Below are 72,089 nucleotides of genomic sequence, written 5' to 3' on the forward strand. Positions count from 1 at the left end.
AGATTGAAGATTATACCTCTACTTCCTTGTTCCCATTGCACGATTTTGCAAAGTTGTCGATTTAATTTTCGTATTTTTTTAATTTTAAAATTTTAATCCTATCCATTAACTCAAAATTTATTATTGAAATGTTGATTTAATTCATGTTGTCCAAATTATATATATTTAAATAATAATAATTTCTATGTGACGTGGTTATAATTTATCATTTGTTACTATATTATTTTATAATTAATTAAAAGTAAAATCCTTATTTCATAAAAGAAATTCTTTAGTAATTGTATTTATAACTAAATAACAATAAATTATATTTTTAAATAAAACAAATTTTAACTTCAAAGTTCCGAGATACTTTATTTTATTTTTTCTAAAAAAATATTTTTATCAATTATATTTGGTATTGATGGCTAAATTAGCAGAATATGCTAATTTTTTTAATTAAGTCTTTATGCTGTTTTAAACTTTAATAAGGAAAATATGTCGTTTTTAGGAGAGAGAAAGTGAAAGTGTCACAGACTTAAAATTTTCGTCTCACAATCCGTGCGGCCTTAGGCAGTTTCTTTGCTCCCCAAAACGCCTAAGTCAGCCTAATTCCCACAACTAAGGATTCAACAAATTCCTCCACAAAAATAAACATAAGCGAAAGCAACTCAAAGCCAAACGAAGATGAACGAAGAACGAAATAAGAACAAAGCCACAGAAAACTAAGGGCATGTTTGGTTCGCTGTATTGGATTAGAGGTGTAATGGAATAGAGACACATAGCAAATCAACTGTTTGGTTGAATGTAATGGAATAGAGACGTAATAGTAATCTGGTGTTTGGTTGAATGGAATAGAGGTGTAATAGCATAATGGAAAAAATTAAAATGACTAGAATACCCTTAGCATAAATTTATTTTGGTAAATGATTATTGTTATTGTTATTAAATTTTAATAAGATTATTAATATCAATAATAAATAATTTAATCATATTTTAACATAATTATTATTAAATATAATTTAATAAAATATATAATTTAATAAAATTCTTAACATTAAATATTCTTATATAAATTCTTAACATTAAATATAATTGTGTTATAAAAAAACAAGGATTATATATACTTACTACGATGGTAAAAGAAAAAAATTTAATTATAATTTATTCGCTTTTATTTTACCATATGAAAAAAACACAAATTCTATACTTCTTTGATTATTTTATAATGCCATGTAACTTAGAAGTTTTAGTAATTAAAAGATTCGCTTTTCCTTATTGCTAAATCGAGAAAGAGCTTAGGAAATTGCTTCAATTTACATTGGCTCAATGTTGAATAAGATCAAGAAGGCAAATGTTGACAAGTTGCGATCGCCTCAATATCTCAGTTCATGCACAAACATAAATCAAGCATTCATTGGAAGAAATTGAAGCACTTGAAAAGCTTGTTGCTCCTCCTTTTCTATTATAGGTAAAACTCCAAACATAATGACATTTCCAAAGATCTACCATCAATTCGCTATTGAGTATTGACACTGCTTTTGGTTAACATATGTTACATTGCATTAAACTTGCAAGTAAAAGCACCACAAATACCAGTGACATAAGCAAGCAAATGCAAGTGAGTATTAAGACCAATGTGGAAACTAAACAATGAAGTGAATGAAGTCCACCATTGATCTTATGAATTAAAACCACCAATAACAAGTCAACCGCCTAAAAGAATTTAAGCACGAAGCTTCATATCTGAACTATGGTACCCCCCCACTTTCAAATCCATCCATTTCGTATGCTCAAAACCACCATCACCTTGATGCACTTTAACTTTCCTATTATTCATTTCAATGTCCTGCAATGTCATCAACAACCGATTTACAAACCCGAGAAATATCGACTAAAAAAACCAGATAACAAAGAAAAAAACTGAAGGATGGAGATAGAGAAAGCGAGACATAAAGGAATAGCATCAATCCCACATACTAAAGAAGCAAATTTTCTTTTTTGAAGCAAATTCTACACAAATGTACATAAGAAGCAAAAATTTATACATATTTGAGTAGCATTTCCATAAACAGTTTTCAAGCATTATACAGTACGTAACACTAATTTTTTTATGCAAAGTATCATTTGAATGGACTTGAACACTTCAACAAGATGGAATATATATCTAATATATCGGTTCTAGTGGTCGGTCCTTTTTTAAAATTCAATCAATTATTAAAAATTTATAAAAATAATAAATAAATAAAAAGCATTTAAAAAATTAAAAATTGATTCAACCACCAATACAATCAACTCTTTAGTCCAATTAAACCGATTTTGATGGTTCACTCACCGGATCGATACACTACCTGTTCCCAATAATCATGGATAGCTATTACTACAATTGAGTTGGCAAAATAACTGCATGTGTTCCCTCTTGATGCATAGACAACAACTCATGTCATAGATAGAAAGTATGATCCTCAAAACATATAAAGAAATATTAGGAAAATACTGAATATATCCATATCCAACATTTACCCCCAACAGCTATAATTTCACAGTAGTCCAAAACTAAACATCATGTATATAAACAGAGCAGACAGAGAAGATAGAATAAGACCATATTTAATAAGCTAAATAAACATGAAGTACTGAGCTACAAATCATAATCAAACTTGAGCAGTATAGAGGTATCTTACATCACCCCAAGCATTTATATTTTATTTCATAATAACAATGGAGAAAAGAAGGTAAAAGAAGAGCATGAGGTTATAAAAGCACTCACTCAAACTTATAGTGTTTGTCAACAGCCACTGAAACTTCCCAAGTGCAACTCATCCCTTTAGGAAACTCAACTAAATCACCAGCACCAATTTCAACAAAGTCATTGCTACCATCAAGGTATACCTTGACTTTCCCTTCCAATAGATAACATGTCTCTTTTGAACTATATGTCCATGGGAATTTACTAGGAGGACAACCCCACCTGTTAAAATATATATATCCAATCAGAATGTTGTTATTGCTTAAATGTAAATGATGTTGATGAACAAATTGAAAAAGTAATGGACTACGAAGGTAAAGAAAACTCTTAACTTCATCAACAAATAATCAAAACCCAAATCAGAAAATTAGCTAAAAACCCCATTCCATGCAATCAAAACTCAGGTCCAAAATGAAATCAATCCTTGAATTTATGGACCAATGATCAAAAACCCGTATAAAATAAGCTACATAAAGATCCACACTAGAAGAACTTACCAGGAAAAACCCCAGCTTTTGGCATACTCCACAAAACTAAAAAGTAGTAAATTCTGCAACAGAAAAAGGATTTTGAGAGGATAAAAAAGAAGAAAAAGAAAAAAAAGGGAGAAATGGATGGACAGAGAAAGAGGGAAATGGATTTTTATAAGTTCTACTCTCTTAAAAAGGAATATAAATTATTACAGAGAGAGAGGGGAAGGGCCGGTGATTGCTTACTTCCTTGTAGATTGTCAATTTTCTGATCTCCGTCCACTTCTTTAACTACTTCATGTTGATAATTCTCATCTTCCAAATCAGGGATCCCTTCCGCTTCCCTCACCTCCCTCAAATCCGTACTCGGCGTATACGAATGATTGTAGTTTTCATAACTCTCGAACGGGTTCAAAAAATCCCAAGCTGAGGTTCTCGGAGGTGAAGGTGGAGGCGGCAGTGGTTTCGAGGATGACCCTCTAGCCATTGACGACGGTTGCAGTGAAGACTGATAATCAGACGCCGAATAGAAAGCATAAGAAAAGGAGGGTAACCAGGCGATCGGGAGGGTAAACAGGGTATAAATCTTGAAGCAGCACCTAATCTGAGCAAAAGAAAGGGATTAGAAATCGGTGGATTTTGGGGATTAGATCAGTAATGTATTAGACCTGTAATAGCAATACCTTGAACCAAACAAAAGATTAAATGGGGATTAAGTGGGGGCCACTGATTAGGGGTGTATTGGCTATGCCAATACACCCAACCAAACATGCTGTAAGAACATAAGAAAGAGAAATTTGAGTGAATGCTCTCAAGAATTCTTATTGCTCAAAACTCAAGTGATTTACAATGAGGGGAGAGGCCTCTATTTATAGTTGAGCCTCCCCAAATCCAACGGTACAAATCAAGTACATCAACGGCTAAGATTAAAAGGTATCTACAAATCAAATCTCTAAGATTACAAAATCATATCTTCTAAGATTACATATCATATCTAAGATTGCATATCCTCAAAGGTTATGTTTCCATATATGTCAAGTTTGGACCTTCAATCTCTTCAAGCAACGAGCCAGTCCTATCGGGCCTAGGGGTGAACGTTCGATTGAATCGAATCGAATCAAATAAAAAAATTTAGAGTTAATCGAGTTGACGAATCATATTTTATCATCCTAATTTGATTTGAAATTTTCTCAAATCGAGTCGAGTGAGATAGAATTTGAATCGAATCGAATCGAATCGAATCGAATATATTTGTTCAAGTTAAATTTTAAAAAATAATTTTGGGTCCTTGTAACCACTGTCACCCATCGTAATAAAATTTGTCGGCCTTTTTACCAAAAAAAGCCTTTTTTTTCAAAATTTACCGAAATGGGCCACTTTTTTAATTATTTACCGGAATGAGCCAATTCCGCGAAATCGCTGCCACGTAAGAGCGATGTCAGGGTACGTGACAGATCATCGCGTCCACGTCGGTAGCGACTGCCGACGTGGAAGGAAATCGCGCCTCAAGGAAGCGATTTCCTTCCACGCCGCCAAGTCGCTACCGACGAGGACGCTGATGAGACGCTACATGCGTGAACAGTGGTCCAACGGTCAAAAATTTGACCGTTTCCCCCCCAACGGTCACAATTTTTTTACTATAAAACCCCCTACCCCTTATTTTTTCACAAACAAATATTCTCTCAATTTCCTTCCAAAATTCTCTTAAACTCTCAAATTCTTTCCAAAATCCTCTCAATTTCCTTTAAAAAATCTCTCAAATCCATATTTAATTTCATTTTCCATTCAATTTCATTTTTTTAAGAAAATGTTAAATATTTTTATTTTTTAAAATAATTTTAATATTTTTAATATTTTCAACAATGGCCGGATCATTGATTCATCTTGATAGGAATCATATATCGGTGGAGCAAATGAAAATGGTAAGTATTAAATTTAAATTTTAAATTTTATTTAAGATATTTTTATTTATGTATTTTTAGATAATTATTAATTTATTTTTTGTTATAAAAGTCTAATGATCGGGTATTGGAATGCAATATTCGGAATATGCATGGTCCTCCATCACCGTTAGTAGAGAACTACCTGCGGGAAGCGGGATTTTGACACGTGGCGACGGTAGGCCGGGGATGTAAGTTGGAGTCGAAACTGATCAGTGCGTTAATCGAGAGGTGGAGACCCGAGACGCACACATTTAATCTTCCATGTGGAGAGTGTACTATTACTCTGGAAGATGTCCATCTGCATTTGGGACTGCCGATGGACGGGCACCCAGTCATCGGGTCTGCCCAATCTAGCAATTGGGAGGCGGTGTGCTACGAGCTTTTGGGCGTTGTTCCGGATAAAATGGATGGAGGTAAGGTGGAGATGGGCTGGTTACGTGCCACATTCCCCGATCTGAATGAAAATTCAACCGAAATTGAAAGAATCTGATATGCTCGATCATACATTCTTCAAATAATTGGAGGCTATCTGATGGCCGACACGTTACGGAGCCGTGTACATCTAAGGTGGCTGCTAAAACTCGTTGATTTTAGAGTAGCCGGTGAATTAAGTTGGGGGTCTGCCGTCTTGGCAACATTATATCGAGAGATGTGCGAGGCGACCAAACCGAGGAGAGCAAAAATCAGAGGTTGCCTGTCACTACTGCAATCATGGGCACGGTTTCGTTTTCCATTTCTACATCTTCGAGTGAACCACCCATATACATTCCCACTCGTAACGAGGTAAATTTTATATTACATTTTGAAATTGTTATGTAGATTTTGTAAAAACAAAAGTATGCTAAAAATTTATTTAATTAGGTGGAACCATCTGGCAAGTTATTGCGGATTACCGTCTGAACTCGAAGATATACGGCTTCTATTGGAGCAATGGTCGGAAGCAGAAGTAAGTATTATTGCAAATAGATATTTCCACACATTCGCTAGTGGATTGATATTTAGTATTTAGTATTATGTATATAAGTAATATTTCTATCATGTTCATGTAGTTTCAATGGACACCATACGAGGATCCGGCAGTCCGGGCAGTAATCCTGGAAGAGTTTTTACAAAATCTGAACGCTTGGCACGTGAAAGTGGTGTTGATAAACTATTCAACCGTGGAGCCCCACCAGACAGACAGAGTCCTACGTCAGTTTGGATGTAGACAACCGATCCCTGCGGACCCTGAGGTGTTTGACGAGCACCACAAAATTGACCTTCGGCTATTAGGTACGGATTGGACTAGATACTGGTCAGAGTACACAGAAATGTGGGAAAATCGGCATGAATATCTACCTACTCGGGAACAAATCATCGTTCCCGAGTTAGCGTGTGTTCCAGAATACATGCCATGGTTTAGGATCCATGGGAAGCCGTATTTACTTACGCCAGAGGAGAGGCAACGGCAAATACGTGTCGGAAGGGAAAGACGCGGGCCTCTAAATCCAAGGGGACAAGACTACGAGGGCAGCCCCTCAACGAGGCCCAAACATTCACCCGGTTCATCATCAGCGGTCATGCAATCACCGTCCCCAACGAGAGCACCGATGCAGTTACCTGACGCAGCAATTCAACAAATGGTACCCACGCATTCGCCTTTCCCTATGATGCCAGGTATGTTTCCTAGCCCTTATATGTACCCTAACCCGTACATGTATCCTTTTTCGAATCCTATGGCAGGTTGGAGCCAAATGCTCAGATCAGCTCCATTTCTTGTAATGCCGAGCGGACCACCGATAACTAGGCCAGCGGCGCAGGAGGGGTCGCAAGGGGGGCAGTCTGGGAGCTCTCCTTTTTACCAATCGCCAGCAACGCATGGCTTTCAAACACCGTCGCCGTTCATGAGACGAACACCTCCACATACACTATTCTTTGAAGGTGGATCATCGTCCCAAGTCTGAAAACCAGATGCCGAACCGGAAGAACAACAATCACCACCGGAGGAAGAACAACCGCCGGAAGAAGCTAGAGGAAGGAGGAATCCAGCGCGTAACCGTCGACGGCCGCCATGTGGAACCGAATCCCCCGGTCATAGACATTGATTACCGTATGAAAATTTATCATTTGATGTAATGAAATACAAGTTTATGACGATGTAATACACATAGAAATTTTTCCAAGTTATTTTGATATTATTTGACTAAAAACCCTAACCTAATTTAATTTAATTAAAAACCCAAACCTAATTTAATTTAATTAAAAACCCTAACCCTAATTTAATTTAATTAAAAACACTAACCCTAATTTAATTTAATTAAAACCCTAATCCTAGTTTAATTTAATTAAAACCCTAACCCTAGTTTAATTTAATTAAAACCTTAAACCCTAACCTAATTTAATTAAAACCCTAACCCTAATTTAATTTAATTAAAACCCTAACCCTAACCCTAACCCATTTTAATTAAAAACCTAACCCTAGTTTAATTTAATTAAAAACCCTAACCCTAATTTAATTTAATTAAAACCCTAAACCCTAACCTAATTTAATTAAAAACCCTAACCCTAGTTTAATTTAATTAAAAACCCTAACCCTAATTTAATTTAATTAAAAACCCTAACCCTAGTTTAATTTAATTAAAACCCTAAACCCTAACCTAATTTAATTAAAACCCTAACTCTAATTTAATTTAATTAAAAATCCTAACCTAATTTAATTAAAACCCTAAACCCTAACTTAATTTGATTAAAAACCCTAACCCTAATTTAATTTAATTAAAACCCTAAACCCTAACCTAATTTAATTAAAAACCTAACCCATTTTAATTAAAAACCCTAACCCTAAACTAATTTAATTAAAAACCCATTTTAATTAACAAAAGTTATTGGGCATAATAATTTTACACAGTTTTACAAGTTATGTTGGATTTCGTAAAATGTTTCGACTGGTACTAACATTTAAGAAATTGTAGTAATTTGATAATTTTACTAACAATTAATACAATTATCAAATAGTAATTGAATAAAATGTAATTGCATCTAAAATTACATTCAACTATTGCGATTAGGGCATGATCGACTTGTATGGCCTGGGTTCCTACACCATCCGCACAACTTCTGTTGATTGGCTGTTTCTCGGATATCCATATTGTTCTATATTCTAGTGGAGCAAGGTCGACCCTTCGGCTTGCGACGCAATTCTCTATCCGGTAACAACTTAAAAGGAGCAAGACATACGGGCGGCCACTTATGTTCATTTGGGACCGGTGGGAAAACGTGTCTCCATATGTGATACATGTTTTCTAATTTGTACACATTGTCTACATAACTCAGCGGATCCAGGCGGAGTTTCTGATAGGCTGCAACAACATGAGCGCATGGATAATGAAGTGCATCGAACTTCCCACAGTCACAAGTCCTGTTCTGCAAGTGTACACGATATTGCCCGCCAACAACACCTTAGTGCGGTCTGTCAAACTCCGTCACGTGAAACCATAAATTGTCTCGATTGTGACACACTGCGTGCATGATGTTTGCCCTCGCGTTCGCCTTGTTAATTTCTTGAACTACCTTACTGCACCATACATGCCCACCCTGCATCTGGCCTGCATAAGATGCCGCTCGCTTTGGAAATAGCGCCGCTAAACGGAAATATGTCTCTCGCACAACCGCTATTATCGGTAGATGACGCATTCCTGTAAGAACAGAATTTATGCATTCTGCCAGGTTCGACGTCATATGGCCATATCGTAGGCCTCCGTCGTATCCTTGTGCCCACTATTCGAAACGTATGTTGCAAAGGTAGTCCGCCCCTTCTCCGTTTTGGGATCGTAAGATTGCCAATATCTCGTGAAAACGATCTTTATTCATTTCATACCCTACCAATATAAGAACATAGCGAATATTTTATACCACTTCTACCAATAAAACTAATTCAAAATGACAAACGAAATAATACAGTTATATAGTAAATACCCATGTTGGTCACTTGTCGTCGTTCGGTCTTAGATGGATATTACCTGTAGTAGTTCGAAGCAACGTGTCTCAGGCAATATCTATGGTGTGTACGCTGCCACAAGCTTCCCTCTCGATCAAATGCAGCTAGTATACCGGTGCCCCGATCTGAAATAACACAGATATCAGGTTGGGGGCACACATGCCTCCTTAACCTAGAGAGAAAGAAATCCCAGTCATCAGGCCACTCCCCCAGTGTTATTGCAAATACAATTGGAAGAATTCTCCCACCACCGTCCTGTGCCACTGCAACCAATAGCCGATGACTGTACCTACCGAACATGAAGGTACCGTCAATTTGTACTAACGGCTTGCAGTATAGAAATGCGTCTTGGCATTACTTAAAGGTCCAAAATAGGCGTTTGAACACTTGGCATCCACGTAGCAATCGGCCGTTGTAGTACGCATGTTCCGTTTCAAGGTCTGTGATGGCATCTGGGACGTATCTCTCTAGCACCTGACACCATTGCCATATTTCATTATATGAGGCGTCCCACCCATTATGCATCTTCTCCAATGCCTTTTGCTTAGCTATCCAAGCCTTACGGTAAGAGGGCGTGTACCCCATTTGGCTACGGATATTGACAATTATCACCGGCACTGAAGTCCTAGGATCTGCTTTTATCGTAGGCAGTATCAAGCTAGCCAATATAGCTGAATCCATTTTCGGATGATCTTCTGAAACACCTACAGAGGGAGGGAGTACATTAAATAATGCAACATTGGAAAATAAAAATATTATTCAGACACATTCAATACTGTACCTGCAGCACATGTATGTGGACCTTTGTACTTTTTGATCTCCCACAACCCTGTCCTCTTCCTTAACGAGGCGACAATTTTCCATGAACATGTGCCGTCTTGCACTGCACACTTCGCCTCAAACTTATCAGTTTTTGATTTAATGACGTAGTAATTAACGCCGTTTTTGATGCTATGCTGTTTCAAAGCACCAATAAAACTATCCTTATTGGTAAACTGATTACCAACTTCAAGTTCACCAAGATCTACCCCCGAACTTGTACGATCGCGCAACCGGTGTAGTAGATCTGGAAACTCTAATGCATCGTCTGCTGACAGATCGACATTATGCATGTGGGCTGGAGGTGAGTATGCTCTGAATCGTAGATTTTCTTCATCATCTGCACTCTTATCACCATCTTCACCTTCATTGGAATAGGCTCGTTCGAAAATAATCCCACCTCCGCACCATCCTACCGGCTCTCGAGGTGGATCCACATCGGACTCATCTTCTAACCCACAATCATCTGCAGCGTACGACGTCCCCTCCCCAGTTGATGTCGTAGGTAGTACGTCATCCCTTCTCCTGGGCATTTGATAAAGTTCCCAATTGGATGTAGATTGCCATCCACTAAAACTTGATACAGTTCCCCAGCTCGTATTTCCAGCGTCAAACGTCGAGCCACCGATGTACATGTCCCATCCACCAACAGAGTGTCTTGGTGGGGATGTGCATTCGACACCGCTACCGAACATGGGCTGTTCCATATTTTGTAACCCGCTAACCGAGTGTCGGCCAGGGGTCGTGTATACATCTCGAACATTGGACGAAAGTATATCAGTTGGCGACGTAAATTGTACATATAACTCAATATAAGTTGCTCCGCTAGCAAGATGAGTCTGCACCATTGCCTCCAAGCTACGAGCACCTTTTATGTCGAACGAGTCATATGTCATCGGATCAACAGAAGAACAAAATCGATACGTGATTGACATAACTATCATTGGCGTCGTTCCGAAGATTTTACTCCTAATTCTTTTACGAAGTTCTGTCAAATCTATGTTTTGGCTAAATGACAGTCGCACCGTATTCTCAGTCAAAACAACAACACCATTCTCGGTGTGGCAAACCTCACCATCGTAGTAAATAACAGCACTAATACGTTCACTCATTTTGAAACTCTAACTTTTTTAGGCTCTCTAAAATGTTTCTGCTATGACTTATGCATTCTAAGAACATTTTCTACCTAATTTATAGCCTCTGCCCAAACTTTCTACTGTAGCAAAATCGCGTCCATGAGGGCGCGATTTGACACTATTTGCTCAGAAACGTCAAAAAATAATTATTTCTTACATGACCAACTGTAGCGAAATCGCGTCCACGAAGGCGCGATTTCACAATTTCTTCTCATATAGCATCTTGGTATCAGCGATTTTATACTATTTGCTCAGAAAACGTCAAAAAAAATTATTTCTTACATGACCAACTGTACCGAAATCGCGTCCACGAGGGCATGATTTCATAATTTCTTCTCTGATAGCATCTGGTAGAAGCGATTTTATACTATTTGACCAGAAATGTCAACTCGAAATAATTTTTCCCGGGACCCCTAAACCCTAAAAAGCCTGCAACCTAAACCCTAAAACCCAGAAAACCCAAACGTAAAATCAACGTCAAAATCGCGCCCTCGAAGCGCGACGTGATAGATCATCGCGTCGCGTCGGTAGCGACTGCCGACGTGGAAGGAAATCGCTTCCACGAGGTGCGATTTCCTTCCACGTCGCAAGTCGCACCGACGTGGACGCGATGATCTGTCACGTACCCTAACATCGCACTTACGTGGCAGCGATTTCGCGGAAAATGGCCCATTCCGGTAAATAATTAAAAAAGTGGCCCATTTCGGTAAATTTTGAAAAAAAGGGCTTTTTTTGGTAAAAAGGTCAAATTTGTCCACCTTAATCAAATTTTTTATTAACTTTCACCACCTCATAATTTATTTATTAATTTTTTATATACTGGTTAGCTTCATTGCTTGCTTAGTTGTTTCAATTATCTTGATTCTTATCACTATGTATTTTGGAATTAAAAATATATTAAATGTAAAATATGATTTTTTAATAAAACTTATTTTAAAAATAAAATGTGAAATTGATACCAATATAAAATTTTTAACACGAATATTTTATGGCATAATTAATAATTCAATTTTAATATAAATATTCAATATGACTAAACAATTCAATTATATAAATAATATAAAATGTGAAATTTAATTTAATAATATAAATAATAGATATAAATAAAATTATTACTATTTTGATTTTTTATTTGAGAGTAAAGGGTGAGAAGTAAAAGTTTAGGAGGAAAATAAAAAGTTTTGGAGAATAAAAGTTTAAGGGAAAGTAAATAGGGAGAGTAAAATTTTGGAGGGAAAATATTAAAAAAAATTGGAGGGGAGAGGGTCTGTGATAGATGGGAGGTGGGATGGGAAGAGAATAAAAGTTTTAGGGGAAAAGTGGGATGGAGTAAAAATTTTGGAGGAAAATAAAATGTTTTGAGGGTTTTTGGGAGTAAAATTTTGAGAAAAAGTATATGGGAGAGTAAAATTTTGGCGGGAAATAGATTTTGGATAAATTGGGGAGTTGGGAGGGGAGGGGAGTAAAAATTTTGGGGGGAAAGTGGGAAGGAGTAAAATTTTTTAGGGAAAAGTAAAAAGTTTTGGGAGTTTGGGGTAAAAATGTAAAATATTATAGTTTAATATTCGAATTATTCGAATTATTCGAGTTATTCGAATTCAAAAACTCAACTCGATTTGAACTCGAAATTTGAAAAACAAAATTCAAGTTGATTCGAATAACTCGATTAACTCAAATAACTCGATTCGTTTAACTCAAAATTTGAATTTTTCAAGTCGAATCGAGTTTTGCTCACCCCTAATCGGGCCAAATGACCTTTTTCTCACTTGATGGATCGCACAAATGTGCCATGGTTGCGGGCTCCCATGCGTAACCCATGACAAAAGTACGCCTTCAACGATAAAACACAACGATTTTTTAACCGTTGCCACGCCAAACGGTACAAAAAGATAAAATCCTAACGATAATATTATTTTTTAACCTATAAATACCCCCAAATTTCATTTTGACATTCACATACTTCTCTCAAACTCTCTCAACTCTCTCAAGCTTTTTATTCAATATTTATTTATATTTTCGTTTAAAAATATTATTTTTTAATTATATCATATTTTATTCGTTCGAATCAATTTTTCGAGAATGGACGTCTCTCTAATTTGTTTCGACGACAATCATATTTTTGCTACCCAATTAACAATGGTAAGGCGAAATTTAAAATTTTGTTATTTTTTATTATGATAAAAAAATTTTTTTGATAAATCTAAATATTTTTTATGTTATAAATAAGCGGACGATCGTGAGCTGAAGGCATTCACACATAATACAGGGGAGCCTCCGATCCCTAAAATTGGTGGGTACTTGCAAGAGGCTGGATTCTTGCAAACTCGATCCCACACTAATCAGTGCGTTGGTGGAAAGTAAGATGCCCGAAACACACACTTTTCACCTTCCATGCGGCGAGTGTACAATCACACTCGATGACGTAGCGTTACAGCTCGATTTGCTGATGGATGGGACAGTAATCACGGGATCAGTGGTGGTTCAGGGGAAAGTGGACCTCTTTGCATGATAATGTTGGGGAAGGTCCCAAACAGGTTCGAAGGTGGTCGGATTTCGATCAACTGGTTGGAGACAAATTTTGATAAACTTCTCGACGATGCAACCGAGGAGGTCATACAACAATATGCCCAAGCATTCATCATTAGATTAATCGGGGGCATTTTAGTGCCCGATAAATCTAGAAATTTGGTGCACGTAAGGTGGCTTCTACATCTAACAGATTTCAGTGACTGCACAAAACTAAGTTGAAGATCTATCATGTTGTCCACGTTATACCAGAAGCTTTGTCAAGTAATGTAACTTGATAAGATGTCGATTGATGGTTACCTGCGGTTGTTGCAGTCTTGAACTTGATGGCGAATACCGTTTCTATGTTCCAGATTAATCGACCCATACATGTTCCCGTTGATGATGAGGTAAACATCATTTATCAATAAATATGTAGTTTGTGCAGCAAATGTTTTTATTTAGTATATGTTTCGATTAATATATTGCTTGTACAAGTGGAACCATGGGCTGAGTTATGTGAGACTGTCTGACGAGTTGAAAGACATCAGGCTGCTTTTAGATCAACGGTCGAAAAATGAGGTTAATTACCTATCCTTTTTGAACCTATATTAATTACGCAATGATTCTTTAAAAAATCCGTACATAATGATATTTACAATTCTACTTTTCAGTTTCAATGGATGTCGTATACCGACCCCGAGATCATATCTTGCATCCCGTCGAAAGTGTTGGCCAATTAGGAGATGTGAGACACGAATATGTCGTTGATAGTGTATGCAATGGTAGAAATGCATGAATCGGATCGGATTTTGCGGTAGTTCAGGTATAGGCAACAAATTCCACCACCACTATGAGACATGAAGGTACTACACAAGGTGGACATTCGAGGAAGAACAACTAGGACTGGGCGGAGAAGTATAAGGAACACATCTAGGCTTGGGATTGTAGGATGAAATCCATACCCACCTGCGAACCATTTTTCTCAACGGACATGCAGCAGCTGATGATTACTTGGCATGGTTCAAAGTCGTCAGCAAGTCGTAACTGCTATTAGTGGCGAGGCAAAAGCAAATTTGGTCGAAGAGGCAACGTCAACTGCCATAGCAGCGCAAGAGGGAACGCGGTCGCACGAAGGGTTTTTCATTGGCTCTAGTAAAAGATGCACCGTTTGTGGCTTCACAATATCCGAGTTAGTTCGCTCCACTTATTCCTATTCAATTCACTAACCCTATATTTTTTTTCACAAGCACCACCGCATTACGGACCATCGCCACACATGGTCAGTTCTTCTGTTTCCGTAAGTACATATTTTGAGGCATCAACATCGCCTCTATACTACAACCCCATGTCGATGTCGATGTTGATGTCGACCCCCATTTCAGGACAGATACTGACGTATGCACTGCCACCAATGATGATACCGATGCAGATGCCCATGCAACAGTCGATGCCAATGTCGATGCCCAGGTCGATGATGACGAACCTTGAATTTAGGGCACCTTATGGTTACACACCTATATTGACCCAAACACCGCCCGCATATGGCTTATCATCGTAACCACCGGACACGGGAGTGGCAGATACATGATGGCAAGCAAGGACGATGCAGCAATCGACCATGAAGAAAGATGATGACACTGTCGTACCCAAAGAAGCGATTGCCCAGATGACAATGCTAGGTACATATTTAGGCGTCGATGATGATGAGAAAGAAATCTACAAGCCCTCACCTCCGGATGCACCTCCGATTAAACCTTCGGTTGTACGCCCAGTTGTACACAGAAATCCTCCACGCGACCGTCGTCCACCGCCTTGTGGCACAAATTCCCCCTAATGACACGATTGAGTGTATTTTTGTTATAAATATTGCAACGTAAATATAAATATGTTATAAATAAATTAAGGTTATTAATTCAAACAATACATTTGTCTTTATTAGTATCTATCATGAGTTATGCATAAGTTAACATTAAATAACAAATAGAACCAAAGGGAATACACGAAGCACGCTATTGAATATAAAATTTGGTAAAAAGTAATGTTATCGACGCTGAAGCCCCAACGTATCCCTGTACAGAGAACATGTCTTTGTATGCCCTGGGTTTCTACAATACCCGCATAATTTCTATTGACCGTCTCTCTCCCAAATATCCATATTGTTCTTTATCCAGGTGGAATTCAGATGACCTTTCGTGATGCGACACAGATCCTTGTTTGGCACCAACTCGAACGGCGCACTAGACACTGGCGGCCACATAATCTCATTTGGGATGGGTAGGAATTCAAGACTCCACACACTATGAATGCGTTCTAGTTGGTAGATGTCGTTGATGTAAGGTGCGTACTCAATCCGTACGTTCCCACATACGGCAACTGCATGTGTGCATGGGAACCGAAGTGCTAGGAATTTCCCACAATCGCAAATCCCTTACGTTAGGTTCACACGATAGGATGCACTTGACATTTCTTGGTCGGGCCTAGCATGCTCCATTGCCATAGATACTTATACTAACCATCCCACACGATACTTGACACCATTATAATAGATAGTTATACAAACCGTCTCACCCGTGATGCAACTTCTCCATAACCTTCTGTTTTGCAACCTATACTTTGTGGTACATTGAAGTGCATTGGTACTGGCTACGTATGTCCGCAATCAGCACCAATATTTGAATCCAGGTTTATTTATATTTCATTTACCTAGCCAATGAATGTTTATATGAATATTTGGATAATTTCTTGTGCTTTATTTCTATATTGCATGATTCAGTTATAAAACTGATTAATTAAGTAGATTAATTAACAGAAGAATAGGGGTTGATCATAGAATTAGCTGGCTTAAATTATGTGTGCCTAAACCCTAGGATTAACGACCCTAGGAAGTAATGTAGGTTAAACGAGGTCACGAGATAAGTTTATTAAGTAAATCATAATTTATCCCTGTGGAGAAAGTGAGGTCGGGAGATAAGTTAGTACCTATCGATTAGTTAATTAGTAGAGGTCCGGAGGTAATACTAGTTAATTAATAACTAATTTCCTAAAAAGAACCTGAGTTCTGAAGTTAAGATTTCTGCCTGTTAATTAAGATTTCTTAATCAATCATAGGCTAGAGGTTCGCATCGCTGACACTAGGAATAGAAAATTACATTAGGTTATTTTAGGTTAATTAATTTAAATAATACTTTAATTAGGATTCACACTACTAATTCGTGACTCAATTAGATTAGTAATTATTTTCTGTAATAATTTAATAATAAGATTCTTCAATCTACAATCTGTAACGTCCCCAACTCGACCTAGACATTATAGATCAATTGTGAGAGTTACATTAGCCACCGAATGGCCCAGAAAAACATTCAGATTCAATATAATGGTTTTAAGTTGTAACATCTCAAACTTATTTAGAGGAAGATATATATATATATATATTTAATATTCATCACTTTATAAAACTAATGAATATCACTTTGTAGAGAAGAAATTATGTTTGATTTCCAAAAGTCACATTTATAATTTTAATACATTTTAAGAAACGTTAGTTTGTTTAATTATCTTGTTTATTTTGATTTTAGTTCCAAAGTTGTTAGGAAAATCATATTTGCACATTTCTAAATCAATTTAAAAATAAAATCTTATAAACCTTATTCAAATTTGAGTTTGTCATCAAAAGTGTATAATGTCAAATCCCCAATTCACACATCCAAATGAAATATTAAAGTTCATGCCACAGTTCATTTTTAAACAATGTAATAATCAAAAAAGTTTATAAAATTGATTTTAAAAATACTTTTGAGTAAAAATTTGGTGACAGTGTTCTGTATGCCGAGTTCGAGCCCTAACCTCAAGAGTTAGCTAAAAAGATGGGAATAACTAAAGGGTGAGTTATAAAACTCAGTGTGATCTTAACACCCAAGAAATAAGTAAATAAAACAATAATTATCAACAAACAGTTTTGTAATTTACAGTACATATCAGATTATCAATTTCACAGTGATATCAGTAAGTATGCAGTATGCAGTATGCCAAAGTAACAGTAAAATTTTCCTACCCATCCATCCACTACACTCAACAGTAAAAGTTCCTTAGAACTTGTCCAACCCTACACACCATAATAGTAAGAGGAAAAGCTCGTGTGGAAATACCACCAGTAGATAAGCGGATGAATTGCTAGTAGATTTGTAGATGAATTGCCAGTAGATATGCGGATAAACCACCAGTAGCACTTCCTCATTTAACAACCCAAACTCCAATGCACAATATTACAAATTATGGATGACAGTAATGATAATAAAAGCAGTAGTAATAATAATGGATTATCAATGAGGCAGTGACAGCAGTAATTTAATCAAATAATATAGTCCAACACGGATTCACAGATTATCCACATTATACGCATAATAAAACATATCATTGGTTTCAAGACAAATATCTTAACAGGGTCTCAATGGAGCTTACGAAAACTTTAAAACAACTTGGGCATTGTACAGGGACTAAACTGAAACATTTCACAAAAATTAAGGTAGAACTCTAAAAGAGTAGTCACACGGCCGTGTGGCAAGGTCATGTAACTCTCTGAGGCCATGTGGTTAGTAACAAAATCCCCAATGATAGTCACATGGCCGTGTGTCTGGCCGTGTAACTAGCTATGGCTATGTGACATTAAAATACCCTGAAAATATAGTAGCACACAACTGTGTCGAGCACCCGTGTGGGACGCACACCCATGTGGTAGACAGTGTGACCCAAAAATCATACATGATTTGCCATTGATTTTTATGGTTAGGACACATACCTTTCACCACAAGTTCATTTAACACTTCACATGTTTAGATATGATCTGATACCCCTGAATTCAGTCCTTCAAATGATAAATTCACACAAAATATACAAGTTAACAATCGATATTAAGGCTTTCAGCATAAATCCAAAAGAGATCGGTTAAGCCAAATTAAAAAATAACATAATTCAATTGTACAATCGAAATTTGAGATTTAACCATTAAAATAGATCACACTTACCACATTACGATACAAGATAATAATGTTTTCATTGACGGATCTAAACACCAACAAAATTTGAATGAAATGAGGATGATTCAGTAAAGGAAAGGGTTTCGACAGTTCAAGAAATTTAAGGTACAACTAGAAATCAAGGATGGTTAATGAATACAATGGCTACAATGGCGCGACGATCAAGAAAAAGGAAGAGAAAGAAGATAAGAGAAAGAGTGAAGAGGAGAAAGGGTAGAGAGGGCGACGTAAGAAAGATTAAGGAAAAAAAAAGGAAAAGGGTGGTCAACCATGTAACCTTCGAACTATGAATACACGCTTGTGTCTTATCCCGTGTCCTCACCCGTGTAACTCTTTAAGTAGGGTCACACGGCCATATCACACACCCGTGTGTTAGGCCGTGTAACACTAGAAATTACCCCCAACGTCCGTGTGCCAGGCCATGTAACTGACTGACTTGCGCCCCAAAGAACTCATCAGATGACACACAACCATGTCGCCAGGCCTTGTGTCTCACACGGCTGAGTCACACTCCCGTGTCTCAAGTCGTGTGGACCAAAAATGAACCTTGAACAACAAGTTTATCATTTCAAACTTACTTGGACTCTAAGTAATCTATTTACCAGCCAAAAGACCTATACAAAGTGACGGTAAACAAGCCAAAAACATGCCAAATCAACATCCTAAGTGCCTAAACAATGTATCCTCATTGATATCACAAGTATATACAATTATACATAAAAATGAATCATCAAACGCAACTTATCAATTCACAAATTAAACACCTAACCAATTTACCTATAATAAGCACCTCAAACACAACATTCCATTAACACATACTATATATTTGCATTAAGACATCTTACCTCATTCACATGTATCATATATGTTATCAATTTGCACATAAGATCATACGTAGCAATTTACATGTCCAAAAAATTAGTAATAACATACAATCCTATTACATGCCATATAATCCGAAATAAACATTTCAAAAACTGTTGAAATTTATGGATAGTGTGACTTGAGTGTCGATCCGATCGTTTAACCTTTCGAGTATCTATAAGAACAATTATTAACACAAGTAAGCTTAAAAATGCTTAGTAAGTTCGATGAATTTAAAAAATAAATCTAACCGAAGTAAATAAAACAAATCAAATAATAATAAAAACCATGAATGTTTCCTGTCATCCACAATCTCAATCGATAAATCATAAAAGTTCAATTCAATACTCAAATATGTGACAAATCCATCAAAATCACTAAACAAGTTACCTTACCGAGATTTAATTTGATGAATGACTTACAGATAAGAGTACATCGACAATACAACCAAAACACACCAGATGCTCATAAGAGCTAATCCATCTGAAACACACCAAATGCTCATAACACACCATACTAGATTCCACTCTACCCTACGTTCAATCCGATCCAAAAATCAAATTCAATAACATTTCTCAAATAACCTTTCATCATTAATAATTAAATCTATTAATTATACCATTTTATATTATTCAAAAATTCATATAGATGTTAAATTTTAAACGGTACGAACTTACCTGGACTGAATTGTAGTTATTGTAGAAGTTTAGGGACTATTCTATAATTTTTCCTTTTCCACGAGTATCAACCAAGTCTTGATATAAAATATAAAATTCTTCAATTATTAGCTTACATTTCACCTTACAATATACTTTACAATTTATACCCTTTTATTTTTCAAAATTACACAATTACCCCTAACTTTACAACTTTTTAATTCAAATTTTTACCCGAAAATAATCAAATTAGTCATTTTTCTCAGGTAAACAATTCAGAAGAATATACTAGACCGTTAAAATGTCCCTACTAAACATTAAATTCACTATAAAACCTTAAAATTTTGACATTTTCACAATTTAATCCCTAAATCAAATTCTAACAAAAATCACTTCACAAAATCACTAGATAACACAATCAAAGCTTCAAATACATAATTATCATAAAAAAATTTTAAGATTCATCAATGGAAACTTCTAAAATTTTTAGCAGATTCAAAAACGACGGTACAAGCTATTTGGACCTAGTTGCAACGATTTTAAAAACATAAAAAATTAAAAGATACATAATTCAAAAACTTACTCATACAAGAGGGTGAACTAGCCGAACCTCCAAACCTAAGCTTTCATGGTGCTTTCGGCTATGAAGAGAAGAAATGAAGAAGAAATGTCTTTTAATTCCTTTAATTTTTGTTTTGATTTTATAAAATTTTCCATTTTGCCATTAAATCATGTAATATTTAATAATTTTCATCCATAATGAAGTCCAATGTTAATTCTAGGGAATATTTACTACATTGGTCCTTTCTAATTTAATAATCAAGCTATTAAATCACTTAAATGCTATAATTACTATATTTTGCCTCTTTTCAATTTAGTCCTTTTCTTTAATTAGCTATCTAAACTATAAATTTTTTTCCAAATTTAATACGACTTTAATGATTCCGTAAATATTCTAAAAACAATATTTACTAGTCGACACGATGGAAAGATGTGGTCCCGAAATCACTGTTCCGTTACCATTAAAAGTTAGGCTGTTACAATTGGGCCCATTGTTTCACTTGAAATTTAATTTCCAAAAATATCATATTTATTTTAATTTATTTTACTTAATCAAAATTAATTTTCTCAAAAATCATTGACATTTTCCAAATTAATTTTTTAAGAAAATTCTTTAGTCAAATTCTCTAGTTGAACAATTCTCACAATCGCCTAATTTAATTCCACATCAAATAAATCGACTCAATTAAATTATTTCCAAAGTCATAGTATTTTCTTCTGAGTCAAATGCAATTCGATCAAGCTTTTGTTGAGCTAACGGAGGGACCAATCGGACATATACAATTAGACTCGAGTAATTGCAATTATATCCAGAAGCATCATTCCGATAATTAGAAATTAATTTAATCATGAAGTCAGTCCACACGAAGTACCATGATTGAAAACTCCTTATTGTATACTCTTTACAAAAGTAATTCATCCAATTGCTTTGTCCAATGACATCATCATGTGTGTGTTACCCTCAATGATATCTTTGATTCCTTTAAGTTAAACTCGTTCACTCAATAAAATCTCATTTTATCTCATTGTCACCATTGTGTCTTCTTCATGATTAATATAATCACTGTCAGCTAATGACTTTAATAAATTGCTCGTTTGAGAACAATCAACCGATAGCCGCATTCCATATTTATTAATCCACACAATGTCAATGAGAGGATATCTTTAACTCTTTAATCAATCTATAAATTCCATTGTTGCTAGTAAAGTTATGTCATACATAAGTCATGTACCAAACAAACTGGCTATCGGCTCGATCATCTTTAGAGCATAAGCTTGCAGTTATATTAAAGTACATGAGTTATATGTGAATGATCAATGACAAACTCAGGATTTAGGTAAGTCACACCATGAACGTCACAAGTGAATTAGTTTACAAACAGATTTAGAATTAATTCAACTTGGGTCCAGTTCAATGTATCATTCTTCTAATTACTACATCTGTAACACCATTATCCCGTTTCAGTTGCTGGAATAGGATACAAGATTTTACCAGTCAAGTTGGAACAGTTGATAACAATTTATATTCAATAATTAATTCAATTCTATAATCACAAGTAATATTTAATATCAAAGAGACCATTCAGTTCGGGACTTAAATTGAGCTTTCGAAGCTCTAAAAATGCATTACGGACATTTAGGGACCAAGTTGGAACAAATCAGAACATTTAGAGAGAAATTGAAAATTTTCAAGTCAAGGGTCATACGGTTGTGTGTCTAGGCCCTGTGACAGAGCCCAACCCGTGTGGTTCTAACATGGCCGTGGGACTATCCCACACGCCCATGTGCATGGACCGTGTAAGTCTTTGATTTGGATCACACGGTCGTGTTGCAGGTCGTGTGTTAGGCTGTGTGTTAGCCGGTGTAGCAATCGAAGTACTCTCACATGACCGTGTAGTGGGCCGTGTGTCTACTCGTGTGAAAAATGCATCTATACTATTGCACATGCTCTGGGTACATGCCCATGTCCCAGGCCGTGTGTGCCCCAAAATGTCCAATTCCTAGCTCAATTTTCACCCATGTGCTTAAGTACCTAAACACATTCAATCACATAATTGCATAGACCAAAACTAACTTCAATCAAACTCAAACATGTCAATATCTCAACCAATATGTTAACCAAACTGTTATCATTAACATCTCGATACATTTCATCTCATCTCACTTCTAATTTGGAACGCAAGTACATTATAAATATGCATACCATAACAACCATTGCAATACAAACTTTGAGTTATCACATAACCTAGCATTTCATGCATTTAACTATTAGTGCCATTTAGTAACATGTAGATTCTCACAAGTCATTCAAAACACATAATAGCATAACATCTTACTCAAACTAAGTAATTTACATAAGTTATACACATGGTCCTAATACACGCCATATACCAAAACTGAGAACAAAATCTACCAAGGTTCCTAGATAGTGTGATCTTTGACGTCGACCCGATCTTCTTAGTCTTCAAAACGTAATCTACAAAATGAACCAAATACAGGTAAGCTTGAATGAAGCTTAGTAAGTTCATTTTATAATTCAATAAAAATTTCCGATTGAACATAACATCAACCAATATTAACATAGAGATTCCGATTATGTGCAACTTATAACAATCATTACAACCAATTCAGTAGTTCAGTATGCTCAGTGAACTTTGTTCAATTTAGCTTTATTTTAGTATATTTGTAGATTTTACTCGTTTGAGCTCCATTCAGCATAACAGTAGAATTTTCTCATTTGAGCTTCACTCAGTATAACAATAAAATTTAGTCGTTTGAGTTACTTTCAGTGGAACCAGTAGGTATGGCTCGATAGAGCATACTTTCAGTATATAATATAATATTCAATAAGAGTATATTAACAGAGAATATAAATACTATTAGAAGCATAAATAAATGTATGAACTTACCATATTGATTTGTAGAAATTTCCAAAGTATAGAGACTACTCCGTAATTTTCCTTTTCCACGATTATCGGCACGTTCTTGATCTAAACATAATAATTTCATTTCATTAATTAGAATAATAACACAATTTGATCCTTTCATGCAATTAGATCCTTTTTGGAAATTTACCTAATTGTCCCTCAACTTTTCATATTTATTCAATTCAGTCCTTAGGCCCTAATCATGCAAATTACCCATTTTTCCTAAACACTCATGATATTCAAATGTTCTGTAACTTCATATCAGCCCTTATTTGCAATAATTTAACTTCAATTACAAGCAATTTATCATTTAATCAATTTAGTCCCTAACATTAAAAATCATAAAAAAATCACTTTTCAAAGTAATCTAATCTATCAACAAAGCTTCATATTTCATCATAAGCTTTAAGAAATAACCCCATTCATCAATGACAACTTTCATAACATTTAACAGCTTCACAAATTGATCCCCAATTTAGCTCTATTACAAACTCAAAAACATAAAATTAAAGGGCCAAAATTCACTTACCAAATCAAGCTTTCATTTTAAAAACATGAAACCCTAGCTTTTCCTATTCTTGCAGTGAAGAAGATGAGAAGAAAATGAAATTTTCTTCTTTAATTTAGGATTAATTTATTATATATACTATGGCATTTTTGTAAATATTTCAACTTTCTTAATTAAGCTTTAATAAATCATTAATTAAGCCTAATTAAACCAATTAATTAATCATAACCTCATAAAATTCCACTAACTAATTTCCCATGGGTTAAATTGTCCAATTAGCCCTTTTAATTTAACTACTCAACCTTTGCAGTTTTTACAATTTAGTCCTTTTTACTTATTAAACTATCTAAATGTTAAAATTTCCTAACCAAAACTTAATACGAAGTTGTAGTCCTCGTAAATATTAGTTCAATAATATTTAAGAATTATTTCTTCAGAATTATGGTCTCAAAACTACTGTTTGTGACACCACTAAAAATGGTGTTGTTACAACATCTATGTCTCTACCCATGGAGTCAGCTGCTCCAATAGCCAAGACTAGCCATCTCCCTTATTCAAATTGTAGACAGTGTAATAATCCTTCTAAATATTTGAATCAAATTCTCACTTTGATTCTTTTACGGGATTATAGACTCGTTTAGATTATCTACTGAAGTAAGTTGTCTTTCTTGCAATTTAAACATTCTTACTGTGCCACTTATTATTAGCTTGAACTTAGACAATCAATGAGCTAATATTAGCTTGTCACAAATTTTCTTTGTATGCAAAATATGAAAGATAGAAACCAAAAGATATAATAGTGAAATGTAAAATTTACTTTATTAATTTATTCATTGTTCAAATACATAGAAAGCAGTTACATGTTTCCTACAATATGGACACATTTCCCAACAGGTGTGCACTTGTCGAATCTCATTTTCATCAGGAGCTCTTTCAATTTCATCCATGGTTTGTGAATGTGGAGGTATTTTAATCAAATTACCAACAAAAGTTTCACAATTCTTTCTAACTAAACGATGATAATTAAAATCACATGTCAAATATGCATAAACAAATTAGGTGGTACAACCATCCTTTTAAAGAAAAAATGAGATGAAATAATGAAAAACAGTATAGATAGTAGAACCAACCATATATATATATAAAGGAAAAAAATACTTATAACTTGTAATCTAAATCTTACCTCCCCGGCAGCGGTGACAAAACTTGACAGGCACTTTCTAGGTTTACAACCTAAGTGCATGTTATATTCAAGTAACAAAATCTCGAGAGCCCAAGGTCAATCCACCAAAAAGTTTATTAGAACTTACAAGATTACAAGTATTATGCTAGAAAAAATGTTTAACACTTAACTTTGGAATGAGTGTAGAAAATGAAACTAGGTGTAAGAAACACTAGAAATAAAAATCAACGGAAGAAATAAAAAACAACAAATCTTGGAAGAAAATATGCTGAAGTTAGGGGATCCACTCTTGGTTTCATATTTAGATTGAATTGTAGTACTCAATGTTATCACTCAATTAGAATCCACACAAAATGGAAGTTCCAATCGGATAATCTAGCAATTTACGTCCAATAATTAATGATATAAATCCATAAGCAAAGGTGCATATGGTGCATACGGAATTCACCTTAATATTTTCCAAGAGTTTCACCCTTTCACCTCAGCATTGGAAACTTAAAATAACACAACAAAATTAAACAACTCAAAGTTATATGAAAAATACATATTAGATATAAGAACTTGAGATTTTACAAGGATAAAGAAATAAACAAACACTAACAAGAAAATGATCTTGATCTCAACTCCAAGATGCCTTCTATTTTGAAACCAAAGACTATCTATAGAGGTTTGTGCAGAGGAAAATGACAATACAAATGAATTGCTAGTAATAAATTGCTAGGCCCAATTCTTTATCATCTTTTGAAGTCATTTTTCACATGTTAATTGATGACTTCTTTTTTTCCAAGTTAACAACTCCCAATGAGAAAAGTCCAAAAAAGTTTATTGAAGATCTACATATTGTACATTCATTGCAGAAATTTCAGCTCCAAATTCCAAGCATGTTAGTAGTTATGACTCAAACACAAAAATGCATCAAAACTATCCATCAATGTGAAACTTGTAACTTTCTCTTTACTTTTGGATTTTTTCTGATGCAATTTGGCATTAGTTGTAACAGCTCGATTTTCAGTGGTGCCAAAAAAATAGTTTCGGAGCCCTATTTTTCGTAAACTAGGTCCTCAAATATTAAATATAAATATTTACAGATTTGGTAAATTAGCATATTAAAATTTGGCCCATCAATTTGTCTTTTAATTATTTAATTTAGGTACAAGAACTAAATTGTAAAATTCTAATCACTATAGGTTTTTAATTGACCAAAAATTTAAGGACTTAAATTGCAAATAACCAAAGGTCCAAAATGGTAATTAAAGCATTTTGGAATAGATCACTGCACCAAAACGGCTTTTAGTTGCACTTTTAGCGGCGCTTGCACAAAAAACACCGGTAAAAATCGAGCATTAGCGACACTTTATGGAAATCGCCACTAAAGATCGAGCATTAGCAACTTTTTTTGAAAAATGCCGGTAAAAATGGGCATTAGAAAAACGCCGCAAAAAACCAAAGCCCAACGACGTCGTTTTCTTACCTTTCGGGGCTTTAGCGTCGTTTTCAAGGCGTTTTTCAAAAAGCGCCGATAATTATGGGGGATTTAGCGGCGTTTTTGAAAAAGCGCCGCTAATGTTGGGGCCTTTAGCGGCGTTTTTCAAAAAGCGTCGCTAATGCTAGGGGCTTAGCGGCGTTTTTGGAAAAGCGTCACTAAAAACATTTTATCTTAATTGGTTTATTTATATTAAATAAAATTTAATTTATTTCTAATTGAATATTTAAAATCTTCAGAAAAAATAATGACACGTAGAAATAATTTGAAATAAAACACATGGAAAAATTAAAATACTATTATTTAAAATAATTTTAAAGTTTTTGGGTACATGATTCTTGATTGTTTTAATTTATATATTAAAATTTTCTTATATAATCGTAAAAGAGATAGTATTAATTTTAAAATATTGAATTAATTATCACTATAGTTTATGGTTTTTGGTTTAGGGTATATGATTTATTTAAGATTTAAGGCCAGTTTAGGAGTTACTATTTTAAGGTTTAGGGAGTATGGGTTTAGGGATTATGGATTAGGGATTATGGTTTAAGGGTTGAGATTTAAGGTCTAGGGATTAGAGGGTTAGGGGTTAAAAGTTAGGGATTTAGGGTTTAGGGATTCAAGGGTCGAGTTAGGATTTTGGGCGTTTAGATTAATTTTTTTAATTTATATTTTAAATATGTTCTTATATAATTGTAAAAGATATAATAATAAATTTTTTTAGGGTTTTTGGTTTAGGGTATATGATTTATTTAAGATTTAAGGCCGATTTAGGAATTCATATTTTAAGGTTTAGGGAGTATGGGTTTATGGAGTATGGATTAAGGATTATGATTTAAGGGTTGGGATTTAAGGTTTAGGGGTTAGAGGGTTAGAGGTTTAGGGGTTAGACGTGTTAGGGGTTAAAAGTTAGGGATTCAGGGGTCGAGTTAGGGTTTTGGGTTTAGATTAATTATTTTTTTAATTTATATTTTAAATATGTTCTTATATAATTGTAAAAGAGATAATAATAAATTTGTTTAGGGTTTTTAGTTTAGGGTATATGATTAATTTAAGATTTAAGGTCGATTTAGGAGTTCATATTTTAAGGTTTAGGGAGTATGGATTTAGGGATTATGGATTAGGGATTATGGTTTAAGGGTTGGGATTTAATGTTTAAGGGTTAGGGGTTTAGGGGTTAGACGTGAGGGGTTAAGAGTTAGGGATTTAAGGTTTAGGGATTTAGGAGTCGGGTTAAGATTTTAAGTTTAGATTAATTATTTTTTAATTTATATTTTAAATATGTTCTTATATAATTTGGAGAGGACCAAATTAGAAAAAAATACAAAAATAAAAATGAAATAAAAATGATATGGATATATAGGTAACTATTTAATTTGGATAATTCTAACTTAATAATTAATTACAGTCATTTTATCATTTTTTCTTATTAAAATATACAATATTTATTTTGAGAGTACTTGGTTTTTTATTTTATAAAAATCAATTTATAAAAACAAAATAAAAATTTTTAGTATAGAAAAACGGCGTCATTTTGTTCAAAATGAAATATTTTTTTGCGGAGATTTTCAAGCGCCGCAAATATAAATCAATTTATAAAAAACAAAATAAAAAATTTTTAGCATAGTAAAACGGCGTCATTTTGTTCAAAATGAAATAATCAATTTATAAAAAACAAAATAAAAAATTTTTAGCATAGTAAAACAGTGTCATTTGTTCAAAATGAAATAATTTTTTAATAAAAACGCCGCAAAAGATAAGCAATAACGACATTTTTTTATAAAAAACGCAGCAAAAAATAAATCAATTTATAAAAAACAAAATAAAAAAATTTTAGCATAGCAAAATGACGTCATTTTGTTCAAAATGAAATAATTTTTTGTGACGTTTTTCGCAAAAGATAAGTAATAACAGCGTTTATAAAAACACCGCAAAAATAATTTCACTTTTACGTGGTTTTATCCCAAAATTCCCCCTGAAACCCCTAAATTTTCCTCCCTAAAATTGGTATCCTCAAAACACCTAAGTGTTTCTCTCTGCCACCACCGTCTTCATCATCATCTTCCCCTCTCTCCCTCTTTTTGCATACATCTCAGAAGAGCTCATACTTTATCTGTTTCTCATATTTTTTTATCATTATATTTCAAATGAAATATTATTTTTTTCCCTCTTCTTTTTTCGATTCCCCCCATCCCCAGAAATCTCCCTAAATCGATTCCCCAGAAATCTCTTTTCTTTTTTCCCCATTTTATTTTTCCCAAACCATTTCTCCCCTACCCCGATTCCTTTTATTTTCCCCCCAATTTCCCAAAATCGACAGCCCTCTGCATCTCCTCAAAGGGTTGTAGCAGAAGGAGGTCTCGAACTAGCAGGTCAAGTGGTACAGATTCATGGAGACCTTACGGATGATAACTACCAGACATTGGATCAGGCTGTTTGTGTTTTATTTTATTTTTGTTCTAAGATCTATTAAATCTAACTTAATTTTCACGCATTCTGTTGTGCAAGTAGATCATTCTTCTCTTATGTAGAAGCCATTCATTAGTATATTTCAAGGCTGCCAGATTCATTCCAGGTAAAGTTTTCATGAAGCAAATTTTTAGATCTACCCGTAAATAGAGTATATATGTCCACATTTTGTTCATGGTTCACAACTTGCTTAGTATTTCAGTTTGTGGAACAATTGTTGTTACTCCCGTAGAAAAGTTTGGGTGTTTAATGATTTTACAGATGTTATGTATAATGAAGATTTTATAGCCTTCTTGACGGGGTGCACATGTTTATACCTTCGCTTTCACTGTTCTAATCTTGGAGACAGAACGCATTTTTCTCGTTTTTTCTCTCTTGATTTTTGCTTTTATTAGCTGCTGAAGTGAACCATCTTTTGGAATCTGTGGTTGTCTTAGGTACTGGTCCTTTTGAAATTTAGTACAGTGCTTTATTTTGTTACTGCTGAGGTTGTGGCAGGACGAACAGCATGGTTGGGTCGAGGTCTTTCTTGTGTATGTGCTCAAAGCAGAGAGAGTGATGCTTGTCCATCATTTGATTTAACTCCTTCCCAGGTAATGTCTATGATCGGGTTCACCTGTTCATCTCTACGTTGTCATCTATGATGGTCATTTGCCCATTTCATCTGTAATATGTGAATTCCTATCAGCAAAGAAATAGAAATCTGATGATAGGATATCTCATAAAGTTTTCCTGCTACTCTGTATACCATTGATTACTTTAACTAATGAGATTCTCCTGTTGCTTAATGCTATCTTCTGAACCTAATGTTGCTATACCCTAGAGATGTCATTTTGTGACCTTACATAGTGGCCACTTTTCTTGCAACATGATTACTCGTATAGCACTCCAATCATGTATAATATCATTTCATTTTCATTTTCATTTTCATTTTCGATTATCTTTGCAAATATTTTTTGTTGTTATTTTCAGCTGAAAAAGGCTTTTACATTAATCACCCTTGAAGTTACTTTTCTATAGGTAATAATAAATTTTCCTTTTTTTTTGTTTGCTTATTGGGTTTCTTTTAATTCAATCCTTAACTGGTTCATGTTGATTTTTTTTTTGCGTATCTTCTTAGATTTTCTTCTGAATTTTGTTTGATCTAAGCTTATAATGGGGAGATACCCATATTCTATTTAGTCTTAAATTTTTGATTTCACTTCCTATAGAAAAATTAATGCATGTTTTTGTCTTTCAATATAGGAAGCAGGTAAGCATGTGAGTTTAAACTATTTGGTAGATTTTAATCAAATAGATTGAATTGCCAAGATTTATACTTTGCAATATATATATATATATATATAGTTTTTATTTGGTCAATGTTCTAACTGAAATTTATGCCAATGAAAAACTTTTATATCTTTGACCAAGTCAATTTCTTTATTTCTCTTTAGGATTTTAGTGTGCTTAAAAACTTTTTTTTTATGCTATTGAAGCATTGGATCATCTTTGCATGCTACAGGAACAGGCTGCTTTGCTAACTTTCATTGGAAATTTGATCCTGTTTTTGGTGTATACGTGCACTTGAACAGTTGGTTTTTGCTAATTTGTTTTGATCTCTGATAGTTTAAAACTCTTATTTACTTAATGGTGCAAGTCTGAATTTCATTGGAAACTTTAATTTGTTAGACTTCCATCCTTTTATTTTATAAAAATTGAAAATTTAGTCTGGTTTTTGGTGAATATATGAACTTGAATTGTTAATTTGTGCTAATTTGTTGCATTTAAAATGTTATAAAAATTTACAAGTTGGTCCGGTTTTTGGTAAATACATTATACATGAAATTGAACTGTTAATTTTTGCTAATTTTTGCATGTAAATTGTTGAAATGATGATTTTTTATATCTCCTTACATATTAAATATTGAAATGTTCTACTAATGTTACCCAAAATGGGGTTTTGATCTGAGGTTGTTTAAAACTCTCATTTACTTAATGGTCTAATTCTGAATTTCATTGGAAACTTTAATTTGTTAGAATTTAAACTCTTACTTTACAAAAGTTGAAAAATTGGTCCGGTTTTTGGTGAATACTTGCACCTGAACAGTTGATTTTTGCTAATTTGTTGCATATAATTTATTACAAAAATTGTAAATTTATTCGGATTTTGGTAAATACATGAACTTGAACCGTTGATTTGTGTTAATTTGTTGTATATAAATCGGTAAATATTGAAATGTTGATTTTCGTACTAGTAATTTAACAGTAGGGTTTACTAATGTTACCCAAAATGGGTTCTTGATCTGAGGTAGTTTAAAACTCTTATTTTCTTAATGGTCTAATCCTCAATTTTGTCACTATGAAAAGTGCGGGAAGTTGGTCTCTTGTTTTAATTTGTTAGAATTTGATCCTTCTACTTTATTAAAGTTGAAAATTTGGTCTGGTTGTTGATGAATGCATGAACTTGAACTGTTGATTTTTTCTAATTTGTTGCACATAAGTTGTTATAAAAGTTGAAAATTTAGTCTGGTTGTTGGTAAATGCATGAACTTGAACCATTTATTTTTGCTAATTTGTTGCATATAAGTTGTTATAAATATTGAAAAATTAGTCTGATTTTTGGTAAATACATGAACTTGAACCACTGATTTTTGCTAATTTTTTGCATATAAATCGTTATAGAAATTGAAGATTTAGCCCTGTTGCCGGTAAATATATGAACTATGAATAGTTTATTTTTGCTAATTTGTTTCACATAAACTGTTGTAAGATTGATTTTTGTTAATTTCTTGCATATAAATTATTGAAATGTTGATTTTGATAATTCCTTACATATTAAATATTGAAGTGTTGATATTCAAGCTAGTAATTTAACAGTAAGGTTTACTAATGTTATCCAATTGGGCTAACTTATCAGGTTTTGTTCAATAAATGAATTGATCCATTTAATAGTAGAGGACTAATTTGATCATGTCCCTACTATAATACAGGATTGCTTGTAATTGTTATGAATTTTGACATGGTATTGTAATTGTTTTATGGTTAAATTCTGCTATTAATCTTTGTATCATATCTAATTTATGGATTTTGTTTTTGTATTATAATTTGGTCAATTTTAGTTTCTATATTTTTTCAATTTAATCCAACTGCTTCAGTTTGATTATTTTTAGTTTTATATTTTTAGTTTTATTTTAGTTTCTATAATTTAACATATGTTTTTGGAATTCAAAATTTTAAAAGTAGTTAAATTAAATTTGCAATTTATGCATAGTACAGGGATTAATGACATAATTTGAGTTTATTTTTAACATTGAATGATTTCTTTTGTGAATGTGGTTTAAAAAAGAAAAGAAAAGAAAAGACTAGCGATGGAGAACTCAAGTTCCAGCAGTGAATTGCAGAAGCTCATAGAAGCCATAAAAATTTCAGAGGTAATCTTTTATTATTGTTGTTGTTGAAAATTTACTTTCCATTTCATTACATTTCCATCTTTTTTGGATATTCTTTAGCGATTCAAGAAGTTATCTATGGTAATAGTTGAAGGTTTGCAGTTATGAAAATGGTAATGGTTTTTTTGGTTCCTGAGAAATTTGAAATGGAAAAGAAAATTATTGTACATTGCAGGTGGTAGAAGGTCAGAGGGAACTGATTGCCAAATTAGCAGATTTACATTTATCTAAGCAATCTGATGTGAAATCTCTTGGTGAATCCCTAATTGTATCCACTTTATTGTTGTTTTCGTATAATGTTTTTTTCAATTTTTTTGGGTGCATAATTTTGTTTTTCTATTTCTCAAGTATGTAAACTTTTCCCGAAATATTTACTCTAAATATGAGGAATTCTGGGAAGGATTGAAAGATTAGGTTGGTTTATGTGGAGTTCTCTTTTGAATTAGATTTGGTTGTCTCCTTCTGTTGTCATGTTATTGAAAGATTTGAATTCTGGGAAGGATTGAAAGATTTGGTTCTCTCACTTCCTTCCTATTTGCAAATGGGTATATTTTATTTTTCATATTTTAACTCCTTTTTGTAAATATTGAAGGTTTGCGACTTGTATTGCGGCGGCGGAGCTGATGCAGAAAAATATTCTCTAAGTTATTTATTTGTGAAAAGAGAGAAAAATATTCTGGTAAAAGTGGCAGTTTAGCCTTTAACTTTTAAAAAGGTTGAATCTATTCAATGCTTTTCTCTTCTCCTGCCCTTGACAGCACATTCATTTGACAGGATAATTTGGAAACCCTATTGCAAGAGAAGGACATTCAGGCTGATCTAGTCTGTTGCTTGCAGCATTTGCAGGTATTTTGTGTAGTTTAAGTTGTGAACATTGGGTTTTGATTTGTCATGTGAACAAATATGATGAATTTGAAATGCATTTCTATTCTTCTATTTGCAGTTAAGATTTGAAACTGAAGACAAAGCAAAGGAGACTTCTAAGTAATGTGTCATTTTTGTTGAAACCTGGGGGTTATTTTTTCCGTATTACTCCTGAAAAAGTGATTGTCAAAAACTGTTGTTTCTGGATTTGTGTATTTTCCTTTTTTTTCTTGTGGTTACTGCAGCACCTGTTTCTGGGAGGTGATTGTGTAAACATTTTAGTGTGCTTTAGTTATTGTAAGAATATTTTTAACATTGTTAATTTTAATATTATTGTAAGAATATTCTGAATTATAATTGAGTTATCAATTTATATCATATATCTTTCATTGAATTTGAAGCATTATTTAAATTTTCCGTTTTTGGTTGGATTTTATGTTACAAGAAGGATTGTATATGGATGAAAATCGAATGATACAAATTTGCCAAAATTAGTGGCGTTTTTCCATAAATGCTACTAAAGAATCGTACTTTTAGTGGCGTTTGTGATAAAAGTGTCGATAAAGATCATGTTCTTTAGTGGCGTTTGTGGGAGAACCGCCGCTAAAGATCATGTTCTTTTGCGGTGTTCGTGGGTAAAGCGCCGTTAAAGATCATGTTCTTTAGCGGCGTTTGTTGGTAAGCGCCGCTAAAGGTCATGTTCTTTAGCGGCGTTTGTTGGTAAAGCGTCGCTAAAGGCCATGTTCTTTAGCGGCGTTTGTGGGTAAAGTGCCGCTAAAGCTCATGTTCTTTAGCGGCGTTTTTTCACAGAAACACCGCAAAAGTTAGCGACGTTGTCAATAGCGGCATTTTTTACGGCGCTAGTGAAAGCGCCGCTAAAGACCTAAAAAAACGCCGCTAAAAGCCTGTTTTGGTGTAGTTGATGTTAGTGGATGTTAGTGGCTTAAACATTAAAAACTTGATTAGTGAGTTAATTAAGTTTTGTTAATTAATCTTAGTTTAATCATGGTAGAAAACCATTTTCAGTGGAAAGAATGAAAGAATTCTCTTCTTTTCCTACCTTTAAACTATCCATCATAAGAGAAACATGAAGCTTCAAGGTTTCAACTATCAACTACTAATTAGGTATTGTAATTAAGTCATGTTCTTATAATTTTTTATGTTTTTAAGGTCATAGGAGCTTGATTTAGCTAGCACATGTATAAATTTGTAAAACTGTTACAATTTTAAAAGTTTTCATTGTTGATTTCTTGAAGAAATTGGTGTTAAATTGATAGATTTTCACTTAGATGATGAAAAATGACTAAATTATAATGTTTAATTGTTAATTTTGTACAAAAGGACTAAAGTGAATAAATTGTGAATTTGATGTAAAATTTCAGTAACAATAGATAGTTGATAGTCCCTAAGGGATATAATTAAAATCGGTTTTCAAACCGAGGCTCAAAATTGAAATATATGATTATTTCGATTTGGTACTAAATTGAATAAAATGTAAAATTTTAAGGGTATCAAAAAATGAAATTATATAGGTTCATTCATGTCATTGCATACTATTTAAATGTGTGGCATTGATAAATTGTATGGAATAATTGTATAGATCAAGAATTAGATCAAATCAAAGTTAATTGAGGAAAAGCAAAATTATAAATTAGTTCTTAAATATTCAACTTGTTTGGTATTTTGGCCGTAAGTTCTTATGGCATTTATAACTTATATTGTATGTATTTGAATTATATATATATATATATATATATATGTCTTTGATTGTAAATTAAATTAGTTGTGAATTGGTAAAAAGGTGAGAATTGGACTAAATTGAAAAGTGATGATTATATGTATAATACATGGCTGTGTGAACTTAGTAAAGGTTAAAATAAGATAGGCATGACAATAGGGTTTTGTGTGCGCTTGTACGGGGTTGATTACAGATGTTATCGGGGTCCAACATTTGTTGCGGATGCTCATACATGTGACATAGGTTTAGCTCGGACGAGTAACCTGATGTCATTTTAAAGGTTTAGCCCAAACGGGTAACTTGACATGTATATATATTTAGCTTGGACAAGTAATCGAATGTGTCATTTTAAAGGTTTAGTCTAGACGGGTAACCTAACACAAAAATAGATTCATCTCGGATGAACAACTGATATGGTGTAGATACTTGTGTATCCGAGTCCATTTACTAGGGCTCACCGGGCAAAACGGTTTATATGAGATGAGAAATTGAAATGAGATAAAATGAAATGAACTCGATGTTCAAATGAAAGATTATTGAATGATTTTAGTATAAAGCTATCGATATATATGTGATTACATTACTCTTGGGTTGAATGAGATTTGAGTTTGTTACCTATTATGACATGAAATGGCATGTTAAATACTTGTGATATTACATGGTTTGATTATATGTTAAAACTCACATTGTTGAAGTTGTGATTTGCCATGTCTAGCCAAACTATGCTAAATTAGGGTAGCTTATTGTATATAATTGAAAGATAAGGTAAGTTTTGTTTAATGCTTATGAACTTACTAAGCATTTTATATGTTTAACTCGTTTGTTTTACCTTTTTCCTTGTAGATTGTCACCTTGTGGAACACATCAAGCCGAATCGCCTTGAAGCTCACACTATTCTATCACTGAATCAATAGTTATTCGATCATTTGGAATCTAGGGTTGTGGCATGTATACAAGTATTTTGGTATATATACCTTAATGTATAAGATGTCTTGATGAGTCTGGTAACTTGTGATGACTTGGTATCTTGATTCATATATGAAGATGAACTCATATGCATTTCATGCTAAAAGATATGATAACCTATACTATATGTATGATATATGGAATGGCATAAATTAAGGAAGAAACTTGAGTTGGTAGCTTGGTTAATGAATGAATGAATGAATTACATAGGCATTTGGATTAGGTACTTTGAAATGTATTTGTAACATGGAACTTATTTTTGATGGTTAATCTTTATAAGTCATATATGTGCTTGTAATTGAATTCAATTGGTAAGTTCCAATATGGTTTGACATAAGTACTAATTGGTATTTGAATAGTTTGGATGGATTGTTTGAATGGATGATACATGCATGGAGGGGTGAAATTTATTAAATTTCATTCACCAAAGCTATCAATTTTCAAGTTTGGGAAATCATATGACTTGCGACGACTTTTTGGATGGGATCTAGGCATTTCTTGGTTAAGATGTCATCATAGCGTTTGAAGACCTATATCTTATCTTCGAAACGCACTTTGAATCACTCAATTTTGAGTTTGGGACCTCAAGTTATGACCGTTTTAGTGAATACTATGTGAGCAGAATTTTTGGATGAGATTATGACGAGAATTACGAGTTTCAGGCTTTTAATTTGAGTTTAAATCATATTGGGTTCGAGTTTTAGGCTTAATTTTTATTATATATGAGTTCAATATTGTATTTATTAGCTCTTATTGTTTTATTATTCTGAATCTTTTATAATTATTAAGTATTTTAAGGTATTTAGGAGTTTTATGTCAATAAGAAAGTTTAATTTATAACTACTTCTTGTTTAGGTTAGAGCTCTAGTATACTTAGAAATTTTATTTAGCTAGCTTATATAAAGGCTTCTTCATTGTTCATTAAGGAGACAATTTGGTTTTCATTAATAAAGTTTTTAACTCTAGGAGTTTGTTTCTTTGTGCAAGATTTCTTTCTTGTGATTTTTAAAAGAAGTTTTCTTCTTGATTTTCTTAAATAAGTCATGGGGATTCATTCCTCACCCTTCAATTTGTCAAGGATTATTTCTTAGAGGGTTGATTAGAGTCATTAATTGAGTTTATTGGGATTTATATATCAGAGGGTTCAATTGGACATTTATCCTTCTATCCATCATATCCATCGGTTTACTCATCCATCTTCCACTTTGTTCTTTTTTTTTATTTCTATTTCTTATTTATTTATGATTTTTATTTTTTATTCTCAAATTTATTCTTTTACTATTTTCTATTTTTTATTACTAAATTTATTTATTTCTTCTTTTCAGATCATATCCAAATCTTTCCTTCATAAGTCAAACAACTTGAATACGATTCTTCTTCCGCTTCCTCCGCTTCAACCCGTATCAGTGGAATTTGATGGAATGTATGGAAATAGATAGTTTTATAATAGGTTGAACTAATATTGAATTAGTTTTGAATAGAAATGGTTAAATGACTTGTTTTGGTATGAAATGTTATTAGTTTGAAATGTTTTTAGGTGAACATATTGGTTGGTTTGATTGGAAACTTTGAAATAGGTACCAAATTATTCAGTTTTACCAAAAACAGAGTCCATGTCCCAACGACCAACCTACCTCGTCGCAATGTTGGCTGACAGTGAGTCACGTCGTGATGTCAAATGCCTTGAGGTCACGACGTGACAAACTGTTTGGTGAAGCCATGATGTGAGAGAGATGACATCACAATGTCGATCCTAAATTTTTAAAATTTTTCAATTTGGTCCCATTTCGTGCTCGGGTTGACAAAAGAGCTTTCATAAGCTCGATTAAGATCCGAAATTGATTATTTCACCTAAAATTAATGTGATTGACATTGAATTGTATGTATGGATGATTATATTATTGTGTATTTGACTATAGTTGCACCGACAATGAATGTAGCATTTCGTAACTCGGACCCAACGATCAAGTCGGGTAAGGGGTGTTACATTAGTATTCTGATATTAGAATAGATCTTCAAAATCCCTTTCCAACGATGTAAAGTACACCTAAAATGGAGTCTTGGAGCTCAAGAAATGATCAAAACACTAAGAAGTATTCTGGTTGGAAGTTCTGAATGTGTCCAAATTGCAAATTTTGAATTTTTAAGCATTGGACTGTCACTCATTATCTTGGATCAATTTTAGACTTAGTTCATTTAATCTTAAAGTTCCATATATTGACATCTTCTTCCCAAGCATGTTTTACTTGTAAATTTCACATGGAATATTTTATTGGAATTAAATGCATAAAAAACACTAAAAACACACAATATTTACAATGCAAACATAAAGACTCAAATCAAATAAAAGTAATCTAAAATATATAAAAATATTCAAGAAACTAAGCAAATGTAAGTAAGATATAGCCCAAAGTAATCATATGATGATGCCTCATCGGTTCAGTAATTAAAGAAATGTACAATTGATCAATACTGTCAAATTACTTGTACACAATGTTAGTACATTTGTATGTAGACTCATTTAATTGATCAAGTCATAATTATTCAATTATGTTGGTAGTTAGAGGAATGAATAATTGATCAATATTATTAAATTAATTAAAATTTAAAATTATACATCGATTACCCAAAGTTTTGATATACTTTACTATATAATATTGAATTCCAAATATGTATACTCAATGTTGTATTTAAATGGATGAATTGATTGGATCAATGATTGCACGATTAATTATATAATTTATTTAATTGGATGAATGGTTGTACGTTAATGTCACAATTCACTTGATTAGTAATTAGAGGGATGAATAATTTATCAACACACTCGTAGAATCATTGAACCAATTGAATCAACATACATACGGATGTGATGTCATTGCTTGTACACATATTTCTCTTATTACAAATGCAATCTAATAAACTATATAATTAACCATACAATCATCGATCCAGTTGAATCGGTCTACGTACTAATGTAATGATATAACTTATGTACTTTTTTATGTTATGAACATAATCAATTTAGTTATATAATCAATTGTACAGTCATTATTCAATTGGATTAATTGACATGCAAATGATTTCGATTGCATAATTCAATGACATTAATCCAGAATTAATTGTTTTATTCAATTTATTGTGTTCATAATAGCAATACATTCAATTTGGGGTATACATGTAATGTGATTTGGTCATATGCCAATTTAATTAAATTAATGATTGAATAATTAAACGTAAAATTAATTTGATCACGCATGCACATAAAAAATTCAATAGGATAAATGATAATATGATTAATTATATATAAATAATTCATTCAATTGAATTAGTTATAGTGGATCGATACATATAAACATAACTTACGTACTCCGATACATCAACATTTAAATTAAAATTAAACAAATAGTTAACCATATAATTACTCATGCAACTATATAAACTAAATGAATAAAATTAACAGCATGTAAAATTAAAATTAAATATAACTGTAAGAAAATATTTGACTTATATAGAACGGTGATGAAAATTTTGTCAAACACCTATTTACTTTGAGTTCGGACTGTGTTATTCCTGTCCCCATCCCTATTATTATATAAAAAAGCACATGTAAAAGAAATTATAATTAATCATTAGCCAAGGACTAAGTACAATCATAATAAAACGTGGGAGGTTTAATACAAAATTTACCCTTTCATATTTTTTTGGTTTATGTGTATCACTTTTAATAGTTTTTTTCATAAATGACACAAATATATTGATTTATTTATGAAAATGACCAAAGTGCAAAATTTTGTACAAAAATGACTTTTTTCCTACCGTGCATGTTAGTATAGACCATCTCACCACCCGCGCCACCCTCCATTATCCCCTAATGATTGTCCAGTCTGTAAAAAATGATTATTTTGGTGCCAACACTATGTTTGTCAGTATCGGTATGTATTTTTTAAATACATTTAAAAAATATGGGTATTTCGAGATTAAAAAAAGAAAAAAATATTTTAATAGGTGTTAGCGTTTTCGTTGTCGGCATTGGTTCAGTTTAAAAAAATTGATTTTTGTTTTTTTGGTGTCGACGATTTCTTTGTCAGCAGCAATGTGATGTTAGAAAAAAAATCCAATGTGCTCTAGTTGCCGGGACCGGTGAAAAGAAGAGAGGAAAGAATAAGGCAAGGCAAATGCATCAGCAAGAACGATATAGACTTGGGAAATATAACAACTAATGATAACAGTAATAAGACTAATTAATTGGAAAATAAATAAGAAGCCAACATGGTCAAACGAAATGACAAATCAGAAACAAAAAGAGATAGTAAAATAATTATTCCCGAAAAGAAAAAGAAAAGAATTGATAAATTTGACTTTCAATTTTACGGTTTCAATGTACTTTACTTAATATAAATGATATTTTATTCTCTAAAAAAGTTTAAGGAATTAAATAGTTTGGAATGAAATTTTATTGTAATTAAATTTCATTAATTACGTTAAAAAATCATGAAAAGTTTAAAAAGTTTTCATGTAATTAAACCATTTAAATGTTAAAAAACCCCATTATTTCATGCAATAAAAAGTTGTATATAGTTTTAATATTAAAAAATCATTTAAATGGTAAAAGTTGTATATAGTTTCCATGCAATAAACCATTTAAACATTAAAAAACCATTAATTTCATTAATGGTTTCATGCAATTAATTAATGCAAACTTTTAAAACTTTCAATTACATTTTCAATAGCTTAATTAATGGAATTATTTAATGTAATTAAAAGATTTTGCATTAATTAAATAAATGTACTAAATTTTGCTTCAATACAAGGAATTGAAGAGTTTTAAAAAGTAAAACGTTAATGCAATTTTGCATTAATTAAATAAAGGTACAAGATTTTACACCTAATTTTGCAATTATTAAAAGATTTCGTATTAACTAAAAGATTTTTCATTAATTAATTTTTCTGTAATTATCCGTACAATTTAATTTGTGGACCACAATTATTATTATTATTTTATTGTAATTATCTATGCAATTTAATTGATGCAGCACAATTTTGCATTAATTAAAAACTTTTCCTTTAATTAAATTTTATTGTAATTATCCATGCAATTTAATTGTTGCACTGCAATTTAATTAAAAGACTTTGTCTTCAATTCTTTACCTTCCTCTTTTCTTCTCTTCTCCTCATCGATCCCGACAATTAGAGCACACCAATAAATTTTTTTTCAAAAACTACATTGGTGTCAACACTAAAAAGGCAAAAAAAAAAAAATTTGAACCGATGCCAAGAACGTGAACACTGGCACCAATGAAAAAAATTGTTTAATCCCAAAGTACCTGTATTTTTAAGTGTATTTAAAAATACTTATCGATGTTGGCAAACATAGTGTCGGTATAAAAAAATCATTTTTTATAAATTAATCAATCGGGAGATGTTAGAGGGTGGTGCCGGTGATGAGATGACAAGTACCAATAAACATTATAGAAGACAAATCATTTTCATACAAGATTTTGCACCTTAGTTGAATTTATTTGAGTCAATTATAGAAAAAGCCCACTATTAATTTAGGGTTTGTAACTCTTTCGAATCTTTTCTTATAGAGTCGTTTCTCCTCCCTTTCTCTCTACCCTTTCACCTTCTCCAGCCAGAACATCCTCTCCTCCCATGGTTTCTCTGCAACCTAAAACTCTGTCGCTGCCAATGGTAGTGTTGTTCACGTACATGTGGTTTGGCAGCATGAACAAAACATAGACCCCAGAAAGCTTAAAGGGCCAGTTCTTTCTCTCTTCTTTTCTTTAACCTACCTAAATACTTCCTTTTTCTTTTCCATATCGCAAAGATGTTGTGTAGGTGATTTCAAGTCGTTTGTCTGCTCAGAAATTAAGAGTCAGGAAGCTTCAACATCTTTGTGATATGGAAAAGAAGGTGGAGTCCTTAGAGGTAAACTTAATCACTTTCTAGATTCCTTCCATATCTAATTAATTTCTTACGTTGATGAAAATTTTTATTGTTTTTTTACAAAAATCTTTTCAAACTCTAGTTGTTGTCCTCTCCTCTGCTGCAAATCAAACAAAACAATGGTGGATGGTAAGACACTTCAACTCTTATTTTCTCACTTTTATTACTTAAACTAAAGAAAATGGAACAACATCAATTGTTAAGGAAAGAAAATGAAAATATAGTTATGTGTAAGGTTTTTGCATTGTTGGTCCTGTTTTTGAAAGGTGTGTTGTGAGATAATGTAAATTTGAGTAGTTGTGCTTCCGTTTCATGATATCAATTTGTTTAATTTAGAAAACTACAAAAACAGGTATTGATTTGGAACCCATCGTGTTGAGTATTTTCTGTTTATTCATTTAAAGCTGTTGTTGGTTGGAAAGCATCTGAGAGGCGATGTTTTACATGCACGACCAGGTTGGTAATGTTGAAATTTTGATTTGTTACATTTTCCAAGCATCCTTCACTCCATCTTTATTTATGTCCTGATATGAGGAAACAACCATTTCTGTTGCTACTTAAAAAAACGTATTAAGAGAAACAAACTTACCAGTCCCTCAAATATGCTGCCTGCTTTACTCAAGTAGGTGGAAACATTAAGAAATGATTTTGAGGCAGAGAAATGGTGTCACACGTAGACAAGAAAACTTTGTTCATATTTGGGTTGACTCCACTCCATTGCTTACTGAACCATCAATTGAAGGGAATAACAAAACAATGTCAGATTGTCAAGTTTTAATACATGCATTAACCAAAGCTTGGGAAGAAAATGTTGTCCAATAGCCAGCAAGGCCAAAATGGAAGTTTTCCTGGGACTAGAAAAAAAGGGCTTTGGTTGTTCATATGGTACTACTAGTGTTAGTTTAAATTTATTTCTTTTTCATTTTTAAAATGAAGACATGACAAAGAACAAGTGTAAGTTATATGAATGCTTGTTATGTAGGAAATCATATGCCATCAACTTGTTGAAATCTATAGTGTTGCTTCTTTGAAAATTGGTATGGAGATCTAAATTAATCAATATTGGTATGTCCACTTCTTCACCTACCGAGTTAGAAATGGGTGTACTCCTACACAAGGAAAACCTTTGGCCATCAACAGTTCATAAGTAAAATAAACGTTACACTCCCAGAAGCATGGTTTTTATATTAATGTTCTTAGATCAAATGCAAAATGGTTAATTTGAGTTGGACCCATTACGATGTTTACCACGACACATTGGTTAAGGAAACCAAATTATATCTCCCATGTTTCATATGAACAAGCTTTTGCCTAGAAAGACCTCGACTCCACTGCCATTGCTTGGCCACTTTGACAAAAATTCCTTCTCTCTCCCATTCGGTGATTTTTTTTTCTTTTGTGAACAAAAAAATTATTTTCCCTGCTTCAGGGGCTGTGTTTATTTTTGTCGTATTGGAAGTAAAATATGACTAAGGCAGGGAAGAGCTGAAGACGAAAGAAGAAATTAAATATGAAGACTCCATAATTTCTTCTCTCATTCCATTTGCCCTTTTTTCTTTTGATTGATTCTAGTGATAAAGAGGAAATAGCTAAAGTCGGAGGAAAATAGGAGTGTTTTTATTCAAAATAGATGCTACTATTTAATTATTGAATTTATTTCTATTATTTAATTATTGAATTAAATTTCGCATTCTGTACTATTTATATTATTAAATTGTTTAATTATGTTGAATCTTTATTTAAAATTCAATGATTGATGATGTCATAAAATATTGTTGGTATCAATTTCACATTTTATCCTTAAAATAACTTTTATTAAAAAAATCACATTTTACATTTAATATTTTTTAATTTCAAAATACATGATAATAAGAATTAAAAGATAATTGAAGCAACTAAGCAAGTAAAAAACCAACCCATACATAAAAGATTAATAAATAAATTATGAGAGGATAAAAGTTAATAACAAATTTTATTACGGTGGGTGATAGTAGCTATAAGGATCTAAGGTCAATTTTTTAATTTAACTCGAACAAATATATTCCATTCGATTCGTTTCAATTCAAATTTCATCTTACTTGACTCGATTCGAGAAAATTTTAAATCGAATTAAAATGATAAAATAAGATTCGTCAATTCAATTAAATTAAAAATTTTTCCATTTGATTCGATGAACCCTAACGGATAATACTGGAACGTGTCTTTCTTCAAATTAGCAATAATAGCTTGGATTCCATCCACTTGGTCAGACAATTTTTTGCTAATTTCTTTATTGTTTCCTATAGCTCGATTCAGTGTTTTATATTTTCAACACACTTTATATCATGCCAACTTTTCTAATGAAAAGATGAATAAGGTGTGAGATTTTAGTAAAATAAAACGAGAAAAAAATAGTGTTTAAAAATATTAATTTCCCTATCTACATAAATATGTTGAGTTTGATTTTGTCGTCAAACCACTGTCTAGAACGGAATTTAATAAAAGATAAATGTAAAATAAAAAGTAGGAAACGTAAAAGAATTTCAAAAGAGGAAGGTTAGTATTTTTTGGGATAAATTTTAAAATTATATATCAATTTAGTATTACATACGAAAATAAAGTGATACATTTATTTCTTTAAATTAAAATTAAAGTTTTATGGGTATAATTGTATCAAATCAAAATTCAAATATCTAATTACAAAATCTTTAAGTTCATATGTAATTTTGAGATTTATTCCTATTTGGTTAACTATTTCTTTTCATTCTAGTCTTGAATGGAGAACTTGCAGAAAAGAATTAAAACAAATGTCAATTATATTTGAAAAATACAATATTATGGTATCATAAGGTAGTACAAAAGTTTTTTTTTATAAGAAAAAAGAGTAGATTTTATTGCAACTATAGACGACACTACGAAAATAGTAAGGATTGGTTATTTAAGACACTAACAATAATTTGAGTTTACAATGTTATTTATAGGGTGTGAGTTGCTAAAAATTTGAAATAATGATTTAAGCATTTGATTCTATAAAAAATTAAAAAAAAGTCAAATTTAACTTAATCCCATTAAACTCTCATTAAATATGAGTGTCTATAATCCCATTAAACTCTCATTGAAGTTTTAGTTTATTCATAAGCATGAGAGTACTTTAAATGTTTCAGTGAAACAATTAAGAAGGCTTATTTACTTAAACTTCATTGATTGAATGTAAACGAGCTTATAAATACAGTTATTTGTAAGTGAAATTTGAATCTGAGAAAATTTTCTTGTTTTTTTATCTATGTTTTACTTGTTACTATTGTTCTCTTTAGTTTTATATAATACGACTTCTCACTCCAATCTCTTATACTTTTTTTTCTTTATCCTTAAATTGATATGTTATATTTAATAATCTCGATAATTATGACTATTAGGATTATGTTTTTAAATGCCAAAGTTTTATAAGAATAATGTACATGTCTCTTTTAATTTCTCTTACCTACGGTTATTCATGAAATTTTATATACATCTTTTATTGTGAATTATACTAACTGAAAATCTATTTACTTAAGTAAGGCATAATTCTTTAAATGTGCATGCAACTAATATTATCAACCAATCATTTTCTTAATGTTCTACTGTTTATTGATGTTTTACATTCTAATTATCATTATTTTATACTAGCTTGTATAATGTTAAATCTTTCAAAACTCGAATTTGTGGCTCTTGACATATCATGCAAGAATTATTTGTCATGGGTGTTAAATGCTAAAATTCACTTAAATGCTAAAGGTCTTGAGAATACAATTATCAAAGGTACAGAGGCATCTAACAAAATAAAGTTCAAGCTATGATTTTCCTCTACCATCATCATCATGAAGGATTGAAAACATAATATTAGACTCTAACAGATCTATTTGAATTGTGGAATAATTTAAAAGAAAGATATGACTATTAGAAAATAGTAAGTTTATCAAAAGCTTGTTATAATTAGATGCACTTGAGGTTGCAAGGCTATAAAAGAGTAACTGAGTATAAATTCTGCAATATTTAAGATAAAACCAAACTCTATCTTACGTAAAGTTGCCAGTACGATTAACTTCTGGGTTTGCAATCACTGCTTATATAGTTGGTATTGGTCATAATTCACAAATTTTATACTATAAAAGATCCATTTGAATTGCGGAATAGTTTAAAAGAAAGATATGACTATAAAAAATAGTAATTTTACCAAAAGCTTGTTATGATTGGATGCACTTGAGGTTGCAAGATTATAAAATAGTAGTATAATTCTGCAATGTTCAAGATAAGTTATCAAATAAAATTATGTGGAGAGAAAACAACTAATGAGAACTTATTGGAGAAAATTTTCTCAACTTTTCACGCATCTAATGTGCTCTTCTAGCAGCAATACTGTGAAAAGAATTTTAAGAAATACTCTGAATTAATTACATATCTTTTGGTGGCTAAGCAAAATAACAAGTTATTAATGAAAAATCATGAAAGTATGTGGATAAATCAATCTGCTCATTCCCACAAATGAATGCAACGCTAAACAATAATTATAAAAAGGAAAGAAATTGTGGTCATGGTTAAGGTCGCGATTGTGGATGTGGCTATAGACGTGGTCGAGAACACTATAATTATCGTTATCGAGGTGCTAACAATTATTATGACCACCAAAAGAAGAATAAAAGATTAAAGAAAGAGAAAGATGATGGTCCAAGCAATCCTTCGAAAGGCATTGAAAATTTGCGCCACTGATGTGGTATGAGTGGACATTGGTCGCGTACCTATTGTATGCCTAAACATCTTGTAAAGCTTTACCGAACCTTCACCCAAACCAGAAGAAAGAATATTGAAACAAATTTAGCTTATCATAATGATAATGTAGAGACTAATTTTTCTCACAATGATGATGGTTTTAAAAACTTTGTTGATATTACCAATCTTAATGTAGAAGATTTCTTTAAGGCTAGAAATAAAAAATAATTATAATATATAATAATATTTTATATTTATTTGATTATTTTATAATTCTTATTGTTTATGTTTGCTTGACTTTAGTATGTTTTGATATAATTTTTGTGCGTTTATAATTTCTCTTATGATGTGTTTTGTTTTAATGAAGAATATGAATCTTTTGGTTGAAACTAAGATTAAGAATGAAGACACATTTCTTGCAGAAAGTGCCACAACGCATACAAAAAGATATAAAATATTTTTCGCATTTAATTGCAAGTAATGAAAAGGTCAACACTATATCTAGTAGTGCAAAATTAATCAAAGGCTCTAGAAGGTTTACGATATTATTACCCCAAAAGATAATGTTTATTAGAAATGATGCACTATTTTCATCAAAGTCTTTGAGACTAAAAATGAAAAAATATTGAGTATTTGAAAATTATAACATTTATATCTAGAAAGAAATGTGTTTTGAGAAATTACATCTTATCTTCAAGCTTGTAATATACAACTATTAGTACAATTGAAACACATGTTATAGTATTGAAACACATGTTGTAGTAAATTGAAAGTTTGCAGATTCAAATACATTTACTATCTGCAATAATTAGTTAGGCCATCCTAGGTCGTCTACAATACGAAAAATAATTGAGAGTTCACATGGTCAACTATTGAAAAACGAGAAGATTCTTCAATTTAAGGAATTCTCATGTGCTGCTTGTTCTTAAGGAAAATTATTACGAAAGCATCACCATTTAAGATTGTGATAGAATCCCCTGCATTTTTGGAATGTATTCAAGGTGATATATGCGGACCTATTCATCCAACATGTCGACCATTTAGATATTTTGTGGTATTAATAGATGCATCTACAAGATGGTTACATGTGTGTTTATTGTCAACTCATAACCTTGTTGGAAAATTGGGTTTGGAAAATGCAGCGGAAAATAAATTTAGGGAAAAACTAGAGTTCTAAATTTTTTTTCCAAAACAAGAATTTAGTTGTGATATTTAAAGTAATAAACACTTAATCAAAATTGTACCTTTTTTTATTCGTTTAGGATGAACGCTTCGACCGAATAGTCTTCTTCGCTATATTTAAGTTCATGTCCGCCGAGTTTGGACTCGCTTCGAATTAGAAAATTTTTCACAAAAATTACTAGTAGGGTACTTTTGCAATTTCTCTAAACTTTTAGGGTCAAGTTGTAAATAAAGAAATATCTCTAGAAATTTTTAGAAATAATTTCTTCAAAAAATTTTCTCTCGGTTTGTGTAAATAATGACCCAATGCTCTTTTTATATACGGAGAGTTCGAAAATTTAACTATGATTAAACTTAATCACTTTAAAATAAATTAATATAATATTTATCAAGATAAATATTAGATTAGATTTAATATTAAATTTTATTAAATTAATAAAATATTTATCTACAAGATAAACATTAAATTAAATTTAATATTAAGATAATCACTTTAATATTAAATTAATAAAATATTATTAAGATAATTATTAAAGTAAATTGGCATAATGCCAAAATTATCCCCTAATGTTTGGTTGTTTGGTCACGTTTTCCCTTTATATTTTTTTTGGACACCTAACATTTTTTTTTGCGTTAAATTGGTCTGTTTTTAACGGATATGTTGACATGGCCATTAGTTGACTAACGGTCAACACTAACAGCTGACATGGCAGTTCAAATGTAATTAAATGATGACGTGCCACTATTTTATCTTTTATACCACATCAACAAATGATTTTAAAATTATTTTAAAATCATCACCACCATTTCTTCTTCTCCATTGCTCATCTCCATCGTTCATCATAATCACCGTCTCCATTGTGAAGCTTCCAGAATACTTGTTCCCTAAGTCTGATAGCTTTAAATCCTGTAACATCGGAGCATGTTTCCCAACAGAATCTTGCAACAAAAAAAGTTACAACCCCCATTATCTTCAACTTCAATTTGGTTATTTTTGTTTTTAAAAGGCTTATTCCATATTGTTTTGAAAAGGCCGTCCCATTATCTTCAACAAAAATAAAAGCTTAATACACATTGTTCTGCATCTGAATTCATTGAGTAAATAGCTCATTCCATATTATATAGACACCGAAAGATTAATTTTGATTATTGTTCTGCATCTGGTTGGTCTCAGCTAAATTTTGATTACAAACAAGTCCCTACAAAAAAACTCCAAAACACTAATTTTCTTTTCTTTCTTTTTTTGTTTAAAGATTACAAAGCACCGAAAGATTTACTTGCAGTTGAGAACCAAGCGGCGTCAATAACACAACGTTCCTACAAAATAAAGCAGAATCCAACAGTGTTCTTGTTAAGATCGCTGCCTAGGACGCAACATGTTTCCTCAACTTCGATTTGGCTGTTTTTGTTTTTAAAAGGCTCCATTATCTTCGTCGCCATTGAAGCTCACCTGCAAAAAAAGAAAAAAAAAAACTAAAAAAAACTCAAACTTGTTGCAATCAAGCAGGATTTTTTTTTAAATTTTTATTCAAATCCAGATGAGGAAATTTGTTTTATCTCTCCTTTTCCCACTCCCTTTCTTGGAATCTTTCTTGAACGACAACAACGAACATGTGAAGATGAAGCGAAGATTTCATATACATTTCAGAGCCGAAATTGGCTCACACTGTCTCTTTTATTCTTGATCAGAGTCTATTTAAATTCAAAGATAAGAAGTTTGAGAAATAAAAGCAAATATAGATCTTGATTGCATTAATGCAAAGAGATTTTATTTTTCCGCTTATTTCTCTCTGGCTAAATGCCTTTGATTGATTTGTTTTCCCTTTAAACAAATGAACCATGGAGAGAAACAATGGAGAAGAAAAAACGGTGATGATGATGATTTTAAAATCATCTAATGTGGCATATGAGACAAAATAGTGCCACATAACATTTAATTATATTTGAACCGCTATGTCAGCGGTTAGTGTTGACCGTTAGTCAACTAATGACCATGTCAACATCTCCGTTAAAAATAGACCAATTTGACAAAAAAAAACGTCGGGTGTTAAAGTGCTCCAAAAAACATAAATGATCAAAGTGACCAAACAACTAAACGTTAGAGGCTATTTTTGGCATTATGCCAATTAAATTTAATATCAAATTTATTAAAATAATATTATTTTTGGAATAGTTAATCTGAAATCAAATTCTCTGGTAGAGAGTCCCAGTAGGAGTGTAATTCTTCCACTGCTCAATCATCGAAGAATCGCTGCAGCCGCCAACACCTCGAGCTGGTTCGATTTCTGTCGGTTTGGTCCGGGCCAATGACGGAGCGATCGGTCCGGTCTAGCATCAGTTGGACCATCGACCCGATTTCACATACTAGGTCTGGTTTGACAAGTTTTTGGGTCTTGGACTCGATTTTGGGCTTTCGGGGCCTAATTTATGATATCAGGTCCAATTTTCAAGTTCAATTACCCATTGGGCCAATTGTTTGACTAGAAAATTAATTTCTAAAAATATCATATTAATTTTATTTAATTTGGTTAATTTAATTTTTCTTGATCAAAATTAATTTTCTCCAAAATCACTTATATTTTCTAAATTAAATTTTCAAGAAAATTATTTAATCAAATTCTCTAGTTGACCAATTCTTACGACCTCCCAATTTAATTTCAAATCGAATAAATCGACTCAATTAAATTATTTCCAAAGTCATAGAATTTACTTCTAATTCAAGTGCAGTTCGATCGAGCTTTTGTTGAGCTAGCGGAAGGACCAATTGGACATATATAATTAGGCTCTAATAATTTCAATTATGTCTAGAAGTATCGTTCCGATAATTTGCAATTACTTGATCATGGAGTTAGTCCACAAGAAGTACAATGATTGAAAACTCCTTATTGTATACTCTTCACGGAAACAATTTATCTAACAACTTTGTCTAATGACCTCGTCATGTGTGTGCTACCCTCATATAATATCCTTGATTCCTTTAAGTTAAATCTGTTCACTCAGTACAATTCTATTTTATCTTATTGTCACAATTGTGTCTTCTTAATGATTAATATAATCACAGCCAACAAGTGATTATGATAAATTACTCGTTCGAGAACAAGCAACCCGTGACCACTTTCCATATTTTTCAATCCACACAATGCCAATGAGAGGATATCGTTAACTCTTTAATTGAGCTATGAATTCCACTATTGCTAGTAAAACCATGCCGTACACACGTCATGTACACAACATACCTGCTATCGACTCGATCATCTTTAGAATATAATCCTCCACTTATATCAAAGCACATGAGTTACATACGCATGGTCAGTGACTAACTCGGGATTTAGGTAAATCAAACCATGAATGTCACAAGTGAATTAATTCACAAACAGATTCAGAATTAATTCGTCTTAGGTCTAGTCCAATGTATCATTCAGCCAATGAATGCATCTATGTCTTTGCCTGTGGAGTCAACTGCTCCGATAGCCAAGACTAGTCATCTCTTCAATTGGAATTGTAGACGACATAAGAATCATTCTCAATATTTGAATCAAATGATGACTTTGACTCTATTATGGGATTATGGACTCATTTAGATTATCTACTGAAGTAAGTTATCTTTTTCATAATGTAAACATTCTTACAATATCACTTATCATCAATTTAATCTTAGACAACCAATGAGCTAATATTTGCTTGTCACAATTTTGCTATGCATGCAAAATATGAAAGACAAATATAAAAGACATAACATGAAATATGAAATGTATTTATTCATCGTTCAAATACATATAAAATAATTACATGTTTACTACAATATGAGAACATTTCCCAACAATCTCCCACTTGCCTTAGTGAAGTAAATGTATCATGTTTCGCATTCCCATATCCTCGACGTGTTTGTTAAAACTCCTAATTATAAGAGTCTTAGTAAACAGATTCGCAAGGTTATCTTCAGAAGCTACTTTCACCACATCTATAATTCCTTCGGCTACTGCCTCTCATATTAAGTGATATTTCTCATCAATGTGTTTCATCCTCTTGTGACTTATCATTTCCTTGGTATTAGCTATTGTAGCACTGTTATCACAATACAGTGTTATAGCTTTCTCTATACCAAGAATGACTTTAAGATCAGTTAAGAACTTTCGAAGTCATATTGCTAATTTCAATGCCTTAGAAGCAGCCAGATACTCGGCCTCTAGAGTAGAGTCAATAGTGCAAGTTTGTCTTACACTTCTTCATACTATGACTCTACGGCCTAGGATGAATACATTTCTCGATGTCGATTTCCTCGAATCTTTACAGGTTTGGAAGTTTGAGTCTGTGTATCCTATAGGAGTAAGGTTCTCCTCATAATACACAAGCATATAATCCATGGTTCTTTTAAGATACCTTAATATATTCTTTATAGCTTACCAATGCTAAGTCTAGCATTCGTTTGATATCAACTAACCATTTCTATTGCGAAATAGATATCTGAACGTGTGCAAAGCATCGCATACATAAGACTTCCAATTACCGAAGCATATGGAACCTTACTCATATGCTTTCTTTCTTCTACTGTCTTAAAATAATCATATAAAGAAATATGAAAACCTAATGCGGTCGGCTGAGCGCCTGGCTTTGCATCAGTCATTGTAAAACGTTCCAGTACCTTATCAATGTATGAAGCTTGTGATAGAGCTATCATTTTATTCTTTCAATTCCTAAGGATTCAAATTCCAAGAATATAACTAACTTCACCAAAGTCTTTCATGTTAAACTGTTGAGCTAACCACAGTTTAATCGATAACAATTCTCCTACACCATTTCCGATAAGTAGAATATCATCGACATACAAAATGAGGAAGACCACCTTTTTGTCCTTTGTACACTTATAAACATAAGGTTCATAGCGTTATGCTCAAACTCAAAGTCTTGATTTTTTGATCAAATCTTTTATTCCATGAGCGAGGCGTCACTTAAGTCCAAAAATGGATCTTAGCAGTTTGCAAACTTTCTCCTTATTTCTTTTGACAACATAGCCAGTAGGTTGAACCATATAAATGGTTATATCAAGATAGTCATTCAAGAATATTGTCTTGACATCCTTTTTAGCTCTCGTAATCAAGAGCAGCGACAATGGATAAGAGGATGCAGATAGACTTGAGCATGACTACTGGAGAAAAGGTCTTATCGTAATCGATACATTCTTTCTGTGTGTAGCCTTTCCGTACGAGTCTAGTTTTATGTGTTTCCACTTTCCTTTTAACATTTCTCTTCTTCTTGTAGATCCATTTACACCTTATGAGTTTAATCCCAACCGGTAAGTCTACAAGTTCACACACCATATTGGATTTTATAGAATCCATCTCGAAATTCATGGCCTGTTTCCAGAGCTTGGAATCAACATCCTGCATAGCCTCCTCATAAGTGAGTGGATCATCATCCTCATGATTGGCTTTCGTATTATAAATACTACCATCATAGTTAAAGAAGTCCATTGTCTTAGAAACTCTCCCACTACGACGAATTCCCCTATGTTGTTTATTGTTTGTAGGTCTTTTTACAACTTTCTCGAGAATTGAACTTGGTGATTGTTCTACAACTCTAAAAAGTTCATCGAGTACCACTTTACTTCGAGGCTTAAATTTATTCATGTAGCTTTCTTCGAGGAAAGTAGCATGAGTGGAAACTTTGATCATATTATCTTTCGGATTGTAGAATAATCCACATTTTTTCTTTTCAGATATCCTACAAACATGCGCAATTATGTCCGTGCATCCAACTTCTTTGCATCCTTATCCAGAACGTATGTTGGATAACCCCATATTCTAAAGTGATTTAGAATGGGTTTCTTTCCATGCCATAGTTCATAAGGTGTTTTACAAGCAGACTTAGTTGACACATCATTCAGAATATAGCAAACTGTTTGGATAGCATTTCTTAAAATGAAGTAGGGAGTTGCGAATAGCTTAACATTGAACGAACCATGTCAAGTAAGGTTCTATTCCTTCTCTCAGCTACGCCATCCTGCTGTGGAGTGTCCGGCGTAGTTAATTGGGATAAAATCCCATTATCTATGAAGTATCCTACAGATTCTTCGGACAAGTATTCTCCATCTCGGCCAGACCGAAATTTTTTTTATAGATAAACTTAATTGTTTTTCCACTTTCGCACGAAACTCTCGAAATTTATCAAATTTTTATCTTTTACGGTGCATTAGATACACATGTCTATATCGAGAATAGTCATAGATGAAAGTCACGTAATAATCGTAACTTGCTCGGGCACTGATGCTCATAGGACCACATACATCAGTGTGCACAAATTCTAAAGGTTGGTTGGCCCTTGTACCTTTTACATTAAAAGACCTCTTAGTCATTTTACCTTCCAAGAAAAAATCACATTGTGGAAGATTAACTTCCTTAAGCATACTTAAAGGACCATATTTCACGAGTCTAGTGATTCTTTCTTAGTTAATATGATCAAGTCTTAAGTGCCATAGGTACCCCTCATTAAAATGAGAAGTTTTAAACTTATTTATTCACTATTTCAATTTGAAGTATCGAATAGTTATTTGATTTGATAAAGTAGAGATTGTTTTCCATCCATCTATTACAAATTAAAGAATAATTTCTATGAATAACAATCCCTTTATTGAATGTCACAGTATAACCGTTATAAAATAAATATGCTACAAAAATTAAATTCCTTTTAAAATGAGGTACATAAAATACGTTCTTTAAAACAATCTTCCTAAAATTATCAAAATGTAAAATAACTTCTCCCACTGCTTCGACTGAAACATAGCTCCCATCTCTGGTCCCTCAACGAAAGGCTCTTATCATGCAAACTTCTCATTTCGCTGAATCCTTGTAAAGAAACACACACATGGTTAGTGGCTTTAGAATCAATAACCCAGTTGTCAATTGATTTTTCCACTAAGCAAGCTTCAACCACAAAGAGTTTCATACATTTGCCCTTTTTCGGCTGGGTAATCCAAATACTCATTGTAGTTTGATCTGAAATATCCTTTCCTGTTGTAGAAAAAACATTTGATATTTTTTGGATCTTTTGACTTCTTAGCCTTCTTCCTATCCACACGAGGTGAAACTGGAGACTTAGTCTGTTTTTTTCTTTCCCTTAGCTTTCTACTTCCCTTTATAGGATGAGGGGCCCACAACTAAGTTTGCTTCAAGTTTCTCCTGTATCGGCTTACCACCATTCAACATCAGCTCATAGGATTGTAATTCATTCATGAGTTGAGTCAAGGTAAGTGTCTTGTTCCCCAAGTTGTAAGCGGCCTCTAAAACCAACAAACTGCTTTGTTAATGATTTGAACCCTATTTCAAATTGAGTGTTCATGTCTAGTTCAACCCAATTGTCCTCCACTCCACAAAGAATCCCATAAGCTTAAGCATATGTTCTTTGATCGGAGTGTCGAGTTTCTCCTAAGAGTTCATTAAATTTGTAATAGCGGATTGTCGAGCTAATGTAACTTGACCTCCGAGCAAATCCTCCAAGCTTAAGCATATGGAAATTCTCATGTTGCTTTTGCAACACACTACTCATGCTCGCTAACATATAACATCAAGCAATCAAGTCAAAATCTCTCCAATGATTTCTTGTTTGGGCTGAGCTTCAGGAGGGCACATTTCATCAAGAACGAATTTGTGTTTCTTACAGCTGAGAACTATTAACAAGTTCTGTTTCTATTCTCGAAAGTTATCCCCATTCAATTAATTCTCAGTAAGAATGCTAATAAAAGGAGTATGAGACATATTTGAATTGAAAAAAAATAAAGATTCACTAATTACTATATTTGTATTAAGTCAATATTTTATTTCAACAACATATCAAGAATGCAGTATGATGTATGAGTCTTGTATAAAAATCTTGAAAAAAATATTTTTCCGTTGCTACGATTATTCTCACACCCATCAACTATGTCACATTAGGGTCCCATGATTAACTAGCATGAACATGGATTATATCCAATTAGTTCATGAATCTTAGTTCTCAAGACTTCACACAAACCAACGACCGTTTAACATTTGGCCACCATTTCTAGCTTAAATATCGTTTCTTGAGAAACTATTTAATAAAAGAAGATTTTGAATGTCTTACCATTGACTCAACACCCATCATGAACATGCTTTCATTTGTGAGTTATCTTGGGACAATGTCACTGAGAGTCATGCATGACTAGTTGCCCTTAAAAGGAAATCCCATCTAGTGAACCTACATGATAAAGTTTACCTTAGGGTGTGGTCATGGTAGGAACGAGCTTGAAACTTTATCATGCTATCAATTAGGGACCATTAATGGAGGTCGTAGGTCTTGGTCAAGGGCCTTCTCCCACTAAATATTTTAAAATAACATGCAAGGTTTTTTTATCTCATATTTCAAGAATGATCAGACAATAGTCCTAGTGACATTCTTACCTAATTTATATGACATGCTTTCAATATATGCATGGTATGCTATGAAAATTTTACAATATTCACATTCATTTATTCAAAAAAATCAATCAACCATAAAACAAACAATTTTGATTCTCCATAATTTTTCTTTTGAGGGAAAAATCAAAGAAGTGAATGTGAACCGTGCACCAGATAGGGTCCTAGGAAAGGGAGGTGAGTCAAATTTGATCGCTTTAAAACCAAGCCTTTCCTAGCCAGAGCTAATCCTAGACATCTATATTCTCATTACCACACTTCTCACAGTAATCAAATAACCTAAAGTAGTAAATAGAACAATACAGCATATGTATTTTCTCAGTATCACACTAACTATGGATCATCTCATATATATATCACAATTATAACATTACATAATATAAATATTATAACCAATTATAAAAAATATATATAAGGAGATAAGTAATTAAAATAAAATTGTCAGCCAAGGTTTCCATTGTTCCAATTCTAGAAATAAATAAAAAAATAAAATTATATAGTTTTTCGCCACAAGGCATTCCTTGGGTCTTCAACCACCATTGCAACATCTTCTCCTAGTCATGGACTCATTTTAGAAAAATTACATTTAATTCCTATGTCTATTTCCAGCTTACAAGAATTCTATGAAATAAAAAAAATAATCCTAAATGGAGATGATAGTCCACGGTCTATTTCCTAAGAGTCACAATCTTGGAAAAAAAATTATATAACAAATATATAATATTGCATCCATTCCCATATATAACTCAAAACATGCATAAGATTTAAAGAATGTCACTTTCTATGAATCAAATCATTCAAAAAGAAGAGAAATTTATTTTGATTATTTGTTTATAATTATAGATAGAGCACAACCTGACTCTGATATCAATTGATGAAAAATCGAGTTTGGAAAATGCAACGGAAAATAAATTTAGGGAAAAACCAAAGTTTAAAAAAAATTCCAAAACAATAAATTGATTATGATATCTAAAGTAATAAACACTTAATCAAAATTGTACATTTTCGATTCATCTAGAATGAACACTTCGATCGAATAGTCTTCTTCACTATCCTCAAGCTCACATTTGCCAAGTGTGGGCTCGCTTCGAATAAACAAAATTCACAAAAATTACCGATAGGGTAAATTCATAATTTCTCTAAAATTTTGGGTCAAGTTGTAAATAAGAAAAATATCTTTAGAAATTTTCTAAAATAATGCTTTAGAAAATTTTCTCTGTACAACTTTCTCTTGAATTCAAGTATGTATAAATAATGACCCAAGACTCTCTTTATATAGGGAGAGTTTAGAGAGTTCAACTAGATTAAATTTAATCACTTTAATATTAAATTAATAAAATATTTATCAAGATAAAAATTGATTAAATTTAATGTTAAATCTTATTAAATTAATAGAATATTTATCTACCATATAAATATTTAATTATATTAAATATTAAGATTATCACTTTAATAATAAATTAATAAAAAACTAATCATATAAATATTAAATTTAATTTAATATGAAATCTATTTGGAATATTTAATCTGAAATCAAATTCTTTGGTAAAGCCCTAGTAGGAGTTTAATTCTCCAATTGCTCAACCACTGAAGAACCATCACCACCTACCATATGTCGGCCACTAGGATGTCGCCGTAGAAGCCACCAACACCTTGAGTTGGTTCGGTTTCTGCTAGTTTGGTCCAGGATAGTGACAGCTCGATCGGTTCAGTCTAGCCATCGGTTGGACCGTCGAGCTGGTTTCACATACCAGGCCTGGTTTGACCAGTTTTTTGGTCTTGACCTCGATTTTGGGCTCCCGGGCCCAATTTACGATATTAGGTCCAATTTTCAAGTTCAATTACCCATTGGGCCAATTGTTTGAGTTGAAAATTAATTTTCAAAAATATCATATTAATTTTAATTAATTTGATTAATTTAATTTTACTTGATCAAAATTAATTTTCCCAAAAATCACTTAGATTTTTGAAATTAATTTTTTAAGAAAATTTTTAATCAAATTCTCTAGTTGAACAGTTCTTACGACCGTCCAATTTAATTACAAGTCGAATAAAGCAACTCAATTAAATTATTTTCAAAGCCGTATAATTTACTTCTAATTTAAATATAGTCTAATCAAGCTTTCGTTGAGCTAGCGGAGGGACCAACTAGACATATACAATTAGGCTCTAGTGATTGCAATTATGTCCAGAAGCATCATTCCAATAATTTGCAATTACTTAATAATGGAGTCAGTCCACAATAAGTATCGTGATTGAAAACTCCTTATTGTATACTCATTAAGAAAACAATTCATTCAATTACTTTGTCCAATCGCCTCATCATGTGTGTGTTACCCTAATATGATATCCTCGATTCCTTTAAATTAAATCCGTTCACTCAATACAATTATATTTTATCTCATTGTCATTAATATAATCACTGCCAACAAATGACTGTGATGAATTGCTCGTTTGAGAACAAGCAACCCGTGGACACATTCAATATTTATCAATCCATACATGCCAATGAGAGGATAACGTTAACTTTTTAATTGAGCTATGAATTCCACTATTGCTAGTAAAGCCATGTTATACACACGTCATGTACCTAACATACCTGCTATCGGCTCAATCATCTTTAGAGCACAATCCTCCGCTTATATCAAAGCACATGAGTAACATACGCATGGTAAGTGACTAACTCGGGATTTAGGTAAATCACACCATGAATGTCCCAAGTGAATTAATTCACAAACAAATTCAGAATCAATTTATCTTGGGTCTAGTCAAATGTATCATTCTGCTAATGAATACATCTATGTCTCAACCCGTGGAGTCAACTGCTCCGATAGCCAATACTAGTCATCTCCTCAATTGGAATTGTAGATGACATAATAATCATTCTCAGTATCTGAATCAAATGCCCACTTTGATTCTTTTATCGGATTACGGACTCGTTTAGATTATCTACTAATGTAAGTTGTCTTTCTCGCAATGTAAATGTTCTTACAATGCCACTTATCATTAGTTTGAACGTAGACAATCAATGAGCTAATATTTGTTTGTCACAATTTCGCTATGCATGCAAAATATAAAAGACAGAAATACAAAAGACATAACATGAAATTTGAAATTTATTTATTCATTGTTCAAATACATAGAAAATAATTACATGTTTACTACATTATGGGACCATTTCCCAACAAGGAGTTGGCTATGACCTTAATAAATTCCGCCAAGGGAAAGGCTCATCTGCTTCACTAGAGGAAGCATCTTGAGGAAGGGAACCGGAAGGAGCCACTAGATGGTATAAGTGATTTACCTCTATTGGAATCTCAGCCAAGAGAGGATCAGTGACATGGACTTGGGAGTCTATAGATTGGGTGGACTCCACTAGCAGGGTAGGAGCAACAAGAAAGGCAGGTACTGGAGAACTGTTGGTTCTTGTTGGAATATGCCCTATTCTAAGCCTACGCCGTGCTAGTTGTAGGAAACCACTATCCTCAGTGTCTTGGTGCTTCCTTTGTAACAACCCATATGTAACAACCCATTTTTCAATGGTGTCAGAAATAGTGGTTTCGGGACCACAAATTCGACGAGTGAGTTCATATAATTAGTATTTAAATTATACGAGTCAATGATATTTTTTATGTTGAATTTTGATTTAAGGAATTTTAACCAATTGTAAAAGTTAGTATAAGTGGTTAAGTTCAAAAGTCAAGTGGTTATTGAAAACGAAGTATCAGGACCTTATTTCTGTAAATTAAAGTCATAAATATTTTTATTAAATATTTATAGAGTCGTATCATATGTGAATTAAATTTTGGTCGGGTAATTTTGATGATTTACTCTTAAATTAAAGTAAAAGGATTAAATTGTAAAAGAGGTAAAAGTTACCTACTATAGATTTTAAAATACCAAAGGGATTAATTTGGCAATTAGATCATTACGAAAAGTCCAAGCAGTGGTGGATGGAAATCATTCCACTAACTTTTGGGATCTTTATTCATTAAGTCCTAATTAATTTAAGGTTAAATTGTAATTTAGTTTATTTAATTGAATTTAATATAATTGAAGGACCAATTGTTTTGTTGAACCTTCTTTAAATGGCCTATTAATAAGAATGATGTGGAATTATCTAGATTGTGGTAAATTGCATTTAGATCCTAATTAATTAAAAGGACTAAATCGTATAGGTTGAAAATGATGGTTTTATTAGTTAAAAGGGAAAATTAAAAGAGTAGAATGATAATTAAGCCATTAATGGCTATAGTGGATAGTTTTGGGCTTATATTTGGTAAGAATTGAATGAAATCATTAAAGGGCAAATTGGTAATTGGGTAATTAATGGTTTAAAGTAAAATTAAGTAAGAAAATGGTATCATCTTTTACATTTTCTACCTTTGAAAATCAAATAGGCCATGGGAGAAGGGAGAAAGCTTTGATCAATTAGGCTTGCTAATTTAGTAAGTAAATCTCGTCCGTTTTTAGTAATTTTTATGTTTTTAAGCTCGTATTAGCTTAATCTAGCTAACCCGGGGACTTATTTTTAAAATTTTCAAATGTTTTGGACTATGAAATTGATGAATTTGAGTTATTCTTGAAGTTTTATGAAAGAATATTAAGTTTGGTTGCTAAATAGAACTATTTTATAAAGTAGTTTTGTTGATTTTAATGTGTAAGGACTAAAATATGAAAAATAGTAAAAAGACAAGGACTTGATGTTAAATAACAGAAAATATGGGTTGTAGTGAAGTGTTATACTATTTGGTTGAGTTTGATTTTAGTTAAATTTAGTTAAATTGCAAGATTGGGTCTTAGGGACTAAATTGCATAAAAGTAAAATATTTGGGGTAATTTTATAAAAATGTCAAAAGGCTTTAATTTCATAAAATGAGTTAATTTTACTATTGGAATTAGTTCATTAAATGAAATTATTATTCTAGATCAAGTATGGGTTGAGAATTAAGGCATAAAGAAGTTACAAAATAGTCTTTGTACCTTATCGTGTTGCAGTTTAGTCAGGTAAGTTCGTAATATTTCTTTTATGTTACAATGATCCCATTTATATTACATGTTTATTATAATTAGATCAAACATTAAACTTAATTATTAAATGATTTGAGAATAAATGATAAATGAATATGAACACATGATGTTTTTGAATAGTATGCCTCAAGCCGGTGTTATCTATCAGGCTTTGTGCATTTATTGGGCTTTGTGTCTAGCAGGCTTTGTGCCGGTGTTGTCCATCAGACCTTGACCCAGTGATACAGACCGTAGTGATGGCTGAGATCCTGCATATGTTGTAGATTCTCTACAACTTGTGTGAGTAGCATCGTGAGCCAGTGATTATTTAGCAGGTACTATGTACCGTTGATACATACTGTAACGATGGCTTGAGATCCTGCATCTGTTGTGGATTCTCTGCAGCTTGTGTGAGTAGCATCGTGAGCCGGTCAAAACTCTAAAATTAACTCGAATGAGTGATACCCTCTGATTACCTAAGATTAGATCTTATTAATACGACGATTGAGAATGTGATGTGAATTAATACACTGTGTAATACTCACCTATTGTTAGTTGTGTTTGACGAGAACTTTGTTATTTAATCTCATAATTTGATCTGTTATGTTAATTTGGTAAGATTTATCGTTTAATTTAGCAAACTTCCTAAGCTTCAAGTAAGCTTACTCGTGCCTTGTCCTTTGTTTTGTAGATTACATTTTGTGATTGGAAGATCAGATCAACTCGGAGAATCAAACTATCTCGAGGACTCTTTTGGTAGATTTTGTAAACATTTGACTTATATGGCATGTAGTAGGGAAAATGGTTATTATGCTATAATTCATGGCTATGTGTGATGTTTTGTACTTGATGAATGAATGGTAGTCTTTGTGGTATGATTATTAACCTTCAGTAAACTTGAGTAGGTGGTCAAGATGGTGTAACACCTTTAACCTGTATCTGTAACTAGAATAGGATTACGGAGCATTACCGTAAAAATGTAACATAAAAACATACATTTCCAAATAATAATGTAAACATAGCATAATTCATTCATACACATGCATATCATCCCTTAATCGAGCCATCGAGGCCTTAGAATCACTTTAGACATGATTCGAGACTAAATCAAAAATATTTGAAACATTGAGGAAAAAGTTAGAAAATTCAAAACTACAGGGGTCACACGACTGTGTGGCCAGGCCGTGTGACGCACACGATTAAGACACACGCCCGTGTCTTAGGCTATGTAACATTCAAAATAGGGACACATGGCTGTGTCCCAACCCATGTAACTCTCTGACTTGGGTCACACGGCCAAGCCACACGCCTGTGTGCTAGGCCGTGTAACTTTCGAAATGGCCTCACACGCCTATGTGCCAAGCCGTGTAACTTTCGAAATGGCCTCACATGCCTGTGTGCCAAGCCGTGTGCTAGGCTGTGTGATTGTCTGACTTGCAACCTTTGAACCTCACAGGGGACACATGGTCGTGTCACATGGCCGTGTGTCACACGGTTGAGACACACACCCGTGTCTTAGGCTGTGTGGGCAAGAAATTGGCCAAAATCAAGCCATTTCTTTCACCCATTCAAAACATGTACCTAAACACATTTCTACATATGACCAAGGCATCAAAATCTACCCAAAACATGCATAAAAATGACCAATTCACTATACCATTAATCCATACAACCAATATGCCAATAAGGCACCTCAATTTCAAACCATCAAACAAACCTAAACATATGCATATTTGGTTATACATCAACCATACACCATCTAACTTATTTCCATAGCAAAACTTACCACAATTGACCACATTGAAACTACACCATCACATACCAAATTGGTTATTCAAAACATGCATCAACCTAGCCTTATTAACATCAACCATCAAGGCATCAAAATACCATAAGTACATCACCCATAATAACATATACATGCCAAACATAATAACTACAACATTAAACACAAGTCCACCTATACATGCCATTATAACCTTGGCCCAAAACATCAAAATCTATCGATATAATCGTTAGATAGTGTGATAGGTCTCCGACGAACTTCCAAACTGAAAGAGCTTCCGATTATCTATAGATCATATGAAAGAAAACTATGTAAGCACATAATGCTTAGTACGTTTGTAAAACATAAAACATAACTTACCATTTCATTAATAAACAATAAGAATAAGCATTATAAAATCCAACCACAAGCTTGGCACAAGCCTAAGCACCATCCACAACACATGTTAGCATATTCAAATACAATTCACTTGAATCTAACATAAGGTAAGTCATTATACATAAACATAATTCATTTGAATTCATCAATTTCCTTAATATAGCATACTTCTAATGAAACTCACCATTTCAATCCTTTTCATAAATACATATCATGGATCATTTTGAAACCCTTACCATTCCTTTCCTTTTCATGCCCGTTGAACCGCTTAGAATGTCATCGGATACGTGAGATAGCTCACACAAAGTGTGCTAAACATATAACCATAACATTTCCTTTCCTTTACATCATTGCTCACACGAGTTGTGGGTCAGAATGTAAGCTACACCATGCTACTCACACGAGTTGTGGAGTATCCACAACAAATGTAGGACCTCAGCCATCGGAAGGACATTCAAAACCAGCACCCGAAATATGAAACCCTAATGACATGTCATTTGTATCCTACGAATTTTTAAGGTTCAAACGGGGCTCAATAATCATCGTGACATTGTTGGATTTACATGATTCAGTTACATAGAAATCAACATATTAACATACAGATCAATATAACATTAAAACAATATTAAATCATACGAACTTACCTCGATAAACAAGGCATAAAAACGTAATCGATCAATCCGAAGCTTTCACTTTTCCTCGATCTAACTCCGTACGAGGTTTATCTTGATATAAATAGATAAATTCAATTCATTTAATTCCTCTATTATTCAATTTAGTCCCAAATTCATAGTTTTACAAAATTTCACTTTTGCCCCTGATATTTTAACTTTTTTACAATTTAGTCCTTAAGCTCGTAAATTGACTTTTATGATAATTCATCCCTAACCCATGCTAGTCGAATTTATTATAAATCCATAAAAAATCATACAAATTATTATTTCACAATTTCACCATGAGCTTTTACTATTTTAACAAATAAGTCCCTAAATAACATTTTTATCAAAAATCCTTTTACAAAACTTGTTTATTTATCAACAATGACTCATAATCTTTCATTAAACTTCAAAAACTATACAAACATGTTCATGGAAAATCCTTAAAGCTTTAATAGTTTTACAAATTAGTCCTTGGGCTGGCTAGATTAAGCTACAACAATCCCAAAAACATAGAAATCATTAAAGACGGGATAAAATTACGCTTACATGCTAGAACTCAAAGTTGTCGAATGGAAGAACCCTAGAATGGCTTTCTAACCTTAAAATTTCAGTGGAAGAAGAAGATGAGTGAAAATAAAATTGGTTTTATTAGATTTTAACCTTAGTTACCTATTTACCAAAATAACCTTTAAAAACTTTAATAATTTCAATAAAACCAATCCATGAATGTTCACTAACTACATAATTGGTATAATTACCATCTAGGTCCACTCAATTAAATTTCTTAGCCAATAGATACCTTTAGGTAGTAAAACTCTACTTTTGCACCTTTTACGATTTAGTCTTTTTCACTTAATTAAGCATGTAAATGTCAAAATCTCTTAACGAAATTTTTACACAACCCTACTAACAACCATAGACATTAAAATAAATATTTACTCGTCGGATTTATGGTCCTAAAACTACTATTTTGATTTCACTAAAAACGACTGTTACAGATGGTAAGTGTCATATTAAGTTGGAATGATGTGTTTGGAATGTGTTAATTGGTGTATATTATGGCTTATAGATAGTTGCTTGATAATGAGCTGTATACACATTATAATGTGTTTGGTACATGATACTTTGGTTGGTTTTAGATGAATGAAAATGGTATGTTTTGGTTAATTTAAAGTATGTTTATAGACTTGTGAATATGTGAAACGAGTTGGTATAGATACCTATACAATTGCATGAAGAATAGGCTTGGATTTGGTCACCTTTACACATACACGACCTAGGACAAGGGTTGTCACACGGCCGTGTGTCACGCACGAGCGTGTGCCTTGAGCGTGTTAGGTACAGGATTCACACGGGCTAGCACACGGGCTGAGACAAGGGCGTGTGAGCCAAGACAGTGAGGTACACGGGTGAGCACAAGGTTGGACACACGGGCGTGTAAACCTTATAGGTGAAATTTTTTAGCTTTTCTTGAAATGTTCTGATTTGTTCCAATTTGGTCCCTAATTGCTCAAAAGCTATTTTTAAGGCAACATAGGCTCGATTTAAGACCTGTAAATGCATGATTTATTCTATTTTGAATTTCTTATGTATTTATTAAATTAATTTGAAAATTAATTTCTATTGGCTATAAAATGTTCTGTTTTATACAATAATACTCTGTAAACCTATTTCGGTGATAGAAATGGGTTATGGGTGTTACACCATGCCCGGTCCAATCACTAGACCCGAGTTACAGGATGTCACAATAGTAAATAGAAACATTCGTATACAAAATTACTCAATAATATTCAATAATAAAAAAATACAAGTTAGTTTCATGTTAAACATGCATTACAATCAAAACCGAGACTTAATTGGGCTTAAAAAAACCTTTGAACAAGTTTAAAACTAAATTAGGACCAATCTGAAATATTTACAAAATAACAGGTAAAATGCAAAACAGGGATTACCAACCACTCAAATAGAGCAAAAAAGAGATCAATTCATAAAAATTTACAATCATTTCCATGTTATTCAATCATATTGGCACCTAAATCGAACTTATGGAACATTTAAAACAAACCAGGAATGATTCTGGATTAAAACAAAACTTTTACAAAATATAGCCAAATAATGAAAATAGGGGTCACACGATTGTGTGACCAAGCCGTCTGACAAGATAGGGATCGTGTGGTGCACGAACATGGTCGTGTGATTGAGCTCAGACCATGTGAAAAGAGACACATGGTCGTGTCTCTAGACCACGTAACTAACTGATGTCATGTGGACCAAAAATTTCAAATTTTAAACAAAGGACACAACCGTGTTACCAACCGTATGGGACACACAGTCGAGTGGTAGACAGTGTCATAGGCCGTGTGTACCTAAAACATCATTAAACTTAAGCAATGACATACACCTTTTCTTATAATTCAAGCTATACCATTTACATCTATTTATACCAACTCAAAACTCATTAAAACATGTCAAAACATGCTAATTAAACATTCAATCTAAGCTTAACCAATATGCCCTCAATGGCACCACATTACAATCATAAAATAACAACCATCTAAATCATTCAACTCATTCATTCTAGCATAAAAAATTAGCAATATTCATACCAAAACTTGTTATCACATAAACACCTAAAGTGCCATTCAACTTGACTTAAAGCAACACATTACCAAAATACTAAATATGAATTAGGCATTACATACATCAAATTTGCATATAAGTACATCTACAACCAAGTTACCAAAACATAATCAATGCTTACAAAGTAAACTTCCTATATACATGCCACAAGTAACCAACTTTCCAATTTCAAAAGTCTACCGAATCAAGAAACGGTAGGTATGAGCTTCTTGCTGATCCGATTAACACGTTCCGAACGTCCAAAATCTACAGAAAAGTAGAAACCTAAGTAAGTATATAAAATACTTAGTAAGCTCATACCATATAAACAAATAGATTACCTTAACCATTTAATAATTACATGAATCAATATTAAACAAATTCACCTATCATAGTTTTCAAAACATCAACCACATGAGATTTAGTCCAAACAACATATATAATTTCAAATGGTAAAATACCAAGTTTAACTCAAAATTCATCATAAATCAATTTTCCAATTTATAACTTTGCATCACTTTTATCCTTTAAAATTGCATCATATATCCTTGTCATATTTATTCAAATCATGACATAGTTCAACAATTTCGGGTCAATAAATAACGAATATACAAATATTTAGAGTTCGTATTTCATCCACATTAACGAAACAATTTCACATTGTATATCTTTTGATTTTTCGATGGAACTTTGTAAAATAACTCATTACACGAGTATGAGTAACATATGATGCTTGTCCGAGCTAATCGTATATAGAAATATATATGTGTTAGGTTACCCGTTTGGGCTAAACCATTGACAATACAGAAAAATAGTTTGACTAGGGCTATAAATACATGTAAGGTTACCAATCCAGGCTAAATCTGTGCCACATGTATATTCGAGTCCGCAACAAATACTGGAGCTCAGTCTAGAACGAAAATCATTCAAAAATCTCATGTATGAAATTTTTACTCAGTCCATCGGAATTATTTCAGAATTCAATTTATTACCATATAGCCTGATTTCCATTTTAGTAGTTTATATATATAAATAATTAACAATATTTAATAACAAATTGTAACCACGAAAAGTAGTATGAACTTACCTTTCAAAGTAATTTAACTATCAAAGACTAATCAACAATTTTTCCTTTTTCTTATCGTTTACGGTTGATGAGATTCTTGATCTAAAGTATAGTTTAATTCAATTAAATCAATTTAAACCACAAAAAATCAAATTTATGCATTTAAGCCCTTTTAATTAAATTTCACAAATTTACCTTAAAATTTTACATTTTATTCAATTTAGTCCCTAAAACCGAAACTATTAAAAGAACTTCACATTTAAGCCTCAATACACATAACCAATTCTAATTCCATCCATAATCAGCTTTCAATCACTTGAAAAGTACAATATTTACATGCTAAATTTAACATATTTACATATTAGTCCTTAAATGCAAAACTAACAAAATTCACTTAACAAAATAGTCCTAAAACATATCCAAGCTTCAAAATATTCCATTTAATATCAAGAACATCCAAAAATCATCAATGGTAATTTTGACAAAATTTAACAGTTTTCAAAATGGAGATACGGGTTAGGTAGACCTAGTTGCAACGATCTCAAAAACATAAAAATTACGAGAAACAGGTGAAAATGGCTTACCATGCAAAATAAAGAAGATGACAGAAGCTTTTGAATTTTCATCCATGGTGTTTTGGATTTCTTAAGTTGAAGAAGAAATATCCAAATGTTTTTGTTATCATTCTTTTTACTTGTTATTATTATAAATACTAATAACATATAATTAATATATAAAATTAACCAAAATTCATTACTAACCGTCCATTATATGTACATTAAGGTATTATTGACTTATAAGTCCTTCCACTTATATTAATCAAGCCATTTAATCATTAAAATTCAATAGTCATTAAGTTTTACATCTTTTACGATTTAGTCATTTTCCTTAATTAACTATTCAAACGTTAAAATTGTTGGACCAAAATTTAATACACCTATATAACAACTTTGTAAATATTTAATAAAAATATTTACGAACTCAGTTTATGGAAACGAGGTCCCAATACCTCATTTTCCAAAACCTCTTGACTTTAAGGACAATCTATTTGCACTTAACTAATTATCCAATTCAATAAAAATTATTGTATAAAATTCAATTTAATATTTACATACTCACTCGTTGGAATTGTGGTCTCGAAACCATTATTTTCGATACCACTGAAAAATAGGTTGTCACATCCCTCCACCCTAGGTCTTTTTTGAGATTTTTTTAGTTGTTGTTTTCCTAGGTGGACCAGTAGTGGTGCCCTCATTAGCTAAAGCCTCATCTAGAATGGCCAAGACATCCATGTCATCTACTGGAGCGGGCATAATGGTATGAGAATTTGAAAAAAGACTCGGGACTTGCGAAGGGGACACTATGGTGTTCAAGCATCAAGGTTAGGAATGATGAAATAGAGGAATGGGTGGAGAAATGGGGAAAATTGAAATTTCGTTAAGATACCACCATATGATATTACTAAGTGCAAACTGTGATGTGTAAAGCTTTGGGACTTGTGCGAAGGGGGGACACTTCGGTGTTTGAGTATCAAGGTGGATATGAGATAGTCAATACCAACATATATTAGGTTCCATAAAGAGAAACATCATGACAGTGGTCAACAGACTCTATAAGGCAACACCACAATGGCAATAAGGTCCTACGGGACGACACCTCAAAAGAGGTCTAACGTGTAAGACCATAGCTCGACTATGACAACTAGTATAATCTACCGGGGCAATAAACACGGGGTAGCCTACCGGGACAATAAATACGAGAGAGTTCGCCAGGATAGTAAACATGGGGTGAATGAGTGTAAGACCATAACTCAGCTATGGTAACCAATAGAGTCCACCGAGACATTAAACATAGGGTAGTCCACTGGAACATTAAACACGGGGTAGACCGCTAGGACAATAATTATATAAAATTACGATATGGAAAAAATACTAAAAGAATAATGCAAATGTGGAGCAAGTTTTGAGGAATCCACAGAACAAGGTAAAAGTAGTAGAAAGGGGAACAGTTTCCCAAAACAGTAACCATGGAAGCTGGTAGGGCATAAGGGTGGTAACCTAGCACGAATCAAATATGGGAAACGATGTGCCAGTAATGCCTTGTAAATAGGCAAGGGAAAAGGACTATTCCGAAGATCGCGATTAAGGATCCGCCAAAGAAGTACACAAGAGGCTCTATTTGTTAGAGGAAAACCTCGAAAGGTTTTTGGGAGACTCGCTCCCAATATAAGGCTCGTTAAAGCCAATGTTATGCGAGGAAGATTGATTGTCGATACCCCGTATAGACAGATCGGTAAAAGGGGGGTTAGAACCCTTTTGACATAAAGAAGTACTAGAAAGGATAAATCAAGTAACAAATATGTCTAACAAGATTATTCCTCTTAGAGGAGGGTCTATCGCAAGTATAATCGCTATGGAGTTAGTTTCGAAAGAAAACCCTCACATAAGAGAGACTATAAACTCAAATAGTCGTTGAGATAACCGTTTGATGAAAGTTATCGGCCATAATGGTTATTTGCAGACGAATGTGTTTCACTTTAAAAGAAAGGTATAACGAATAGGGCAGATTACAAAGGAGTAATCCAAACAACTTTGCAATTTGAGTGGTGGGAAGGATGAAGAAAGGTAAAGTAAGATTAAGTTAGCCAAAGTGGGGTAGGGATTACTAGTAGCCTTATTAAAGAAATGGCGATAAATACACCAAACTATGATGAGATAAGAGAATCAATAAAAAAAAAGGAAAACAACATATTGGGAGTTTTATTGAGGATAAAGTGTATAACTGAACCCCGTCCTAAGGAGGATGGCAGGGGCACATCTCAATAAGCTTCGAGATTTGAAACTAAGCCATGGGGTAATGTGAAATGATGATTTATTCCCCAAAACATGTATGTAAAGTGAAAATATGCCAAGATGAAAAAACCTCTAGAAACCACAAAAATCCTGTCGTCAGGACATAAGCTCAACTAGGAACTTATGGTATTAGCGGTTGAACCGCCATGAAAGAAAGGTGAAAAGCGTATGAAAGTCTGCTAGTACAGAAAAGGCGTTAAAGTTTGAGTAAAAATAGATAATTAAAGTATTTTTATTTTCTTTTAAGATTTTACCCCAATAAAGAAGGGGCGGGATATGTAATTTGGTAGTGAAGAAACTCATTAAGTTCATTGAACTTATCAAAGTGTTGGCCTGTATTTTACAGGAATCGTGGAATAAGGAACTCGATAAGGGACCAAGCCAGACTGTGTTGGATCAATGATCACCATCAGTAAAGTGTCATACACATAGAAGGGGGTACCTTTAGAGGCTCCGCCTTTGGGTCAATTACATTGTACTTGGGTAGTTCTCTTTAAAGCCTGAAAATTTTGAGATAGTAAATTTTTATTTAATTTAAGGTTTCTGTTGTAGAAACATTTATTGTTAAGAAATACAACCAATCTTTAAAATTGTTAGGTAAAATATTTGTGTTACACAATTCGATTCATTTGTGGCACCCTGTACCTGGATTCGGAGATTGGGTCAAGTGAGGGTGTTACACAAAATCTGTCAATTTAACACCAATTTCTTCAAGAAATAACCAATGACAACTTTCAAAAACTTTAATATTTTTACAAATTGGTACATGGGCTAGCCAAACCAAGCTCTCATGACCTCCAAAACATAAAAATTACAAGAAAAAATACTTTAAAATGCATACCAATTGAGGGACTGAATGTTGAAACCCCTAGAAGGTTTTTCTTCTTTGAATTTTCAGTCATGGATGAGTGGAGAAGATGAGCATTATCTTTCATTCCACTTAATTTTTCTTTTTATACTTAAGTTTAAACTTAATTTACTAAGTTTAATTAAGTTAGTCATATTTTAATTAGCTGACATCATCAACCACTAACACATACCCCAAGATGGTTTAATTTCCATTTTGGACCTTTGGTTAATTACAATTTAAATCCCTAAATCTTTGGCCAATTAAAAACCTATAGCAATAAAGTTTTACAATTTAGTCCCTATACCTTAATTAAGCAAATAATAG

General features: G+C 32.7%; 2 protein-coding genes and 2 long non-coding RNA genes across 18 annotated transcripts in view; 2 read left to right on the forward strand and 2 right to left on the reverse strand.

The window, feature by feature from the left end:
- Window positions 1–79, reverse strand: part of LOC105782733 (U11/U12 small nuclear ribonucleoprotein 48 kDa protein) — a 6,068-nt gene extending 5,989 nt beyond the window's left edge. For all 4 annotated transcript variants that reach the window (XM_012607682.2, XM_012607680.2, XM_012607681.2 and 1 more), the window contains exon 1: window positions 1–79. This exon is cut by the window's left edge and continues 1,351 nt beyond it. The gene's annotated coding sequence lies outside the window, so the exon portion shown is untranslated.
- Window positions 80–2,880: 2,801 nt separating this feature from the next.
- Window positions 2,881–3,825, reverse strand: LOC105782735 (uncharacterized). Its single transcript, XR_008192962.1, has 3 exons — window positions 3,445–3,825; window positions 3,226–3,278; window positions 2,881–2,950 (listed from the first exon to the last, which is right to left on the reverse strand). It is a non-coding gene; the product is annotated as an uncharacterized LOC105782735 (long non-coding RNA).
- Window positions 3,826–28,760: 24,935 nt separating this feature from the next.
- LOC105783531 (mRNA cap guanine-N7 methyltransferase 2-like) lies at window positions 28,761–33,953 on the forward strand. Of its 11 annotated transcripts, none has more exons than XM_052626441.1 (7): window positions 28,761–29,370; window positions 29,763–29,857; window positions 30,237–30,284; window positions 32,593–32,677; window positions 33,288–33,374; window positions 33,470–33,541; window positions 33,639–33,953. In XM_052626441.1, exons 4-7 carry the CDS (start codon window positions 32,615–32,617, stop codon window positions 33,681–33,683), a joined length of 267 nt encoding a protein of 88 aa, XP_052482401.1. In that variant the 5' UTR covers window positions 28,761–29,370; window positions 29,763–29,857; window positions 30,237–30,284; window positions 32,593–32,614; the 3' UTR covers window positions 33,684–33,953. The 11 variants fall into 11 exon arrangements, 7 of the variants coding, with proteins under 7 accessions (XP_052482401.1, XP_052482398.1, XP_052482399.1 ...); XR_008192764.1 differs by lacking the exon at window positions 30,237–30,284 and adding an exon at window positions 32,871–32,949 and having other exon boundaries at window positions 28,763–29,370; window positions 29,702–29,857; window positions 32,598–32,677; XR_008192765.1 differs by adding an exon at window positions 32,871–32,949 and having other exon boundaries at window positions 28,764–29,857.
- Window positions 33,954–41,708: 7,755 nt separating this feature from the next.
- On the forward strand, window positions 41,709–43,746 carry LOC105781129 (uncharacterized). 2 transcript variants are annotated; one of them, XR_008192602.1, is made up of 3 exons: window positions 41,760–42,191; window positions 42,292–42,338; window positions 42,562–43,746. It is a non-coding gene; the product is annotated as an uncharacterized LOC105781129 (long non-coding RNA). The 2 variants fall into 2 exon arrangements; XR_001129509.2 differs by having other exon boundaries at window positions 41,709–42,191; window positions 42,292–43,746.
- Window positions 43,747–72,089: the final 28,343 nt, after the last annotated feature.

This window comes from Gossypium raimondii, chromosome 13 (assembly GCF_025698545.1).
Source record: "Gossypium raimondii isolate GPD5lz chromosome 13, ASM2569854v1, whole genome shotgun sequence".
Classification (NCBI taxonomy): domain Eukaryota; kingdom Viridiplantae; phylum Streptophyta; class Magnoliopsida; order Malvales; family Malvaceae; genus Gossypium; species Gossypium raimondii.

Coding starts and splice junctions, on each gene's coding strand:
- LOC105783531 (XM_052626438.1), top strand. CDS start 32,615: ATGGAGAACTCAAGTTCCAGCAGTGAATTGCAGAAGCTCATAGAAGCC. Junction 32,678..33,287: donor AAGCCATAAAAATTTCAGAG/GTAATCTTTTAT, acceptor TAAATATTGAAG/GTTTGCGACTTGTATTGCGG. Junction 33,542..33,638: donor GTTGCTTGCAGCATTTGCAG/GTATTTTGTGTA, acceptor TTCTATTTGCAG/TTAAGATTTGAAACTGAAGA.